The following is a 72,089-nucleotide window of genomic DNA, read 5'->3' as shown; positions in this document are numbered from 1 at the left end:
TATTCTGGGGAAACTTACTTGAGCTCGGCTGATTGCATGCACCACACCCTTTCTTGTTTTAGAAAACTTTTTCCTTGAAAACATTTTTCTTTTTGAAAACTTTACAAATCCTCAGTTTGAGTTCAGACACACCCGAAAGAATGTCCAAATCCCTCAAACCAAGGCTCTGATACCAACTTGTAACGACCCAAAAATCAATGGTAAAAATTTCATTTTTATTATAGTCAAACATAGATATCATTTAATCCAGACATTCCAAAAACATAGTTAATTAAAACATTTATCAGAGTTCATCCCAAAATCATTCATTGCGGAAAACATGGGTGTGTGCACTGCGATCAAGTCGGGCCCTTCCTTTCCAAACCGATGATACCTGAAACAATAAACAAAACTGTAGGCACGAAGCTTAGTGAGTTCCCCCAGAGCATACCCCACACAGTCCACATAATCACATAATCCATATTAGCTATAAAAGCTACATAAACCATATAAGTCATGCATACAACATATAGGGATGCCGTGGGCTCGTCCCCAGGGTCTTACTCTAGGATGTCATTGGCTCCCCACATGGTCTTACACCTAAATGCCATGAGCTCCCCCATGGTCTTTAATAGGAAAGCCATGGGCTCTCCACATGGTCTTACATCTAGGCGCCATGAGCTCTCCCATGGTTTTAATAGGAAAGCCATGGGCTCTCCACATGGTCTTACATCCAGGTGCCATGGGCTCTCCCATGGTCTTCCATACAAGCATAACACTTATACCACTAGCATACTTCCTAGTACGTACCAACTAACATGCCACATAATACAACTTCAACTAGGGTACCACATATCATAAAATGGGCCGGCCTTAGTGCCTTAGACCCATTGGTATGGTGATGAGACTCACCTCACACTGCCGAAGTCCTGCGGATAAAACTCTAGCTGCCGGTTGACAGATTCCCGAACTGTCAACATCAAAACAACACCCACTTAATAATTGGGTTCCAATACATAACCATAAGTCAATGCTTGGGGTAAAAAGACTATTTTACCCTTAACCTAACTTGGTCCAAAACCAAAGTCCAAACACACACTCTGAAAGCCCAAAAGCCCAATAATCGACCAAGGCCTAACATATGGCCTAATTCTCTAAATTGGGCCCAAACCTCTACATGGACTTATCTTGAGGCCCAATCATTTATTATAGTCCAACATTTGGCATTCCGATGGTCCAATATCTCATAATCATCAAGGCCCAATTTTGGCCCATTTATGGCCCAATTTTCCAAATTGGGCCCAAGCCTTCCCAATGGGCCTTATCCTAAAGCCCAATAATTTCCTTAGTCCATAAACATGTTCCCATTTGGCCCACGAAGGCCCACAACAAGTTAGTCCAAGAAATGGCCCAATAAGAACCCAAACCCAATTAGGGTTTTTCACATAAAATGACGATTAGGATTAAGTGTTCCTACTTAACCCATTAAGGGCTTAATCCATTAAGTCCACCACTCCACTAGATAAATCATACGGTATAGTCGGACATAATTAAAAATTCCAATCTAACAGTCCAAATGCGGGTCCCGGCAAGTCCAAATTAAAATCTCCAAGATTAGGGTTTTCTAAACCCTAATTAGGGTTTCCAACCCAAAACACACCAATTAGGCCCCAAAGCTAAGTCTTTAGATCAATTAGGGTTTCATTTAGAGGTGGGCAAAAGAACCAATCCAAACCGATCCAAAAAAGATGCATATGGACTGAACCAGTCCTGGACCGGTCAGTCCTTTTAACAGTCCACACCGCAGTCCTTAATCAGTCCTTAAAACTGATATACGTGGCAGTCCAGACCAGTCCTAAGCCAGTCCATAATTGAACCGGTCCAAAAATAAACCAGTCCATTTTTTGGACAGCTCCCAATCCAAACCGGTCCAACCGGTCCAGAAAATGAAAAACATTTGGTAGCCCAATTAAATATGAGGCCTCCAAAATTAAGGTTTTGTTTCAATTTTTTCATGCGAATAGAGTTTCCCTTACATCCTTTTTATATTGCTCCCAGCTTCCTTATCTTTTGTAATACAAGCGATGTGGGACAAAGTGACTAACACAAACTCCATTCGTCCCTACTCCCTGACTCCATTCCTTTGCTTTTTTCTTTTTTACTCTAATAACTAATAATAATATAATAATAATAATAATAATAATAACTAATTAATAGAATACTCAACGGCTAGTATAAATGCGATTGTATACAGGCTGATTTGCTTTTTCAAGAAGTTTACAATGGTTAGATTTAAAGCCAACGGCTATAAATGTTTTTAATTTGCTGATTTTTTTTACACTATAAATACTTATTTATATCCAACTATTTTTCTCACCTCAAATTCTATCCCTTACTCAAAATGTCTCTAAATTTACACTACAAAGCTTGAAGTTTCCACATCCGGATAATGTCGGGTGGCGAAGAAAGTAGTTCCCGTCCCGTTGGTCGCACCGGTTTTGATCCGAACCAACCATTTGATGAAATTAGCAAAGAAAATCGTACCGCACCTGTTTGGAATAATTTTGCGCAACTACGTCAACAGAAAAAATTATACGGTAGATGCTATCGGTGTGGAAAAGTTTATGCCGGTGCAAATGCGACACTAGAACGACATGATGTAAGTTTTCTTATTTTTTTATTATCGCTTTAATAGTTTCTTATGTTTAATTAGTTTACTTTAATTTGTTTCGTTTATTTAGAAGTAATTTAATTTATGATTAAGTTAGTTTAGTTTATGATTAATACTAGTCGATATAACCAAGACAATGCAAGTTATTAATTATAAATTATACTAAATTATGTATAATAACTTAGGTTTTGTTTCGTTAATTGTACTAATGTAGTTTATTTTGAAATTATTAGATCTCATGTAGAAAGAAACATGAGAATGCAATTGCGCAAACACAAGTTGATAATGATGGAGTATCTTGGCATTACGATAATGATCTAGCACGCCAATTATCTATGCAACTAGTTATACAAGAAAGTCTTCCATTTGATTTTTTCTCTCGGCCGAGAGTTATTAGATTCATCAAGAAAGCTCTACAACCAGATTATTGTCATGTAAGTCGTACAACCCTAAAACGTGATGCAATGAACAAATTTAAAAAAATCCATGAGGTACCGCTCTATCGGGAAGAGTCTCTTTAACCACCGACGTTTGGACCGCTCCACATGGTACCGCTCTATCATTTATTTGCATCACGGTACATTGGATCGATCCAAAAACATGGATTATGCATAAACGAATTCTTGCTTTTGAACAATTTCCTCACCCACACGGGGGTGAACAAATATATGAGATTTTAATTAGAATCATGAACGCTTTTGGTATAAAAGATAAAATACTTTCTATAACACTCGACAATGCTAGTAACAATACTAATGCAATGAATCGAGTGAAACGAGCTTTAAATCCAATATGTGATGGCAAATTTTATCATGTGCGATGTTGTTGTCATATTTTCAATTTGGCGGTTCAACATGGTGTTTCAGTAATGGAAACTCGTCTTTCAAAATTTAGAGATCTAAATGCATCAATTTTTAGAAGTGGGCCTATTGAACAACAAAAATACAAACAATTTTGCAAAAGGAAAGGAAAAAGAGCTTTAAAAATGGCCGCGGATTTGCCAACTAGGTGGAACTCTCTTTACTTAATGATTGAACGTTTATTAAAACAAAAAGATTTATTAAGCGAATATCATAGAGAACATATTCCCCATGAATCCGATGCGGATATTACCGAGATGGATTAGACTCTTCTCCTTGAGTTACATACGGCTTTAGGAGTACTATATCAAGCAACGTTTATGTTGTCACAAACATATAGTCCAACATCTAACGTTTCTTTGATTAGTATTACTCAAATAATAAAAACATTAGCCGATTTTGAGGGGTTGGATCCGCAATGGGAGAAAATTGTTTCTCTAATGATGGAAAAGCTTGAAAAATATTTTGAAGAATTTCCACCGATTTTTATGATCGCTTCAGCACTAAATCCATATGTGAATTTTAAAGGTGTAACAGATAGTATACTTAGTATCGGCAATCTTTTGGGATCAGATGATATTGACATAACTAAAAATATATCAGTTTTTGAAGACACGATTAAACAATTATATATGATATATGATAATGAATATGCAATTCGAAATTCGTCAACTTTTATCCCGAGGCCACCAACTCAACAAACTAGTTCTTCAACCTCTATCATGAGGCCACCTAGTTCCTTGAGTATCGGATCCTTATGGTTTAGGGATAGTCAATCAAAACGTCCAAGATACAATCAAACGTCTTTAGATGAACTTTCAATGTATAAAGATTCTGATTATGCTTCTAATATAACCGATGAACAATTTTCACAATTGGATGTTTTAAAGTGGTGGGAAGATAGAGAACGATTAGGTCAATATAAAGTCCTAGCCTCAATGGCTAGGGATGTACTAACGGTCCAAGCTAGTAGCGTAGCTTCGGAATGTTGTTTTTCTCTTAGTGGCAGGATATTAAGTGCTCGAAGGTGTATGCTAACCGATGAATCGGTGCAAATGTCGGTGATCCTAAAGGACTACTATGATTCAATGGAGAGAACACAAAATAGCGCGGATCTTGAAGAAGGGTTAACCCATATGGAAACCGAGATTTTGGTAGATGAAATGGAAAAAAGAGGCGCGGAAGTGTCATCATACACTAACACCGATGTTGATGAAGATATTGTCGACACTCAAGAAGCACGCAATGCAAATTTTACAAGTACATCATCTAACATCACTCCCGGCCAAGATTACTCCAACCCTGACCAAGAAGTTCTTTATTCCGACGACAACTACAACTTTTGGAATTTCCCTACAGATATGACATTCTGATGATATATTTATGTTTTAGAAATTATCACTAATGTTATGAACTTATTTATATTTACTAAGTCTTTTATGCAATGTTATGAACCCAATTTCTCTTTGTTTTCTATGTAATATTATGAACTTAATTTTTAAGTTTATATGTTAATGATATGTCGAAGTTATGAAATCTTGGAATTATTACATATGTATTTGATGGATGATGATTTATAATGTTATGAAATGTATCATAAGACAATTGAAGTGAAATAAAAAACTAGAAAAACCGAAACCTGAAAAAATCCGAAACCGAACCCGAAAAAAATCCGAAACCGAACCGAAAACAAAAAACCGAAACCGAACCGAAAAAAGACCGGTATCGGACTAGTTTATAGCAAAACCGATCCGAAAAAAGACCGATCCATAAAAAGACTGATCCAAAAAAGGACGGGACCGAAAAAGGACCGACCGAGGACCGATCGGGACCGGTCTAAAAAAGACCGCTCCAAAAAAAGACCGATCCAAAAAAAAAAAGATCGACTTAGGACCGATCCAGGACCGGTTCAGGATCGATATTTGTGCACCTCTAGTTTCATTAGGTCAACTAGGGTTTCATTAGGTCGGGCACCACCCACTACCACCTCGGGTAGTGGCGGTCAACGGCGGCAGCCACCACCTCGCGGTGGTGGTTATGAATTTCTTGATTATTCCGTGACCAATTACATTTTTACAACACTCAGTTTTCAAAATCCCTTTCAAATCAAGTCCGCAATTTACCCAACAACCCTCAGTTTTCAAAATCCTTTCACAATAAGTCCAATACTTACCAAACACCCCCTATCATTTTAAAATCTTTACAAAATAAATCTCAAAGTTACATTTTAACCCCCGAATAATCCAAATTATAACATTTGGCTCCCCAAAACCAACACCCCACTAAATATTATGGATTTTAGGGCTACTATTCATTCATCAATTTTATCTATTTATTTATTTAATAAACGGGATGTTTCACTGACACTGTTAGACATAAAACCTCGGTGCAATGTTCAAAACTCTCAAAGACCACATATGTCAAAAATTTATCAAAATAATTTACAACGGTATTTTTTTGACAACTACAAGGACCATTTATGCAACTTTGTCTTTTTATTTATTTATTTATTTTTAACAACTTATACATACTTTTCCAATCGAAAATCTATGTCTCGTCTTTAACACCGAAGCGAGCCTAGAAACCCTAGCATCAGATCGCCATGGATATCCTGAAGCAAGAGTTGCTAAAGAAAAGGCAAAGTCTGTCGGAAGAGACCGGCGGACGGAAGGTATTCAAGCGTTCAGAGATCGAACAGAGACGAATCCAAAAGCTTCGCGAGGAAGAGAAACGTGACGCCGAGGCCAAACGCCTCCGTCAAGATCAGAATCAAAACAATTCTAACTCATCTGATCCTAATTCTTCCTCCAACCCCAACTTTAAACTCGACTCTTCGAAGTCCAAACCTGAATCAGGCGTCGGCTCGTCTTCGAAAACCCCAATAAGTGACGAACATAAGATTGACGCTCTAAATCTACCGAAACAAGAGGTTATTCGTCGGCTCCGGTTCTTGAAACAACCAGTTACACTGTTTGGGGAAAGTGACGATGATCGGTTGGATCGATTGAAGTATGTGTTGAAGGCAGGGCTGTTTGAGCTGGACGATAGTGATATGACGGAGGGGCAAACGAACGATTTTCTGCGTGATATAGTTGAACTGAAGAAGAGGCAAAAGTCTGGTCTATCGAGTGATCGGAAAAGGAAGACGACGGATGAGTCGACGGAGGATAAAGATGGAGGGGGAGGTGAAGATGATGTTAGCGGAGATGGTGGTTCTTCAGGTATGGACCAAGATAAGGATTTCAAACGAATGAAAGCAAATTTTGCAGATCTGTGTGATGAGGATAAGATTCTTGTGTTTTTCAAGAAGCTGTTAATCGAGTGGAACCAGGAGTTGGATGAGATGACTGAAACGGAGAAGAGAACTGCCAAAGGGAAATCAACCTTTGCTACTTTCAAACAGTGTGCGAGATACCTGAATCCTCTGTTCAAGTTTTGCAGGAAGAAGGTAAGCAAACATCATCTATCATCTAAGTTTAACAATTTCCAATTTCATTCAAAACATTTTCATTTAATCAATCATCATCTATGTTGATTGATAGGTTTTGCCAGATGACATTAGGCAAGCACTGATGTTGGTGGTGAAATGCTGCATGGAACGAGAGTATTTAGCAGCAATGGATCATTACATCAGAATGGCAATTGGGAACGCACCATGGCCAATTGGAGTGACTATGGTTGGTATTCATGAACGTTCAGCTCGTGAAAAGATCTACACCAACAGTGTAGCCCATGTCATGAATGATGAAACTACAAGAAAGTACTTGCAGTCTGTTAAAAGATTGATGACTTTTTGTCAAAGACGATATCCCACAATGCCTTCGAAGGCAGTTGAGTTTAACAGTTTAGCAAATGGGAGCGACTTGCATGCACTCTTGGCTCAAGAACAAAGACGCACTGCAGCTGCAGCAGCCCAAATCCAGGAGGAGGAGGATCAAGATCGCCTCCTATTGATGCCGCCACCCCCTAGGGAATCAGATTGATATTTGTGTAATGTATCTGCACCAAAAGTTAAAGGATGATTTCATTATGGTTATGCTTTTTATTTCTGTATACAAATCTTATAAACCATCTATCATCCTAATCTGTTGTTCACAAGTAAGTCTCCCTGCCTGATTGTTTGATGATTTCTAGCGACGGATGATGAGATTGACATGAAATGGCAATGATTAAAAACAAAACAATTTTCACTGCTATAGTTATGTCAAAACTATAATGTGCTGATAAGAAAAAAGAAATTAATTGGGTAGGTTTTTCAAAATCCGATGTCTTAATTTTGAAAAAAGTTAAATAAATGTAAGCGATGTATGCTGTAATTTCTTTAGCCCTATATAATATTCTATCTTTGAAGATATGTGGATATATTCTTGTTGAACCCAGGACCAGGATTGAGGATTATATCAGTTGAGTGAGAAAAATAATGTGCTAATACAAAAGGAAAATTTGACAAACATGTTTCAACTTTTTGCTATTATAAGTCAAGTTTGATCAACTCATAAAGATTCAAAAGCTCAAGTTTAGTAATTGTTATTACAGGTTCAATCAACCATCAAAGATTTGTTTGTGTAATGATTGATGATATGAAGATGGTGCTTTTTAGCAATTACGACCATAGTCGTTTGTTACGTATGGGTTTATTTAATATTCAATATCCTTGAATATTACTTATTAAACTAGAACTTCTTTATTTTATTTGAGCATTATCATATAAGAGTATACTACAAACTTGTTTGTAAGATTTTTTTTATTAACATGATACGATGGTTATTAGAAAGTGTAATTGTATGATTTAACACACAACTGAATCGAATCGAGCATTTGCACTCAAAGATCTAATCTTGTAGCCTAGCCTTGCATTTATTTACCAGATAAATTACTTTCTCATATGCAAAATCAATGAATATTTTTGGCATGCTTATTTTGAAGGTGTTAATGTTGGTTAAACAAAGTTCCCTGGAAATCATGCGATGGATGGAAATATTTATATATAGTGAATTTATTAGTGCACTTATGATAAAACTTTTATACCCAAAGTTTTTTTTTTCGAAAGTGAAGGGACCTTTTATACCCAAAGTTAGTGACACTTTTGGATATAATATATATAACTTTGTCTCTTGAACTGAATGTTTTTTATTTACGTTCAGTTCCAAGTGTAATGTTGTAATTTAAATCTTAGTATATACTAAAAACAGTGTGGTTTTGTAATAAAACTTATGTCTGTCTCACTCTGCACGGATACAAGATTTTTTGATATGAAAGCTGCACTTGTAATAAGTGAAAATGGGTCCAAGGAGAAGGAGCTATACACGTTCAAAATGCATCTAAACGAATTTGTTTTATTACAAAACTTTGATTAGTATCTGACTATATCAGCCTTTGCAACAAATTTTATGTATTAGTTAATAGTTATGGGACAATGTAGCAAGAGCTATCTAGCGACGTATGCCAAAAAATTAGTAAATAGTTTGTGATGCATTTTATTGTTTGAAGAAAAAACATTATCTGCGAAGATCCGAAGACCAATTATTTTATATTTTTTGGAGAGTTTGGGATAGAAATATGTAGAATATATAGAAGGTTGTGTTATATAGCAGAACCCTTAATTTTTCCATAGGAGGCTAGCGGTCAAGTTATTGAAATTCATAATAAATATGTAGTATTAAGAACATTTCGATTAATACAAACACGACTATAAAAATGCGAAGAACAATACGAACATATAATTCTAATGTGATTCACTTGATTAGAGTAATCAAGCTACATACACAAACAAACTATAAATTTTGAAACTTAAGAATATCAATATAAACTTGGATAGTTCTTGAATTGTGATTGTAATCACTTTCAAAAATTTATGATTTCGACCCTATAATCTGGTCTATCACGAAATCTGATTTGGGATAATCCAAGACAGAAAATTTAGAAGTCATACCACTTCCAAATTTGAAACATAAAAAATACCTTGTTGTTTTGCGTTTTTGATGAGACAGATGAGAGCAAATGATCAATTTCAGGTATCAAAACAGTTAACCATTTTCTGGAACATTCAACTTCCTTTTATACAAGGAAGATGACGGTTGGAAGTTGGTTATATACAAAATGGTGCCCAAACAAGTGGTTAGAAAGATTGTTATAAGACATAACCGATTCTTACATCACAATGATGTCACTGATGAGCTTTCTAGGTTACAACAAAAGGTTTGCACAATGGATTTTTATCATAAACACTTATGCTATGAAAATTGGAATGATACAAAAACACATACCTTTTGCAACAACTGAATAATGCAAACAATTCTCTAGTAGTGCTCGTTGAAAAGCTAGCTCCAATAGTGTGGTAGCCTCTAATGTGTCACACCCAAACCCCTAGAAAACCCTAGAATCAAAATATGGAGAGGGGAGAGGAGAAATTCTGATTTCTCTATTAGTCAAACTAGGGATCGGTTTTTCAAAGGGTTATGAACCTTATATAGATGTCATATAACCTTGAAACCCTAGATTTGAATAGTAAAATAAAAGTATTTTAATCAGATTCAAATTTTGTTTCGTTATCTGATTCAGGAGGCTTCCAGAACCATTCCTAGCTCTCCTTGAAACCGTCCATAGCAAGGGAAGGATCTAGAATCACATTCATTGCTCAACTATTAAACAATTACAATTCATACCTTGCACCATTTATTAATTCTAATTAACCCAAAATTAATTCCAATTAATTCTGACTAATTCTTAATTAATTATTAACTATTTCTAATTAATATATTAATCATATAATATATTAATAAATCATTTTATCTCTCTATAAATTTCAATCCCATCTATTTTCCTAGTTATGAGGGCAACATAAAAAGGACTTTACTTTTATTCACTAAGATTATACAAATTTAGTTAAGACCTTATACACATAATCCAACCGCCACAACCTATTTTTGGTGGGAAATGTGTGTTTGGGCTCTTTCTTGTTATAGAAATTCGTTGGACCACCGCCAGGGGCTTTGTCCTTTGGACCCTGCAAGGGGCCTTGTCCTTTGGACCCCGTAAGGGCGCTACCCCTAGAGCTCGCCAGGGGCATTGCCCCTTCGAACCTTGCACCTAGGGGCGTTACCCCGGACCCCCGTATTCTCGAGTTCATATTATCACTTCAAGTGTGCACCCCACACCTCCAGTATCGGTGAGTAAATATAAGGCAACCTATCTCCATATTAATAATAATTACACCAAAATATGTTGATAACACTAAAATCACTAACACAAACTAGAGATATTTTATTGATTGGGTCCTATAGGCCTAAGGCATCACCAACATAAGATGGCGCATGATCAGACATGTTAGACTTAGTCCCCAAGTTATTAGGTCAATCCTAAACTCATAATCTGGGACCGCTTCTAATCACTGAATGTCGAAGTGCAGTGTACACCAAGATTAAACACAAGTGATGAGCTTTATAGCTTGCATATGTGTTTCACGCCTAGTTCTCGATTATTAACAAATAAACGGAAAGAATGGGAAAGAAGTTTAGGAGATAAAAGAAGAGAATGGAAATGAAAATAAATTTGTATTTTGTGTTCCGGAGTTGGAGAAAAGTCAAAGGACAATTAAACATTTTGTTTATTTCTCTCTAAATCCTTCCAGATTGAAATGAAAGTTAGGAGAGAAAGTTTTCCTTCTATTTCTTTCCAATTCATATTTTTTAATGGAACCCATGAACACCAATTTCTTTTACTTTTTCTCACTTCCATCAACTTGTAACATCCCAAGTTTGTCATTCTTAGTCCGTGGGGATGGAAGGGTAAAGCCATGAAGAGCCTAAGGGCTAAATTGTAATTTTGGGACCAAGAGGAGTACGCTGCGCGTACATAAGGGTACATTGAGCGTACTAGGGCGCGCCCTAGTACGCTGGGTGTACACTTGTGTACACTGGGTGTACTCATAACAGAAGGAAACCCTAATATCTCGGGTTGGGGACTATATAAACATCCTTATGGCTCATTTTCTCTCCTCCTTCTCAGCCTCCATCTTCCCGAACATCCCCAAACCCTAGTTCTTGTGTGTGAAAGTGAGTTGGTGGGTATTTTGAGCTCTTAAAGGTGAAGCCATTGCAACAAATAGTTGAATAAGGAGATTGGCTTGTAGATCTGAAGTTGTGTTGTGCCCTAGAAGCTCCAGAAGGTAAAAAGCTTCAAACTTTATGCTTGTAGGTCATAGATCTAGCCTTTCTAGCATTATGGAACCATTTCTTGTGTAACACCGTAAATTTTCAAACAATTTTTTTTTTCATTTTTAAATTATAAATTCTCGTAATACATTTCACAAAAATCCCAATTATCAAATTAACAAAACACAACTCCATAATTGTTTGATTAATAATCCAGGATCCTCCAAAACATAACTCTTTATCTCGTGTGTACAATCAAGCTGGCGCCTTCCCGCGACTCTGAGAAGTACCTGAAACACATATCACATAACACGGTAAGCATGAAGCTTAGTGAGTTCCCCAAAATACCAAATACAACTCATTATTTACTCGAGGCTATAACTCTGTAAGACCCTCCGGTCAATGTGTCTCAGTAGGACCCTCCGGTCCCACAACTCTAATGGACCCTTCGGTCCTAACTCTGTGGACCCTCCGGTCCTAACTCTGTAAGCTCATAATAAATACACAACATAAATCACATAGACATAATGCAGGATATCACAGTACTCAAATAAACACATGAGATCAATATATAAACAGATTGCCATAACAGCATAAGTCATAAAGACAATATGCACGATAACACATAACACATTATAAACAAATAAGACCCTGCGGTCGATAATGTACTAAGACCCTCTGGTCTATATGTACTGAGACCCTCTGGTCAATAATGTACTAAGACCCTCCGGTCAATAGTGCAAATAAGACCCTCTGTTCAATAACACGAACAAGACCCTCCGGTCACACACAAATCACCACACAAGTAAGTATAGTGAGAAGACTCACCTCGGATGGCGAACAGATCCGATACATGCTGCTGCTGCTGTACTCCGACTTCTAACACTGAGCCAAACCCATAATTAACCCCATTAGGACTTAAGACCAAACCTTCACATATTAGGTCTAAATATGGTCCACCGACTCGGTCCATAAATAACTCAAGCCCATTGGGCCCACCAAGGCCCAATACCAAATGGGCTCACAAAGGTCCTTAAAGGTCCAACTATGGCCCAATTTTCCAAATTGGGCCCAAACCCTCATTTGGGCCTTACCCTAAATCCCATCTACATATTCTATTCCACACGATTGTTCTTGGATGGCCCATCAGTAGCCCAGTCATCAAAGCCCAAAATAAAGGCCCATCTCAGGCCCAAGCAAAATTAGGGTTTTCACATGAAATGACGTTTAGGGTTAAGTGCTCTCACTTAACCCATTAATTCCATCACTCCACTAGGCCACTCACACAATGAAGTCGGGTATAATTCACAATATCACTCTAACAGTCCAACCGCGGGTCCCGACACAATCCAAACCAGCAAACCTAAAATTAGGGTTTTCCAAACCCTAATTAGGGTTTCTTGCCCAATAGTAAACCATCCCAGCCCAAGGTTAAGTGTTTAAGCCCCACCAGGGTTCCACTAGATCGGGAAGCACCCACCACCACCTCGGGTGGTGGTGATCGACAGCGGCTCATGGCGGCGGGCGGCGGCAACCACCATTTTCAATGGTGGTGGTGATGGTTCTCGCCCAAAATAACACATACCACTTCATACATAATAATCACACACACACAGCCACCTCCCACGGTGGCTGGTGGCGGCAAAGGGTGGCAGAACGGTGGCAGCCACCACCATGAGGTGGTGGCAGTGGGTTTTCGGCCCCAAATGTACACAATCTACACCACAATTACCGAAAACAACCCTTAAAATCAAACATGAGCACAATCAACCACCACTCAGCGTCAGGCGTCGCCGGAAAAACAAAGACAACAGCCCTCATGGCCACCGGCGGCGACAGGCGATTCCGACGCCACACCCACACAGTAACGAGAGAGAAAAGGGGAAGGATAGCTTGCAGTGACTTACCCAGCATCCTCGACGGCTCATGACTCGCACAACAACGGCACAGGAGTTTTTATTCTCGGTCCTCGGCGGTTCCCCGGCATATGCCTTCTATGGACTTTTGGTGATTTGGGCTTTGGGTTTGGGCTACTTTTTGGGCTAGTAGGGTTTGGGCCTTGCTGGACTTTCTGAGTAGATATGTTTTGGACCAGTTTTGGTGATAGTGGATCATGGGGTTAAGCCCAATAAAGAAGTTGGGCCCAATTTAGTATATTGGGCCAATAATAGGCCTTGCATAAAGACTTTCAAGGTTATGGGCTTTGGATTGGTACTTGGCCCAATAAAAGAGAATGGACATGATGGATTGGGTGGACCCTTAGCCAAGATTGTTATGATGTGTAATGACTTGGTATTTATCATGTGATAGTTCGGGATTTCCGGTGAGATAGCGATTCGGGAGTTGATACTTCAGTTCAGGTCGGCATTGCGAGGTGAGTTATCCTCACTGTACTCAAGGGTCTAAGGCACCAAGGCTGGCCCTTTGTTTTGTTATTGGGATCATTACTATTATGATATGTTAGCTCGGTATCCTGGTAGATAGGATGGTTATATGCTAGTATGATCTGTTAGAGCGGTATCCTGGTAGATCGGATGTGGTTATGCTTAGTGACCTATAGTTGGTCTGACTGTCTGCATGCTAGTTGTTATGTCAGTTAGGTAGATATGTAGGACTACCTGTAGTATGATGTGATTATCTGTATGAGCATTAGTTGTGTTATATATCGACATATTATGTGGGATGGGTTGAGGTGAAACTGCTCCGTGCGGTAACCAACAAACCCGGGAGCATTCCAGATACGAGCTAAGGGAGACTCGTACTGTGGGCTCGATGGTAATACAAATGCGAGCTATGGGTCCGGAAGGCAATCCAGACTCACACTGTGGGCCCAGGGGTAATCCAGTCTGTAAAGCTGTGGACCCAGTACATGTTGATTATTTGTATAAGTGTTACGGTATGTTGGCATTCCAACCCGATGGTTGAGGGCCTGGGGTATTCCATACCGATGGATGATTGGACCCATAGTATGATGTTTGTTATTGTATGTGTATTGTTGTGTGTATGAGTATTTTGGGGGTAACTCACTAAGCTTTCGGGCTTACAGTTTCAGTTTATTGTTTCAGGTTCAACGGATGATCGCGGGAAGGCGAAGGCGTGACCGTACACTTCCTCGATTGATGAATATGATTTCTAGGAACTCTGATGTTTAAACTATTTTGAAAACAAATTGTAATAACTGAGTGGTTTTAAATGATTTAAAAAGTTTTAATTTGGCTCGAATTTTATGGGTGTTATAAGTTGGTATCAGAGCCTTGGTTTGAGTGAATTGGAGGAACACTCGTGTGAATCCAGTCTCAAACTAAGGATAAATGTTTTCAAAATGATTTTAAATGGTTTTCAAAATAAGAAGGGAGGATGCAAAGTGTACGATCAGCCGGAGCCAGTAAGTAGACCCCAAAATACCATGCAGTTATTTGATTATGTGATATGTTAGAACATCATGTTAGTACTAGGCTAGGGATCTTCAGGAATTGCATGATATAATTGCCTGATTACATGATGCCTGCTAGCCTAGGGTTTTCCTTATATGAGATTGACATCATTACTGTAGTTGCTTGTGTATGTATCACGACTGTACATAATTAAGATCTTATAGCCTGAAAATGTTTGATTTGGCCTTATGTTCTGTTCTTGTTGATTAGGGGCTTATGGTAGGATCAGATATTCGAAAGTCTATAGGGTCCAACGTTATGTATGGCTAGCATACACTAGTGCTGCATGGTTGGTGGAAGTTTCATGGATGGGTGGGTTGTGTGAGGCCGGGAGGCTAGTTAGAAGATATTTAGCATTCCTCTAGGATTGAAGATTGAGCGCTCATTATGATTATGTATATTGTTAGGGCGTTGTGATGATACTTGAGACAAATATGGGTAGGTGTGGAAGGTAGTATGGGCCCGTACTACTGAAAGCACAGGACCCATACGCGTAGCAAGGAAGTCACAACCCCTAGAGTTGGGTTGGGAATTGGTCCCCCGTCATTATATGGATTATCAGAGATCTTTCTGGTGTATTACCAGAATGGTGGTTACGAGACGTCTTAAGACCGGATCCAGGTTAGGATCGGAAGCTGGCAGCCAGGATAGGCCAGCATTTTCAGAGGACCGTGTCAGTGAGATTATCCGGGAGGAGGTGATCGGGGGTTGTCCGAGGACAGTTTCCAGAGATGTTTGGGTCTATTAAGACCGCCATGGTTGAGTATTTCGACGAGTGCTATGCATCCATTGCCGAGACGGTTGCCGCGGCAGCTATAGCAGTTGTAAAGACGGCAAGGGGAGGAGCTGGTCGAGCTTTCCAGTACTGGGACATATTCTGATGAGCGGAGGGTTGCGGTTACTTGAGATCAGGGAGATATTCTGTACTCATTATATTTCGCGGGCTGAGCGGGAGTAGCTTTCACAGGAGTGTATGGATTTGAGGCTTCGGGAGTTTTGCTCGAGGCCAGAATGCGAGTCGCGGGGACTCCGAAAAGGAGTGATTATTATGTTCAGCTGGACTTTTGCAACTGGAAGTAGAATGGTTAATTGAAGGACCGGACTGTCGTTTTATCGGGCAAGGATTGTGCCTTTTTAGTTTTCGAGCTCGAATGAGTGAGAAGGCTTGTGACCCCAGGATCAGGTTGTATTTTAGCTCGAGGTCAGTTGGTTGCATGGATTGGCGACATTATTTCAGCGCCGGTGAGCGCAGGTGGGTCGAGGTTGCATAAGTATTTTGTGAGGTCCGGTTTGCCTTGGATCTCTAGTATCAGGCGGTAAGGATTGATTATGTGACCTATTGCAGTGTTGGGATTGTATACTATGTCTTGGGAATAGTTTGTAGCCCAGGCTATGGCAGAGGTTGCTTCAGCTACTGCAGTTCAGCTGTGGAAGTTTGAGCGGGTGAGTGAGTCAGGGTGCGAACCCTGAGTGAAATGATTTCTAGAACCCGAGAGCGGGAGACTTGTTTGGAGCACCTTTGGAAAAAGGGGTGTTATGTGGGAGGTCCGCGGATAGGGTCCCACAGAAGGGTTAGTCAGCATTTTCAGAAATAAGTGGTTTTAGCAACTGTTCGTGATTGACGGACGAAAGCACCAAGGGAAGTAGCTCGTCGCCGAGGTATTAGTTGGAGCATCTGTCTTTTGGTCTTCAGGATTTGAGTGTGGGATCATTCAAGCATTAGTGATTATCGGTTTCACTAGGATTCGGGAAATGTTCATCTGGTTCTTAGAAGTGTGTGGTCAATTGGGATTGGATAGTAATGGAGCGCTAGTTAGAAGAGTTGGTTGTTATCGGATGGATCGTTGGAAAGTGATAGAGATTGGGAATTCTCCAATTTTCATGTATTGTGAAGACTTAGTCGAATCTAAGTAGGGGAGAATCGTCCCGGGGTACAGAAGTAGGAGCGGTGTTGAAAATGAGTTAAGTTTCGCATCGTAGTCAGGAAGGAAGACAAACCAAGTGGTTGTTTGGTTTGAGGGTTGTGTGAGTTGGGGAGTGCGGTAAAACTCCCTAACATGTGTATCACGTTTTCTTGGTGCTTGATAGCAGAAGTTGGGAAACCATGTTGGAGTTTTAGTCATGAATTGAGTTCAGTTCGAGTATTCGGTCAGGGTGTGCTCGACTCTGAGGGTTTTGGATTGATAGATTGAGGGTTTTGTTAGCTTCCAGGGCTCGACAATAGTTTCAGCACGGGTGTGCGGGTTATTTATCATATGTGGTAGACACGCGGGTCAGGGAGCAGACCACGAATTCCAAGAGGGTGGACGATTGACATGAGGCCTAGGGTTAGGCCGGGGTTAGAGTCCAAGGAATGGATCAGGGGTTCGGAACCCCAAGCGGGTGAGAACAGTCTGCATGGGAAAGATCACCAGGAGGGGTGGTCCAGGGAGATGATCAACAGTTTAGAGCGGCCCAGATAGATTGAAGGCCGGTGGGGCGTACCAGTCAGGCCGAAGGCTCGGAGGACGGTCCAGATAGACTGAAGGCATGGTGAGGCGGTCCAGTCATGCTGAAGACTCTGTATTTGTTTGTAGATCTATGTTCGGGTATCAAGTATGCTGATATGCTATAGCAATAAGTAGGTCTGTCCCCAAAGTATTGAACATGCTGATGGAGTAGGTTGAAGACTCCGGTGTATTTTGGTTGATCGGAAGTTGTTATTAGAGATCGGATGTAGTACAGAGGATCTTCGTGATCTCATCAGTTCGGAGGGTCTCAAAAGAATTAATATTCTTGGATCGGGTAATACTCCAGCTGGGGACTGGGAGTAGATCCGAATGGGTATTCATCAGCTTTAGGAAGCCTTGGGATTGGAACGTCTTGTCATTCAGGTTCTGGGAACTGGGTTAGATCTTTCTCCTGATCGTCTGTGGCGACTCATTATATGTGTTATGGGGTAGCAACTTGTTCTGCAAGTGGATAGTGTGGGGTGAGGTTTCAGTACTATGACGTTTGTTGGTGTTGTGAAGGACATTGATTAGGCCTTCTTGGGCAATGGAGGAGGTGAGTACCTCCAGGATGGAGTGCTGGACATCTGAAGTGACGACAACGGTGTCTATAGGTTAGCGGGAGCATTCCAGTCATGAGCTGAGGGCCGGTGAGGGCATACCAGACTCATGCTGTGGGCTCAGAGGCAATCCAGACCTATGATGAGGACCATGTAAGGGTATTCCAGTCATAGGCTGTGGGCATAAAGATTGTGTTGGTTATGTCTCTGGTAGGAGCGCGTTCGGATTGGATGTTTTGTTGAGATTCGGAGGAGTTGTACTCGGTTGCGACGGATCAGAGGATTGTGGATGAGATGTAAAGATAGATCCTTGGGTCTCAAGTTATGAGTAGACCCGAGTTATGTCCATAGAGGTATTCCAATTTAGGGTATTCCATCCTAAGGATGACCGGACCCTATGACTGATTGGATCTGATATGTTTGGTATTCCAACCCGAGGGTTGATTGGGCCAAACATGTGTGGGGATATGAGGGTATTCCATCCTAGGGATGACTGGACCCGTCGTAGGCATGCCTGGTATTCCACCCCAAGGCTGATTGGGCCAGACATGAGTGTTCGTGTTTTTTTAGTGGGTTGATTTTTTTGTATGATATTTTGGGAGCTAAAGGACGCATTATCCTGTCAGCACAAAGGGTTCGCTTCAGGAAGAGGGAAAGTTGGGTTTCCGATATTTTGGATCATCAGGATTTTGTCTGGTTGGCCGGTAGTGGTAGGTATGTTGTTGGTGGTAATCGCTTGTGGGACTGTATTCTATGGATGTGGTGGACGACAAGGAGCGGCATGGTAGATTATCGTCGGTATTATGTGGACATTTTATCTGGATGGTCTATTAGGTGGCATGTTGTGCTTGATCGGGCTGAGGTGGTCCTGCTTTATGCAGTTGGCCAAGATACCCGGTGCGGGCCAACATTGAGTCGTAGGGGCAGGGATTCAACAGAATATGACCCATGGTTCTATTTCGGGTAGGAACTTCAGGTTCCCAGGGCTGAATAGTGATGGGTTTTAGTATACTACAACATCCTATGGTGCACATACAACCCTGAATACCTTGGATCTATGTTTTCATGGAGCTTAAGAGCCTAGTGCCCCAAGTGTGACATAAACAAATAAGATACTAGTTAGAATAACATAACTCTTTATTGTAGCTTGATTCCATGGAGCTTAAGAGCCTAGTGCCCCAAGTGTGACACCTCAAATGGTTCACACAACACCAACAACAACTTGGAATAACTTGAGAGAAAAGTCCTTATGCTCAAAATCGGCTAGCCCTCACATATCAATCCTTAGGCACAATTTTCTTGAGCTATGGGGTCTTTATATATTGTGGCTATTAGGGTTACACCATGTAACTCATGTCTTTCCATATTCTTCATGCTCCATGGGTTAAAACCTCCATGGAGTATCCATGGGTTACTTCATGGGTTTTTGCCCAACATGAAGAACTATGGATCATAAGCCCACATATATAAGAATGAATGATTTACACAACCAATCCCCATATATTTAATTAGTGTCTTTTGATCACATAATTAATTCCAAATTAATTATTGATCAATACTAATTAAATAATATGATTTCATATTAATATATTAGAACTTATAATATATTAATAAATCATATATATATATCCTTTTCTCACAAAAGTATATCCAAATCGTTCCGATGCCATGCAATCCAAATGGACCATGCCAAATCGGGCCAAGTACATACCAATTATAGTTATGGACTTAGACACTAATCCAACAGTCTCCCACTTGGATAAGTCTAAAACTATTATTGTGTATGACTCTACAACCCGACTAGAAATCGTAGCTCTTAAAAGCCGTTGTCGTACTCTGAACAAATCAATGACGCGTCCATTAGATAAGGGATCATATATTCCTCCATTCTAGATATCATATGTACTGAGACATGGATTATAATCATTCTCTCTGTCCATATGTTGTTTCCCGATTTCCGATTTATGACGACTGACTAATTGAACAAATAAAATCAGTCCAGGCCCGGCCGAGCACTTACGTTTTTCATCACCAAATCATCGAGGGGCCTACATATATCGCTTTTATCCCTCCAAGGGTAAAAGGAATGGATAAACTTCGACTCATATGCTTGTTGTCCTACTTGTTGAATCATACACAAAGGCACGTTTTATAACATCGTGTTACCAATGCGTTTTCGTACAATCAATGTATAACCAACTCATAGTCAACAACTAATATCTCTAGGTTTGAAGACTTATATGATATTATCGTCTCATGATTCACTCGTGATAAAATCCATGAAGTGATTCAAATGAGCGTGGGTTGAATCCAATACTCGAATCTCATTCCAGGAGCACTCATGAATGTTGTAGCAACTCTTGCTATGTCCAACACCTTAGACATCTACAAACCCAATTCATGACAGTCTCGACTTAATACCTACTTCCAACGTATTATCGACTGTGGATGGTTTGAATAACTTAGTCATTCGGGAAGAAAGACCTGGTTATTCTGGAAGTCAAAACATGCAAAGCGAAACACAAGAATAATCGAATCCAATATGGTCTCAGAACTTATGAATATACATAGAACACCTTTTTATTTATCACCATATTGATTACACATTATTCATTGCATAATGTTTCAAATAATCAACTTAATACTTGAATTAAAACAATAGTCATGCCATGCTCCAAGCATGCACACTATGTTTGTCCAAACAATAGTTATGTCATACACCGAGTATGCACACTATGTTTGTCTATGATCCTTACTTTGTGTGGAATAGATCAATTGAACATAATTTCAATGATTCTCATTTCACAATCCCAAATCCTTATCGTAAATGTACGAATTCCAAATTCCTACCATTTACCGATATCTGTTAGATTCTAAACTCAAATGCATTGATCCTCTTGTAATGACTATGCACAAAGTCACAAAGACTTGGCAACAGACATTACAAAGTACTCCAATGGAGATCAATTCCATGGAACCGAAGTCTCAGATTCAAAGTACATTCCTTTGAACATCGTTCTTGCATTAAGTTCTCTAATCTTACACAGATTTAATGAATAACTTCCACCTATGGAAACATTTCCACATTCCCATTTTGACTATCACTTCTGAACAAGAGTTGCCTCCTTTCAGAATATGTCAATATGGTCGTCTCCAAAAATTTACACCATACTTCCAATTGTCCACGGACAACCAATCTTTGGTAAACCTCAGATTGTTCTCGACAATTGCTTAATCATTTTAGTCATATCCAATTCTAGACCTTTTCCCCTCTTAATGCCCTAGGCATTAGGAAAATTTAGAAGGATAAATATTATAGCACATGTAATCGATCCTATATCCGAAGCATATGGGACACGATTCATGATGTCTCACATAAAGACATGATCCTAGACCAATCTTTTGCTACAATATTTTTTATTTGCCATGTTTTCATAATTCGACTATGAAGAGGGATGCCGTAATCATAATCGAATTTTGAGAACACAATATATATAGAATTTCCTTATGTTGAACCATTCCAACATAAAATTCATATATATATATATATATATATATATATATATATATATATATATATATATATATATATATATCCTTGACTAAAGATGATTAAAATCTCAATCTAAGCTTTTAGAATTGAAATGAAGTATAATTTCCTCTCCCTTAATTATAGCAAAACAACTTTTCAAACCCTGCAAAGCACATTTTGCAAATTGAAACTTTTTTTTTCTATAATTAACATTGCTAACTCGCAACAGCTATCATAATTGATTATGCCCCCCACTAGCATAATAATTACTAGCATAACCATTATGCTCCCACTAGCTTTGACATGTACTCATAAATCAGCTGGACTTCTAGAAATCAATACTTTATTGACTTTCTTACCAAAGTTTAGATTTCTGATACGAGATGCTTTGATAAAACTTTATCAAAAATCATACACCTTTTCTTAGATAGCTCACATGTGTGTCTAAACAATTTGTAGAACTATAAAAAGGGATGTCGTAATTATAGTCTCAATTTGTTTAGATCTTTGCCATTTCTCACAAGTCCATGTTAGTGTGCCGGTTAACCACACACGCTCCACTAACGACTTTGAGAATGAAAATATCACAATTGCTATCTACCTAAAATCTAATTAGTGAAAGAGTTTTCTCACCATCATTTTCATGAATCGAAGAGAAACCTTATGCCACTTAGATTTTATGGTGTATGTGTTCTTATCCATGTAAATTTGTCAGAACCATAATCACAAGACAAGGTTAGTGACAAATCCAAACTCATATGGATTGAACTTGTGCAATCTTAACTTCTTGCCACTTGGCAGCTCAATGGCCTACCATTGCTTCCAAGTAGTTATGCAAACAACCGAGAACTCATAGAACTTACATGCATAGTCAACTTTTAACTGGAATGTGCACAGAAACAAGAATATGTCAAGACGATAGGTTACAAGCCTCAAGTCGTGTGCTAGTGATAAACAACAGGTTTTTATTCTTGATTAGTTCTTGAAACTTTTCAAGATCTTTAAGACTCCCACTGACCTCTTGACATATAAGATTCACTTGTCAAGAACCATTCCTTGACAAAACAAATATTCAAGAGTTAGTGCGGATACTTATCAAGATAAAACACTTTACTCAATTGGTCTTAGTTGGTCTTTGTTTTATCCAAAACATCACAACTTACCAATTTCAAATGTACAAAGAATAAGAAACATCTTATTCTACATTTGACAAGTGTTATAAACCTTCTGAAGATTATGTCACTCAAGTTACAATCTTGGAGTATGACTCTAAGACTTGTTTTGGAACGAAGTATGATTCATCTTTTGATTTTAACCATTTCAACAATCCACGATTCCTCTTCTTAGCCAAACAAATGCACTAAGATGTCCTTAGAGGATCAATTGTGATATGGTTTATTAATCACTAACATAATCATAAAACACGATACTAAAGTACTCTCCCATCTTTTCAGATTTGAGAAACTTTTATCTTTCTGCCTAATTTGATTCTTCTTATTCGTTCTGCCTTACATTGAAACTTTTCCAATGTTTCAGAAGTACACTTAAACTTGTAAGCACAACCATATTTACTAAACTTTAGTAAATCATAACGAATAGTCTTATCGTTCTCTGTGGTGGACCTGACCAGCGCACCCTCAAGTGTACCTGATCCCCTAATCCTTCACTTGACTCACATATACCTGTGATCAAGGAATTAGTCTTAATTTCCCAAAGATGAAAATTCTCATTCATCATACAATAGAAGTTGCATGATTCCAAGTTTCTATCCAACTGAAACTTGGGTGATGAGAATCTTTCCTTATTTGGTAAATTATGACACTACCACAAACGAAAGAATCAAATCAATTTTCCAATATGGCCATCAATGGAATCATATAAACAACAATTTTTCACAAATTTCATTGTAAAATATTTAAAATAAATAAAAACAAAACTTTATCTTTTATTTTAAAACTTGCGGAAAAACTTATCCTTACAATGCAAATGCATATGAAACTATGTTGTTATCTATTTTTAAGCAATCCATCATAACTCTTAAGCAGCAGCTCAAAATTCTGATCACCGAACCATGCGATCGAAATCCATCCTCGCGATCAGAATCAGCATATTCTTCCTTTAAGCTTCCTCTTTTCTTTGATTCTTAAACATCAACATGTGACCTATTCACATCATGTATAAGAATCTCCAAGTAGGAACTTAATAGAGTCAGATAGTGGACTTTACCCGAAGTAGAGTCAAACTTTTGACTTTACCATCCTCATGATATTTCAGGTAAATAGGGCAGCTTCGCAACCAATGCCCCTTCCATTGGCAATAGAAACATATGGACCCTTTAGGAATGGTACACGGGACTATCTCAGACTTAGCCTCTCTCTTTACCATTTGGTCAACCGAGTTGACTATGGCTGATCCCTTTCCATTGGGAAGAGAAAGCTTTTTCTGGATTTTCAATGTTACCATTGTCAATGTCCATGGAAGTTTGGGAAGTAGATCTTCCAATCAAATTTGCTTTACCAGTGCCCTAAATCATTGCTGATTCAGCAGCAACAAGCAAATAGGTAAGATCAATAAGGGTCATGTCATAGTCTGTTACATAGTATTCCTTAAAGAACTCACTATGTGACTTAGAAAGTGATTGAAGAACCTAGTCAAAAACCAACTTCCTCAAGACTTTGACACCCAACTCTCCCGGTTTGTCAATATGTGACTTCATCTCCAAGATGTGAGTGCACATAAACTTGCCAATAGGGCTTGAGTGACCTTAAACTATTCAAGTCTTTAAACTTGTGGGTTTGGGAGAATTATTGGAGGAGGTGGAGGAAGAGAAATATGATTTCCATGATCCAACCACGGGACATCATCTTCATTAGGAGAACTTGTTTCAAGAGATTTGGGAAGATCATAGTTGTCTGAACTAGACATCTAAAAAAAAGGAGAAATTCAAGTTAGTTGATTTAAGTCCTTAATATAACACCCAATATGAAATACTAAGGCTAGGACCCAACACAATATTTTATAACTTGGAAGAGGGATGCCGTAATCCAAGCTATAAAATATTTGAAGGTAGGCGAATGACGATTCACCAATTTCCACCATGAAAAACGAAATAGGAATTAGGTTTTTAATTGGTTTAAAACTCCTAGATCTTTTTTGAGATTCATTGAACTTTTCAATGGCATGTTTAAATCTCTATTGTGCCCTCTCAAGTTTGTGACTGGGATGCCGAGGATCACAAACAAGGTGTGAATAACCATGCAAATATACTTGGTACCCTTAATATTTATCACCTAATCGATGTGCCGGTTAACCACACGCGCTCTACCGATCTATGATAAACCTTAAGCCACCCTTTGCCAACCTTGTTAAATCCAAGTTAGTGTGCCGGTTAACCACACACGCTCCACTAACGACTTAAGCAAGGTACAAAGTGTAATTTCATGGGTTAGCACCAAATTCACATTTTCCTAAGTAACTAAGATTGGGAATTTATAAGTGTAGTTACTTAGTATTTATCATTATACTTTTAATGAAGGGAGAATTAATGTCCTGTTAAACCCGTTCGGCTAACGACCCTCCACCAGTCAAGGAAGCGGTGGGTGAGAGTGGACACCCATTAAACTGCCATTTTATAGGCAGTAACCTTATACCCCCCCTTATAGACCGGCTTCGTGAATGAGGCCTACTAACGGTAAGACTGACTTTGTTCTTATACATATATATAACTATTAACTATTAATATTATAATAGTATAAGGGTTGAATTTTAACTTTTAAAATTCTAAGGGTTTAACTTGGAATTAAAGTATTCATGCGGGGAAACTTTACAAATTCCAAAACTCGAGGGCAAGTTTTGAACAATTCAAAAAACTTTTCAATTCCATAACTTATGAGTTTAAAGTAGTTTTAATGGAAAAACTCTTCAAGTTCCATAACGTGAGGACAAGTTATGGAAGACTTTAAAACATTTAAAAATGAGACTCTTCATTTTTTATAACTTACGAAAATTTTATGAGTTTTAAAAATCATAAATGTGACTTTTCATATAACTTGAGGACAAGTTACAAAAACACATATTATGAAGAACATTTAGATCAATTTGGATTGAAAAAAAATTATCACATAAATTTTCTATTAACCTAAAGAACTCATAAGAACAAGATAATTCAAATCAAACAATTTTCATGTAATTAGCCTAACCACTAAACTAATACAAAACATGAATCTATTGACAATTATCTATTGAATTGGATTAGAATGAACATTACCACATCAAAAACAGGTTTATAGGTTCAAAAACAGCGTAGGGTAATGATTCTAGTCCAATTCCAGCCTTAAAAGTCGAAAATATGCTGTCAGGGGCTTCTACTCGTCGAGTGTATGAACCTACTCGACGAGTAGGATGAATTTCTTCATGGACTCGGCGAGTCCATCAGTGGACTCGGCGAGTCCAGTGCCCAGAAAGCCATAATTTTCGATTTTCAGCCATTTCAACAAGTATAACATGAAAACAAGCCTTGACTCTGATACCACTGATGTGTTTTAGTATACTACAACATCCTATGGTGCACATACAACCCTGAATACCTTGGATATATGTTTTCACTAATTATACATGCAAATGGATTCCAAGGCATTAAACCTATAACTAGCATGCAATTTGACATAAACAAATAAGATGCTAGTTAGAATAACATACCTCTTTGTTGTAGCTTGATTCCATGGAGCTTAAGAGCCTAGTGCCCCAAGTGTGACACCTCAAATGGTTCACACAACACCAACAACATCTTGGAATAACTTGAGAGAAAAGTCCTTATGCTCAAAATCAGCTAGCCCTCACATATCAATCCTTAGGCACAATTTTCTTGAGCTATGGGGTCTTTATATATTGTGGCTATTAGGGTTACACCATATAACTCATGTCTTTCCATATTCTTCATGCTCCATGGGTTAAAACCTTCATGGAGTATCCATGGGTTTAGCCCAACATGAAGAACTATGGATCATAAGCCCACATATATAAGAATGAATGATTTACACAACCAATCCCCATATATTTAATTAGTGTCTTTTGATCACATAATTAATTCCAAATTAATTATTGATCAATACTAATTAAATAATATGATTTCATATTAATATATTAGAACTTATAATATATTAATAAATCATATATATATCCTTTTCTCACAAAAGTATATCCAAATCGTTCCGATGCCATGCAATCCAAATAGACCATGCCAAATCGGGTCAAGTACATACCAATTATAGTTATGGACTTAGACACTAATCCAACAAATAGTCCGTTAGTAGTAATGGGAAGAGAGCTAGCGATGGATACTATGAGTGGTTGGACAGGGAGTCAGACCGAATCCAGGTTTCCAGATTGCGGGTTTTAGGTGGTGAAGAATTGTGTGTCGCATGAGATTGTGGAATCGTCTTCTCAGGAATGAAAAGATTCCCATTGGGTTTAGTCTCCTTCGAAAGTCGTCGGATGTCATGGATGTGGAGGTGCCCCTCATGTTGTCGGATTACCTGGGGATGGTAAGGAATGATTTCGAGGACGAAATCGAATTTAAGTGGGGGAGAGTTGTAACATCCCAAGTTTGTCGTTCGTAGTCCCTGGGGATGGAAGGGTAAAGCCATGAAGAGCCTAAGGGCTAAATTGTAATTTTGGGACCAGGAGGAGTACGTTGCGCGTACATAAGGGTACGCTGGGCGTACTCATAACAGAAGGAAACCCTAATATCTCGGGTTGGGGGCTATATAAACATCCTTATGGCTCATTTTCTCTCCTCCTTCTCAGCCTCCATCTTCTAAAACGTCCCCAAACCCTAGTTCTTGTGTGTGAAAGTGAGTTGGTGGGTATTTTGAGTTCTTGAAGGTGAAGCCATTGCAACAAATAGTTGAAGAAGGAGATTGGCTTGTAGATCTAAAGTTGTGTTGTGCCCTAGAAGCTCCAGAAGGTAAAAAGCTTCAAACTTTATGCTTGTAGGTCATAGATCTAGCCTTTCTAGCATTATGGAACCATTTATTGTCCCAAAACCCCAATATGGTGCATGATGCATTTTAGACGAGATAAGCTGTCCTTTCTGGACCTTGAAGAGGTCTTAAGTGATAAAAATGAGGTCCCAATGGCTTATGATGTCCCATGCATGTAGTAGAAGGGTCTTAATGGATTAAGACCTTGGATTAAGAGCTTTCTGGACTTCCAAAGTGATAAATTTCGAGACTTTATGATTCCTAGGCACATTTGGTCACTGGATCTGGAGTTTGGGCTTAAGTGCTTTAGCCATTAAGCACTTATTAAGGTTTTGGTGAAACCCTGCGTATGCCCATCGTAAGGTTCTGTACGCCCAACGTACTGAGTTAATGACCTCGTTTTCCAGTCAATGCGAGACTCGTGTACGCCCCGCATATCCTTGGGGTACGCCCAACGTACGCCTTCTGTGGACTTTTGGTGATTTGGGCTTTGGGTTTGGGCTACTTTTTGGGCTAGTAGGGTTTGGGCCTTGTTGGACTTTCTGAGTAGATATGTTTTGGACCAATTTTGGTGATAGTGGATCATGGGGTTAAGCCCAATAAGGAAGTTGGGCCCAATTTAGTAAATTGGGCCAATAATGGGCCTTGCCTAAAGACCTTCAAGGTTATGGACTTGGAATTGGGCCTTGGCCCAATAAAAGAGAATAGACATGATGGATTGGGTGGACCCTTAGCCAAGATTGTTATGATGTGTAATGACTTGGTATTTATCATGTGATAGTTCGAGATTTCCGGTGAGATAGCAATTCAGGAGTTGATACATCAGTTCAGGTCGGCATTGCGAGGTGAGTTATCCTCACTGTACTCAAGGGTCTAAGGCACCAAGGCCAACCCTTTGTTTTGTTATTGGGATCATTACTGTTGTGATATGTTAGCTCGGTATCCTGGTAGATAGGATGGTTATATGCTAGTATGATCTGTTAGAGCGGTATCCTGGTAGAGCGGATGTGGTTATGCTTAGTGACATATAGTTGGTCTGACTGTCTGCATGCTAGTTGTTATGCCAGTTAGGTAGATCTGTAGAACTACCTGTAGTATGATGTGATTATCTGTATGTGCATTAGTTGTGTTATATATCGACATATTATGTGGGATGGGTTGAGGTGAAACTGCTCCGTGCGGTAACCAATAAACCCGAGAGCATTCCAGATACGAGCTAAGGGAGACTCGTATTGTGGGCTCGATGGTAATTCAGATGTGAGCTGTGGGCCCGGAAGGCAATCCAGACTCACACTGTGGGCCCATGGGTAATCCAGTCTATAAAGTTGTGGACCCAGTTAATGTTGATTATTTGTATAAGTGTTACGGTATGTTGGCATTCCAACCCGATGGTTGAGGGCCTGGGGTATTCCATCCCGATGGATGATTGGACCCATAGTATGCTGTTTATTATTATATATGTATTGTTGTGTGTATGGGTATTTTGGGGGTAACTCACTAAGCTTTCGGGCTTACAGTTTCAGTTTATTGTTTCAGGTTTAGCGGATGACCGCGGGAAGGTGAATGCGTGACCGTACACTTCCTCGATTGATGAATATGATTTCTGGGAACTCTGATGTTTAAACTATTTTGAAAACAAATTGTAATAACTGAGTGGTTTTAAATGATTTAAAAAGTTTTAATTTGGCTCGATATTTATGGGTGTTATAACACTTCCCTTTTCCCCTTTGTTAAGTTTAAGTCGAGAACAGGGTGTGACAGTGTTTGGCTTTGCTGCCAAGTTTTTAAACTACGCTTCTTATCATCGTCCAAAGCGTCATGGATGCGCTTCTGATCGTTCATCTTCATCCTTGCAGTTGCACTTCAAACTCCTCGTTCGTAACTATGGTTCAATCTATTTAGTTATGGGTTTGGATGAAGATTTTGACATACGAGCCGTCCTTTGAAAATTTTCTTCATGAGGTGTTGCCCCCCTGCGCCTGCAAGAGGCGTCTCCCCCTTGACCGTCCTGTTTTTAAGAGCAACCCTATGCTTAGGGTGTGTTTGATAACTTGCTGACTGGGTCTGGTCAACAATTTTTTCCGATTTGGTCCGGTCAGTTTGTTTGATAGATACCTATTTTGTCTGACCTGGTCCTCAAGTACTGACTTACACTACTGATTCGGTCCTTGAAAAATATAGTCTGACCGAGACCAAAGATTTCTTTTCCCTCCTTTACCCTTCTCCCTATTGCCAACGTTTTCTTCCTTCAGAATCTCACCTCGATCATTCAACATCTCCTCCCACCTGGATCCTCCGTTTTCTTTGCTGCCGTTGTCCAAACTCGCGTCGCCGTCCACCGCTTTCCAACGAAACTCAACTCCGATGGAACCCCTTCCTCAGCCATACGTCGTGTACACTTCTCTTCTCCATCTCCCTCCATTCCAGCGACTTCCTCCGCCACTCTGTCTTTGAGCACTACCACACCAACGATTATCTCCGGCCACCAAACATGAGCGCCGCCACCCAACGCCTAGCTTCTTTCTCCAGCCGGTAAGCTCCTATTCTCTATATGTGAAATCAATTTTCTTTCTTCTCTGAAATCATCCAATCTTTTATTAAAATTAAATCTTGCATCCAGATGATTTTCGTTTATTAGTTTTGTGTTTTTGCTCAAATCAATTTGGCTTGAGATGGTTATATATGGCTAGGGTTTGTGTTTTGTGTAGTGCGAATTTCCATATCTCCAGTTGAATGCTTTGTGCTCTTATTGGATTTTGTGCTAATTAACATATGTATTCTATAATTCTCTTTATAATTAACTGTTATGTTGAATATTTTCTGATTAATGAAGTTCTTTGGATGTGTAGACGCAATGATGAAACTCCTTTTTAGTTGTTGATGATTTGCGTTTTTGTAATTAGCTTAATTCTACTTATAACTAATTGGTATATTAAAGGTAGGAGCATATTAAAGGTTAGCAAACACCTGAGAATATTGGCAAAACAGGATATTGAGAATATAGGCAAAACAACATATTGAGACGAGATTCAAGATTTAAGCATTTTTGGTGTTTTTGTATTGTGATTTTTGGCTATTTTTTATTTATTATAAATGATGTATGGATGATAGATGGGGTTTGATGTGCTTGGTGGGAGTGATGATTTTATTTATTATAAATGATGTATTAATATGAGATTAACAAATTGGTTACTTGATTTCTATTTTCTTATTAGAACATTCTGTTTTCTATTTTCTTATTAAGGCATTGTTCATTGAACAATCTACCCAATTACAACATTGTTTTATTAAAGCATCAAAGTTCATTGTCTTTTTCGGAACCAAGAATAAAATTCATTGTTATTTTTAGCGCTATATGAAGTTTTCCATAAAGGGGTAATATGGTCATTTTTCATCATTAATTACAGTCAGTCAGAGATATAATCAAACAACATGGTTTCAGTTAGATGTGCACTCGGTCAGAATTTCTAACTCAGTCAGAACTAACTCAGTCAACAACTATCAAACAACCCCTTAGTCTTTATAGCAACAATAAGATTAAATTGGAGGTCAACAATAAGGTTAAATTGGATGTGAGAATTCACTGCTCAACAAGATGTTCAAGGTTTAATCATTATACTCCCAAAATATTGACACTTTTGTACAATTTAACCGAACATAATACGTTTGGGACGGATGCGAACCAAATAGTACCGGTTTACATTTTTTTTCATTATATATGAATTAACTAACCTTTTTTTCACGAGTAAAGTATATTTATGGTAAAATCAATAACGATAGTTGTTTTATTAGATTACATATATATTATGATATTCACTTTTGAATTATAGAATTTAAAATAGAAATTGTTTTCTTCATTAAAGAGATTTATATTGTACCCGTTTAAAAGACACTTTAATCGGTAAATTTATTTATTGTAATAAAGAGAAATAAAAAAATGAAGTCATCCAATAAACACCTTTCTATCTGTGTATTGAAGCGACCAATCTAGACCTACACGTACGCAATCTACACCGCACGTGTCACTCGTCCGTACCCTTTTCCTCTTCTTTACTCTCACTCACTCCCTGTTAAAGTAAACCACCCCCACCCCCCACCCCACCCCCTTGTCCTCCAATGGATTCCCTTCTCTCCTCTTCCATGGCCAAACGCCCTTGCTCCTCCCCCAAACCTACGTCATCTGATTCTTCTTCCGATCACTTCAACATGGACGGTATCTTAACATCCTTCTTAGCTCTCTCCGATTCCCCCTCAATCAGCGCCTCATTCGACCGCCTCATCGAATGTACATCCTCCGATTCCGATCAAAATCAGTTGATTCAACGAGCTTTGCATCTCGGATCTCTTTTACTTGAAGCTGGTAATCGATCTGCTCGGAAATGCTCCTCCTCTCATAACGCCGTCATTTGGCCACTCTCACCCGACCTCACCATCAAGGTATATCGATTTTTTTTATTTGATTGATTATGTTTCGATCTGTTTATGCGAATAATTTTTTTTTATGCTATCGAGAATTAGTACAAGGAAGAAGTGTATCATGTTTTGCATCTAGTTCAAATGGTATCGGAGTTTCAGTCTTCTCCCTCTTATGCTATGGCTTGCTTCCTTATCTTATTAAATTATTGTTTTTTTTTTATCTTAATTTATTTGTTTCCTTTGATTTATCGAGTTTTTTCTTATGTGGATTATATTTCGATCTGTTTAAGCAAATGTTTTTGTCTCAAATTTTGTTTTCTGTTGATAGTCTGGTTTATTAGGATGAGGAAGAAGGAAGTCATGTTTATGTGCAATTTTCTATCGTTCTATGGCGTTTGCTTCCTTATCTGATTAATGTATTGATATTTTTTTTATTCAATTGCTTGTCTTATATAATGTATCAACTTTTTGGTTTGGATCCTTTTTCGATCTGTCTATGCTAATGGTTTTAGTTCTATTTTCTGTACATATCCTCGTGAATTAGGATAGGAAAGAAGCATTATTTAGTTCGGATGTTTCTCTGCAATTTAATTTTCTTGTTTGTGAACTTCACTCATTTGTCTTGTATGCTATATTGGGTATTTGATTTCGATCTGTTTATTCAAATAATTTTCTTTCTGTTTTGTTCATATCTCTAGACCTGGGATAAGGAACATCATGCTTATTTAGTTCAGAGATATTTGCAACTCTCTTCCTTGTTTGTTACTGTTTCTTAACTTCACCTGTTTGTATTGTATAATGATCCATAGGTTTTTTCAATGCTGGATACACAAAGTGTGTGTTATGCTGCGGCTACATGTTCATTTTTTCAGAAGTGTGCTATGGATCCTCTGTGCTTTGCTAACATTGACCTGGCTACAATAGTCCCCAAAGTGAATAACGCTGTGGTGTCTACCATGATTCATCGAGCTGGAGGTGCACTTAGGTAACATGTTTTTCTCCTTTATGTGGCATATATATGGTATACAAATATAAACATCATTTTCTTTTTTTGTATTTGTACTTTGTGACATATCAGGTCTATCAAGCTTGGTGTATTGCCACCTATTCCTGCACCTCCTTTCTTTTCATCTCAACCATTAGTTTATAGCATTAGGAACTCTAATGATGCATCAGGATTCTCATGGAATGACAAGCGATCAAGGCAAGGAAAAGAATCTTCCATTCTTACAAGATCCTGCTTGAGTTCTTTGAGTGTTAATGGTGGTGCACCTGGGTATGTTTTCTTTATTTAGAGCAAGTGAATCAATCCTGTTTACTCTACTGTATATGTTCTGAGGTTTTATCTGTATCATGTATTAGGGCTCATTTAAGGAGATTGCACCTATTCAACATTGAAAGAATGGACAATACTGCCCTCTGGGCATCATTATCAGCTTGTCCATCTCTCCTTGATCTTGAAATTGTCGGCCTGTAAGTCCTTTATTTTATTTTCTTGACAAAGTTTTCTTCTTTTTCCCATTTACTAAATAAATCCTGATATGATATTGATAGGCATGTTGAGTTGAGGCATACTCTGGAGTCCATAAGCAAGAATTGTCCCTTGTTAGAACGTTTGGTCTTTGAATCTTCAAAAACAGGTATGTTAATTGTTATGTACCTCTTCTTTCATGCTAGACCTTTTTTTTATTATCAAGAAATAGCAACATACTTTCATTAGAAAAATGTTGTACTAGGATAATTTATTTTCTCCACATATACAATACAGGTAGAGACGATGGTTTAAAATTCCCAACCTGCAATGAATTTGTGCTCAACTGTCCTAACATAACAACTTTAGCACTAAAAGGATTCAAACTCCATGACTACAAGGCCCGTATGCTGGTGAAGGTACACGTAGTGCTTTTCCTATTTCCTAGTAACATCTAACAAAATGTATTGAAGTATATGTTGTTAATATTTCAGGGGCTACAGAAATTGAAACATATTGACCTTTCAACATCTTACTCATTCACGGGTTCCTTCTTAAAGTAAGCAAAATTGTGTTGATGACTATTATTGGAGATGTAAGGAGTTGAAAATTGAAAATTGAAATGATAGGAACCTTAGTGCGAATGGTGGTGGAGATAATTTGGAGGTGATGATTTTAAGGGACTGCATGCATCTCAAGGAAATTGAAGTGGAACGCTTTATGGCAGCTGTTCTTGCAGGCGAATTCAGACACCTCAAACACCTTGTACGTAGTAAAAAAAAAAAAATCATTCATATTTTTTGTTTTTGTTATTGTTTTTGTATGAGAGATGTAATAATATTGATAAACGAAAATAAAATATTTGGGAGAACAGGACATATCTAACAGGGAAGGTCTAGCATGCGAGGGTGACTGGTACAATAGATGTTACAGTGCCAGGTAGGCAGAGTCGTTTATGATTATTAGTTGAAAATATTTTGTAAAGAAGAAATTTAGAAATTGGTTGGGAATTATGCAGTTTTATTCCTATAAAGGAAGTATTGGAACAGAGGCCTGATTTCTGTCTGGTAGCAGAATTTCCAGTAGGAAGGTATGATTTTTTGTCAAGGAAATGTAATAGTATATAATAAATACAATATTGGTTTTGTTGAAAATATATGTATTATATGCAGTTATATTGAGGTTGAAGAAATGACAACGGGAAGTGATGTGAGTTTACCATCGCCATCACCATCAGAGTCGGATACATCTGGATCTGATGGATCGGTTTTTATGAGCACATTGGATCATGGTAATGGTAGTGGTAGTGGTAATGAAGACAGTGTTGAAACCAGTTTTGTAAGTTACGAGGAGGAAAATTCAGATTAGTTTTCCGACACATAGAATAACCTAGATTCCATAGATTCAAATTAATTAATGTCGTGTAATGGAATTCTTATTTTGGAAAATAAACTTGTAATTTAGTGGCTATTGTTTTCTATTTAACCGGGATGAAGATGCAAAGTGAAAATAAAGAAAATGAAAATACTTGTTATACTTGTTTATTCTATCATATATTCTCAAAACATATTGGCCCATCTTTCTAGTAGTTTTCTTTTCTTTCTATAAGAAAAAAAAAAAAGGGCGGCTTAAAGCCTTGAACTAACACACACTGTACGTACAAATTCGTAAACTGTACTCATTCAATTCAGTCTAAATCTTGTACAGATTCCTTAAATAATCATCAGACTTGCAGGTATACCCATGTGTATTGGATATTCCAATTTAAAGTTTTTCCCTATCCAAACACCCCTTAAGTTATCACTATGGTAAAATTTACCATAGAAATCTTCTAATCACATTCTCATCAAAAAATTACTAAGGTTCCAATTTTTAAAAATATCAAAAACTTTAATACACAAATATTGTATACATATAATTACATATAATAATCATACAAAGTTTACAGTATCTAAATTTCATGATAAATTGATTCAAATCATAACATAAATAACAGAGAGGAAAAATACAATATTCACATTTACCAAAAAAAAAATCGCAGGTCAAATATGATAATATTAAGAATTTCGCAGTTTATATCTGCAAAATCATGTGAGTTATTTTTTATTTTTTTAGGTCAAAACTACAATATAATAAAGCTATTTTTGTTGTGCAAATGATCTTTTTGAAGATTTTAACATAAAAAGATATCGCAGGTTTATTGGACATGTATATAAAGCTCTTTAAGTTGGTTAAAACTATAATATAAAGCTCTTTTTGTTATGGAAATTGTCTTTGAAGATTTACCGTAAAAAATGGTTTTTTTTTAGATAAAACCTGTATTTCGCAGTCAAACCTCCGGATTTTTGTTTATTTTTTAAAACGACGTCTTTAAGATTTCTCTTCCCACTTGATGATTTTGCATAAAACTTCTATAAAACTAAAGGCTATTTGACTAGTTTTTTTATTTTTCTTTTAATAAATAATAAATATGATTAGTGATTTTTTTTTTCTCAATAATGAAAAAAATACCATTCCTAACTTTCATAACTCAACACCAACATCATCATCAAATCTTCATTCAATCTTCATTCTACTAAGTTGAGTACGTCATATTACAAACTTCATGTGTTTAATATTCCACCATTTTATTTAAAAAAATGTGGTTATGACCCCCTTCAACTTTAACCATCGCCAATTTACACTAATCTACTCTTGTAAAATGACATTCACTCATTTATTTTTTAAAATATCATTTTTGAACTTCTATGTTTATCATTCATAGAATCGTAGTATACATAATATGATTTTAGTTAATAACTTTCATTCATTAACTTAAAAAAACAATTTTTTTGCACGCTTATTTTTATCTATGTGTCAGTGTAAATTAAAGATAGTAAAAAATCCTAATTAATAATGACTGTAAGTAACCCTATTATAAAACTATAAATTGTTCGGGTCAAATAAATGGAAAGATATTACTCTAAATATCATAGCAACTAGGAGATATGCCCATGGAACAGTTGATATTAATGCGAAAGGCATGTTGATTGAAAATGACAGTTATCATGATAGAGCCAAATGAAAGAAAAGAAAACAATGGGTTGATTCACTTCAAGATCCCAATCTTCTGCCACATTAAATATACTAGTAATTTTCATTACATTTTCTTTAAATACCTACTTGTTTCTACAAGAAACAAACGTTTACCCGGAGTAAAAGATTTTATTCAGATTCTAATGACTGTAAATGTGGGTTTAGTTTGTTCCTTATTCTTCAACAGCTGTGAGGTGAGATAGAGATTCAGAGAGCATAATTGAGGTAGAGATTCACAGAAAAGAATCATAGCCAATAGATTATTAAATGGTTACAATAAAGGAGAGATGATGTAGTTTCAGTGATTGCTTGTTATATATATAGCATCCAACTTTCCTTTCATCTTATTACAACATTCTACTCTCAAAACCTACCCAGTTTTAGGTTAACTTTTAGAGTATAATGTCCCATCATATACTTTGTTGTTATATATATAATCATGCATGTCATCCAACAATTTCAAGTGGTTGAATGAAGATACAGTAAATAAGTAAAATAGAAGCATCAGTTCTAATATGATGTGATTAAGTACAATAATATAACAATTGATTATAAATATCAACATTTATAGAGTTGTACGTTAGGATAAAGAAGTTAAAGAACCTAAACTCCAAAAGTCATTCAAGTTTTACTTTATGATATAATTAGGTATCTTTTCAAAATCCAAGTTTTATGGTTCATGATAAGTCAGCTAGCTTGGGTTGAAAACTTGAAATAGATATATGACACACTATAAATAAATACAACTTAGAACCCACCCTAGTTAAAATAGGAAACATTGATTTTATCTGAAAACTTACTTGTAGTGAACTATGATGATCACTTGAAACTTTCTTTAATGAAATCATGTTTTCTTCCAAACCAACATTCCATGCATATGCATGTTCATCCTCAACTTGTAACCAACTACATATAATTAATTCTTCTCATACATCTGGTATTGCTATTAGAAAATGAAAACAAATAGTTATTTTAAAAATATAGGAAATAGTAATACCAACATTATGTACACTTTAAAAAATGCAACACAAACCAGATACTAATGCCAGATATTTTCTTTTCATACATTTGGGTTGTGCCTGCAAATTAATTGGAAAGTAAGCCTAACTCAATTAAACAGAAATGCACAACTTTATTTCTAAATGAGTTTAAAATACAAACAGTAAATTATCTTTCCCTAATTGAATCTCTAATAGCTCACAATAAGTAATTCACTTCTCTCTACATAATTTAATCCAATAACATTTTCACATTCAAAACAAAGCAAAACAACTCTTTAACTTAATTAAGACATTTCATCATACACCTAGAGTGCACAGAAGAACAATCTACAACTAAACAATACTTTTTTGGGTTTCAAAACATCGCCAATCATCTTCTTTTGATTGATGCTTTTGACTATGGGACTAATTCGAAAAACTTACCCTTGATGATCAACATTATATTAGTATAGTGGCCATAAATGCTTTAATCAATACTTGAGGAACCCGATATATGTTTTTCCAAAAAACAAAATCATGGATATGTACAGTAACAAAAGCCTTATTTATTTCCAAGAAAGAAAGCATGATCAGAGCCTAAACCCGAAAGGGTATGTCCCCTTTCGGAAACTATATAAGACTGAATACGATCAAAAATTTGGAAATTAGTAGAATGAAAAAAGAACCAAAGAACATAAATTTTGAGTGTATTTTGTTAGGATGTTGTTATGTGTGCAGCCAATGAGCATCTATCTGCATTATTAACAATAAACCATAAAATCAAAATATTTGAGAATTAAGTGCATCAGTGTACTTCAAATCTTGAAAAATAATATATGTAGTGACCAAGGGGATTTACACATGAAAATGAAATTCTCAATTATTTTGCTTTGACAAAATAACTACTAATTTTGAAATCAACAAAGTCAAAATTTTGGGGTTATTTATGGATTGCAATCATGCAGATTTGTCATCATTGGGTAGCCTTTTCTTGATGTCTTTACCAAGATTAGCAATTATATGAGTTGAAATAAATCCAGGGGAAATAGCATTCAACTGTAACTACTATACAAATTGATTGCTAAATTACTTTACTTTCGCAAGGTAGAATTATAACAACAGTAGGAAAAGATAGTATGCAAACCAAGTAGTCTTAAATATAAGCTTCATCAATAAAAGTTTGAGCATAAAAAATCTATCATAACATTGAACTTTTTAACTTTTTTTCTTGTTAGGACATTCATTATACTTTGTAAAATCTACCCATAATAGCAGTGAAAATTGCTTAACCATATGGATCAATATCAACCTAGGCAACATTATCATGCTATTTTTGTCATAACAATAAAAGTAACATGTTAGTTTTGTTTTAAAAATAAAAGTAGCATGCTATTTTTGTCATAAAATCGAAAGAAGCCTGAGGGTAAATTAGTCAATTTAGAACTAAAAGAAAAACTTATGAAAGTAAAAAAGTTTATGAAAGAAAATCGAATGTGGCAAAACAAAATTGATATTTTTGGATAAATTTACCCTTGATGATCAACATTATATTACTATAGTGACCATAAAAATCATGGATTTAACTTATAGTAACAAAAGCCATAAGTTTCTTCACCTTTGATCAGTAGCCATTCGAAGAAAGAAAGCATGAACAGAGCATAGAACTTGTATATTTTATTCATCTACCATCAGTCCATCGCAAAGATTTATTATGTTCTTCAAAACCCAAACACAAGAAAGAAAGCATTACTTAATTATTGAGAACTTCTAACATAAAATCGATTGAATTCTTCACTAAATGAAAGCATTGTTTTATCAAGTCAAACAAAGATATAGAAAACTTAAGACATCTTTATCCAGGTAGCACTTTATCAATGTAGCAATTATTGAGAAACAGTATAATACTACACAAATAACTGAAAGTATAATACTACAGTTGATCAGATTTTCAATATATAATTTCTGAATAGGAAAAAAAAAAACTTTTAGATTTTAAAGGTACAATGTATTAACTACAATGTCTTAATAGGTTATATTTTGAGAATATAATGTTACAATTTGGAGTACAGTGATTTTGAGAGTACAATGTCTTGATAGTAGAAATTTTTGAACATGTTTAGTTTTTCATAGTACAGTGACTTGATAATTACATGTTAATAAACATGTTTAAACATGGTAAGGTTTTACACCTTAGCATCTAAATAGCATACACAAATGCACATGAAAATTTCAGAGATGTTAATAACAAATAAAACATGATCAAATTATATCCCAAAAGAATGCAATTAGACTACCTGTGCATTATTAATAGGTTATATTTTAAAATACTAGTTAATAGTTGTTTAGATTTTTCAAGTATTTGTCCCCTCACACAAATTTAACCACGAGGGTATGGTATGGTTTATATATAGCATCCTACTTTACTTTCATCTAAATACAACATAATTCTATTTTAAAAAATCTACCCAGTTTTAGGTAAACTTTTTAGAGTATAATGTCCTAATCAGCAAAAAAAAAGGGTAGATTATTTAAAGTTTAATGTCACAATAAGAAAAAAAACTGAAAGTATGATGCTATAATTAAGTAGAATGCACTAATAAGAAAAAAGATCCTATAAAGAAAATAGGTAAAATATAATTGGGTAAAGAATTTCAAAGCACAATGTGTTAATATGAAAAAGTTGAAAGTTTAATACTATAATGGAAAGAAATGAAACTAGGATGCTATAATGAAACACAAGACATAAAAGAATGAAATGAAAGTTAGTTGTCCTAAAAATAATTTATACTTTAAAAAAATCCATGACATCAGGAGACATGACATGGGAGAAGCAACAGATATAATAATATCAGACATGACAGATTATATATTCTTTAAAGCATGGAAAACTAAAAGTGTTGAAGAAAGTTTAGTAAATTGATACCTTTAAACAGACCACCAGATGCATTCGCATTCATAACAACATTGCAATAAGCAAACACCTAGCTGAGCATCAATAAACCTTACTTACTGATTGAAAGAGAAGAAAATAAACTACATCTCTGATTTGGTCTTAAGAAACATTTACCAACAATACCCACAAAAACACATTCTGAAAAAAGCCTACCAGACACGCTTAATCATATTTTACAGAAAAAAAAAACCAATAGCTTTTAAGGAAAGAGATAAATTCTGTTATGCTCCTTGAAAATGGAAATGAAAGAGATGAAGATGATAGGGACAAAAAGATCATTTTCATAAATTTATAAAACAAAACGTCTAAAAAGAGCATTATGAAACCATGAAAATAGGACCAAAATCGCAAAAAAGATCAGGTCACCTGAAAAATAAAGGCTTTAAATGCAAGAAATACAACATTCTACTTTCAAATACAAGGCGATTCCACTCCTTAGAGGAATGCAAGGACAATGCTAGAATTTTCAAAGCATAAGAAAAAAGATGAAAGTACAATGCTAAGGTTTACAAAGTACATTTCCTTAATAAGAAAAAGTTAAAGTACACTTATGCAGAGCAAGTTTAAGTCGGTTATCAAAAAAACGAAAGTCAAATACTAAACTGTGATTCAACAAAAGGATTTGAAGTTACACTAAATTGTAAAAAGTTTTGAAAATGACACAACCCAGTTGCTGATGGCATTATCCATCAGTAAAGAATCTTGTTAGTGCAATTCATAAGAAAGGATTAACCATCACATCATGCAGAAGGATTCTCCAACAAAAAGCTCAGCAACTAATCACAAATTCAAGCATTTATTTAAAAGTTTTAAAGGGTGAAACTTACACTAAGCAATGTCTGTGGCTCGTGCAGAAGAGTGATTCACAATAGCATCCGAAATTGACTGCAGTTTTATAATATAAATGCAGAGCATTAAAAAGAGGATTTAAAACTTTAACAATATAATATAGTACAAGGGACAGACATATATATATGTACATTAAATATGCATGTTCAACAATTCCAATACAGGATTCCTGATCCAGTGTTATACAATTGAACTTATAAAAACCAACAAGGAGAAATTAGTATACAACAGTCACATGCCTTGGCTATTATTCCATGTGCCACTAACACAAAAAACCAATAGTTGGCTAAGCTGTAGCTGCAAGCTGCTTCTCAATATTTATTTGTATCTTTAAAAACAAATGCAGATAAACTACTTGTATCCAATCCTCCTTATATAATATCCATACACACTCTCCAATGCCTTAAGCATAAGCAAATGGTTGATGTATTTTTTTCTAAATATATACATACAATTTCAGTGAAGAAAGTATAGATACAGTGAATGTAATGAAATCCATACTTTCTTAACATATTTGGTTTGGCTAAAATAAAAGGTAATAATATGATGCTTGTTCAATCATCACAGCTGAATGAAGAGATTATTACCTCATTATATTGACCAATTGTTTTTGACATTTCAACCCACACCATGTGGCATTTCCTTTCCCTGATGTCCCAACTTATAAAATAAAAAGTAGACTTTTTAAATAAAGATAAGAATTGACTAAATAACAAATATCTTTTGTAAAGAATTACCAGGCATACTAAACAGAGGGTATTTATGGATTCTTCATTGTAAGTTTTGTAAAGAATTACCATATCTTTATCTCTAACATATTCAGACACATTTTAAGGCATTACGAGGTTAATTCAGCTTTCGTAATAACAATCTTTATAATAAGCAACATTGTGCTATAAGTTGTTAAAACAGCAAAGCCCTATAAATTTATATTTTCTTTGTTTCACGAAAATGTTATAATCCTAAAATATTGCATAAATTGGTCATAGGTTGCATATTTTCTCCAAAAATCTAGTTTGTTGTGTATATAATAACTATTAAACTCTTCAACTTATATGTAAATCTTGCAACTTCACATAAAAAATACAATATAAACTAGTATTTAGACTACCTGTGCATTATCAGCATTAAATCAATTTCATCACCTAGCTCCATCTTAAGCTGCATCCACAAAAAAGTATACATCTCATCTCATGAAGGTAATATAAATACAAAAGTCTGTACATACCATAAGCTTTTTTATTTTATTTTTCAAGAGATAATTAGACAATGAAAAAAGAGTAGTTACACATTGTTAAGAAATTTACCTTGCTCCTTTTATCACTGTATGCATTCATAAACTTTTTCAGCCGAGTGTTGTGCATAATCCTGAAGAACACCACATTGAGATCTACATAGTTTGTATAAAAACAGGACACATTATTAGAAATAGCCACTTACATTATATGCAGTCGCAATTTATTACAAGAGAAACAAACTTGTTCTGTTTCTTTAGACAAATTAACCAAAACTTTAAATGTTTTTCTTTTTATTTTAAAAATGAAAGTAGCATGCTATTTTTATCATAACAACAAAAGTAGCATGTTATTTTTGTTTTAGCCCTAAAAACAATCTAATACTTGTAATCTTGGAAGGTTTCAGATGCATACCTGTAGATAGTGGAAGCAAATTGTTTGTGTTGGAATCAACCCTCTGTACACATCTCACTGAAACAAAAAAGCACCAACCAACGAAAAACAGAAGTTTTGTGAGGCAATTTTTTTGTATTATTCCACACTGCAAATCAACAACTAAATAGCATAAAAACATTCTAAAAAACCCGGACTTCTACCCACTAGTTCAACTACTGCCAACATGGCTTTTACTGGATCAAACAAAGCAAAAGACTAAAACACCCCTAAGACAATCAAATCACGTGATTTTGACTCGGTTTGGATTGACACCCACTGTTTGATATAAATTTTCCAATATTTTCAATGTAGACTATAAGTTGCTTCATATTTGATGAAATGTAGAGCAGAACATTCCCATTTCTCTGGAAGAACAACACTACCACAACAACAGTATCAGTAAATTTGGTGATGAAATGTAGAGCAAAACAAGAGGGTTTATATTAAGAATGTGTAGATGGATATGAAACCTAGAGTTGGTAATAATAAGGTACATTGATTTAGGCAATTATATGTCTCTCGATTTGATGATTCAAATCCTAACCTTCGTGAAAGTCCCTTCAGAACAAAATTTGATATGCAACTTTTATGTGTGAAACGTATCAACTACTCAAGTCATATTTGATAATCTCCTCCTATTAAACTAATTCCGTTCAGAGTTTTTAACTATATATAGATATGCCATTGCCATATAAAACTTTTAGGTGTTTAGCTAGATCTAAAGTAGTTTCCCTTTTTATTTTACAAAACTTTTAGGCGTTTAACAATGAAAAAAGACTTGTTACATTTGTTATATATATAATGAATTTTTTTTGCATTCCTCAACAAAATTCTTTGGCTTTTATTGATGACTACAAGCCTGCCATCTGTATCCAAAGAGAGTAATATTAAAATTTCAACCATTTCAGCATAATATTATTATATAAAACTTTATTCAGAACTAACTTACTGTCCTATATGAAAATAGACATGATCCTGAATATTACTCCATGTTCTTCCTTTATAAGCAGAGGTTTTATCTGATACAAAAAGGCAGAACTTGTCAGAACTCAGAAGAATATGATAAAGCACACTAACTTAGAAAGAAGAGTAAGTATTGTCATTTTACTAGGCACAAGGATGAAAAACGTTGCATACCTCAACTAAGGACCAAATGTTAAAAAAAACAAATCAGCTAAACTCGGGGACCAAAAACATAATATTAATCTAAAAAGATAGATAAATCATTCATATATTATTACTTCAATTATTGTTACAGAATCATTGATATTTGATAAATGAAAGTTATCTACTAAGTACTAATAGTAAAACAAAGTGTATCTATTAAATTTTTAACAAAAACTGCAATACATGATCACATTTCTTTTACAATAGACCACTAAAAAAACGAGGTGATTCTATAACAATAAGATGCTTGTTCAAGCATCACAGCTGAATGAAAAGATTATTGCAAAAAAAATGAAGTTTTTTAACAAAATTCTCATATATGTAAATAATATTTTTATTTACAAAAGAGAATTGATTATTACCTCATTATATTGACCACTTGTTTTTAACATTTCCACCCACCATGTGGCATTTCCTTTCCCTGATGTTTTTAACATTTCAGGTTTTAAGACAACAATGTTATAATCCTAAAATGTTGCATATATTGGTATTTATTTAGACCTTGTAACTTCACATAAAAAATACACTATAAATTAGTATTTAGACTCTTGTTCTGATGAAACCAGATAACATGATGTCTTGGAGCACCACCTACAAACTTTTCCCTTTCAGTAGGTGCAACATTAATTCAATTTCATCACTTTGCTCCATACAAAAAAAAAAGTACACATCTCATGAAGGAAATATAAATACAAAAGTCTGTACATACCATACACCTAAATAAGCCTTACTGATTGAAAAATACATCAATTTATCATTTACTCTGTTATGTAATCGTTGAACACTGCAGGCAAAACACAGTAGGTTTCAATTCTGCCATGTCATCCAACAATTTCAAGTTGTCCTACACGAATGAAAATACAATGTTTAGTTTTGTCCCCCAATAAGTCAAAATGAAACAGCAGTTTTATCATAATGTGATTGAGTACACTAAAGAAATCATTATCATGAACTTAATTTGGAAACAACATAACCTTGAATTTCTTACTCCTTAATAAAATCCAACTGAAATATGATCAGGTTATCTGTTTGCCAAAGGAAGATAAGATGATATATAACTGAAATAAGCATGGATTGGGGAGTATTAGAACAAAATAATATATGATGAAACAAATGGCATTTACTTACACATCTGAAGGATACAACTTAATTTCAAAAACATTTGCAATCAGGTTTCCCCGGTTTTATCATATTTGTAGGAAAAGGAACATATTGTAGCAACATTATCTGGTTTTGGTCGACGAAAAGGGTAAGGGCTGTTACTTAACTAAAAAGCACCAACTCATATGGCAAATATATCAGTAATTAAATGCCAGAAAGCATGATATATTAACTCAAATAACAAAAAAAGTCATTTTATAGGAGATGTTTAAGTTTGTAATTAAGATAACAAGAGCTTTTTCTTGATGTTTATATGAGTTGAAATAAATCAGGGGAAATAGCATTCACCTGTAATTACTATAAAAAAAATGACCGACAAAATAGAGTGGTAAGAGATAAAGAAACTGACGGTTATGCCCCTATTGATCCACAGTTTTGATAAACTCGATTACTCCAGATTTTGCCCAACATTGTCAAACAGACCAACACTCCCTAAAAATATTTTAAACATGCTAAGGCATAATCTTGATGGGATTTCTTCTTCATCATAATATTGGTGGCAGCAGCCTGAAACAAACATATGAAGATTTAGAAAAAAAAACATAATCATAAATACTTGGCAAATATTTGAGAATAATCAAGAATCATGAAATCAAACATGGGTTTCTCAAATTTTTTGCTTTGACAAAGTAATAACTGATTTTGAAATCAACAAAGTCAAAATTTTATGGATTGCAATCATGCAGATTTGTCATCATTCCATCATAATAATTTGCCTCACAGTGCATAACATTGTATACTAAGAGACCCTTTTGTAGTACTTGCTGAAAGGACAAAACAACAATCCAAACATGGTAAAATGCACAAAGCCCTGAAAGAAAATGATTAAAAAGAATAAATAAGAAATGTGATCATATTTATGAAGACAGACAACTTTAAAGAGAAGAAAAAGAACTATTGCTCTGATTTGGCCTTAGGAACAGTAACCAACAAAATCTGAAATACATTCTCAAAAACCCCCACCCAAAAGATCAACAGAACTACAAAAAAGAATATGCAGTTTCCTTCTATTTTTAAGTTGCAATACTACTGGTCCAGTTCGAAAATCAGATTTTATAGAACAATAAAAACGCCAACAAAAAGATGAAGAAGAAGAAGACAGGGTTTCTACTAGAACAATGAGAAGAAATAGAATTAAAAAAAAGAAACAACAGCTAACCTTCTATATTTTTTTCTTATCCATACATACAGAGGAAATCATAACATCTGAATTACAGAAGAAGAAAAAAAAACCCTAGAAAAAACAAAAGGTAGAAGAGAAAAATGAAAAGAATGAAAACTTACAGCGATCTTTGTCAGTTTCTTTGGATTGTAAGTAAACATGGTTGTGAGTGTGTGGCGAAGGATGAGGTGCTTGGGTCTCCGAGAAGCGGAGTTACAGAGAACACGGTGAGTCTCTCCGACGGTGTTTGGAGAGCGCGATGAGTGAAGAGTGAAGAACGGTTCGTTTTATGCGCCAAATACACCGACCCAAACTTTTTGACTTCCTAACGGCTCTTTTTATAAAACCTTTCCAAAATTAACAGCTTATTATGCAAGCAAATAAATAAAATTACTAATGTATCCTAATTAAATAATTACTTAACTACTTTTAGCCAAAAATTAGCAATTGTCCAAAAATAGCCCACGAAACCATAGATAATTAGACTGGGCTACCGTTTCGTCAAATGGTCTACTGTTTCGTCAAATGGTCTACTGTTTCTGGTTAACTATAATTTTTTTTTTCATTTTGAACATCTAAAACCGTAGGTTATTTAAAACCTACAGTTTTCTCTCGACAAACTACGGTTTCCCAAAACGTAGCCTACGGTTCTGGGTTAAAGTCTACGGGTTTTTTTTTCTTCTTATTTTTAATAGATTGAGAATAGTTTTTTGAGAATTATTTTGATAAAAAATATTGTTTGTAAAATGTAGAGTAGTTTTTTGACAATTATTTTGTTAAAAAATATTTTTTGTAAAATATAAAATAGTTTCTTAACAATTATGTTGATAAAATTATTTTTTGCTAAAATGTAGATTACTTTTTTGAATTTGTTGACTACCTTTTTGGTAAATTTGACTACTTTTCGGGTAAATTTAACTATTTTTTTTGTTAAATTTGACTACTTTCTTGGTAAACTTTACTACTTTTTTGTCAGAGTTGACTACTGTTTTAAACCTATTATATATGATAAGTATTCCATATTTGTGGAATTATTTCATATTTGGGAAGTTTTTTTCTCCAACTTATTTTTTCTAAAAATTAACATAATGAGTTGTAACGGGTATTTTGTATTGCTTATTACGGATGGAAGATGAGAGTTTGTTAATTCCTAATTATCATATGTTTGACCACCGGGATACAATCCGAGAATGTTTTATTTAGGTGTTGAATTTTACGAAACCACCACGTTCACTGAATTTGTTTATTTGGTGAAGTGCAACATTGGTCTTCCCGAAGAATCAAAAGTCAGTCTGGCTTATCAACATCCCGAACAACTCTATTATTGTGGTATTGTTGATGATCGTAATATTAGAAAGCTGATCAAGGTAATAAATGTCGTTGGAGATAAATCTGTCTGTTTATGTGGTGGTTGAAGAAGGCGTTTGGGGTAACAAAGTGGCTGATAGAGGAAATGCATCTGCAGCTAATTTATCAAGCGGAAAAGGGAGCAACACCCCAATAGGTAATATTAAAAGTCCAAGTAAAAGTCAATATCATAGTGTCGCTAAAAATGTAAAAGTAGTGTCAGAACCGATTATGTATGTGACACCCGAGAATTATAAGTATATCGATGATAATGATGTCGGTACATATGTTAATGATGTGGGTGCAAATCATTACTTTGACCAAAAACCACTAGTCGTGGTCAATGATAGTGAGCTAAAGGTTGGTAATGAATCTAAAAAACAAGAAGTTCCATTTTTGCATGATGGTGAACTAAAGATACAACGAGTTTGCGGATTGTGACAAGTTGGATATATCCGTCCTAGAGAGTGATTCTAACGGAGAAGAATTTGATGATGAACCTAAACTTATTTATTCAGATACCATGTTTCATGGTATGTCCCCATTGCCTTTGTGTCCTGTAAACGATGATGTGAACATTCCATGTTAGAGGGTGGATATAAATGAAGAGATTAAGGTTCTAGACATTTTTGATAACAAAGAGTTGCTCAAGCTTGCAATTGGAAAATAATGCATGGAACAAGGTAAGCTAGTATAAGACTACCATATCGAGCAAATAAAGGTTCAAGGTGGCTTGTTTGGTAGAAAATTGTTCTTGGATGGTTAGGGAAAAGGGGAATCAAATCGACTACTGCTTTCCAAGTCACAAAGTTGTTGACCAACACACATGTTGTGCAACAAACTTGGAGTCTAATTATCGACAATCAAAGAAAAAGGTTCTTGGTCACTTTATCGCTGAAGTATTGGCTAGAGATTATAATAGAATTTATCAGGGTAATGAAATTGTGAGGGACATCAATTCGAAATTTCCAATCAATATCACATACCAACAGGCATGGTGGGCAAAACAATATGTGTTGTTGATGTTAAGAGGTACCAAAGAGGATTCATTCACCAAACTACCAGCGTATGTGCACAACTTGGTCAAGCATAATCCAAGAACTATTACTCAAATAAGAACAAACGATGATGATCGGTTTGAGTTCGTGTATATCGCGCTGGGTTGCTAGGTAAGCAATGATATTATTTTATAACAAATATAACATATCAATCCTAATTGGTATTTGTTAATGCAATTACAAATAATTGTAGGTACAAGCGTTCATCAAATATTGTAGGCCGACCCTAATAATTGATGTTGTTCACCTAAAAGGTGAATTCAAGGGTACGGTGTTGCTTGCAGTGACAATGGACGGTCAAAACGAAATCATTTCTGTTGCTTATGCCATATGCAAAAGTGAATGTACGGAGACATGATCATGGTTCCTTTGAAAACTACGTGAATGTATAGGCAACGTGGAGGACCTTACATTCATATCTGATAGGGCTCCATCCATAGCGACGTCAATTGCAAATATATTTTCTCGCGCCTATCATAAAATATGTGGTATCCATTTGTATTTTAACATTTAAGCAAAATTTGGAAGAAGGGATACAATACACACATTATTTTGGGAGACATGCAAAGCCTATACTATTAGAAAATTCGATAATTGGATAAAAAAATTAAAAAGGTAAATGTTGGTGTGTGGGAATACCTACAAAACATCAGTCCATAAAGATGGGTCATGACACATTTTCATGGGAATCGGTATTTTCTTATGACATCAAATAGTGCGGAGTCGATAAATTCAATGTCAAAATTTGCAAGAAAGATGTCAATATTGATGTTGATTGAGTTTTTTCGTGCAACAATGCAACAATGGAGTTTTCAGAAGCGTGATTTTGCAAGTACTAATATTTTATATATAATAGTACTTGAAATGTTATTTTACTACTCGTATGATATTATGAAATTATGTCTATTTTTTTAGTTGAAGCAAAAACAACACTCACCCCATGGGCTGATACGATTATACAAGCAAATAAGAATTGAAGAGTTGAAAAACTCTTAGATCGATTAGATCTTCAACAGGTTAAACAATAAAATCAAATAAACACAAAGAACACAATGTAGAATCAACTGATGCTTAATGATTCAAATATAGTCACGCCTCAGCAGAGCTCGACAAAGAACTTCCACTGTAGAGGCGAGCTAGGGTTTGTAGTACAAGAACAAAAATAATAATTATCAAAGCGCTGATCATAAAAGGCTGCATGCATGCACCTTAAATACTAAACCCTAAACAAAAACAATCACGGTTGGACATGCCCAACCTGATAGCAAAACTGGGCTAAGGACCGAGCCCATGACGCAACACTTATTTAACCCAACAATCTCCCCCTTTGCGTCAAATGAGGCGAGAGATTATTTATGTTGTGTAGCCTTCACTTTCTTCACAACCTTGAACAGCCGAGGAATGATAGCAAGAAGCATCTGCCGAAATTGGATGTACCATCGTAGCATATCAGTAAACAACTTCTTGTCAGCTGCAGAATTCTGATCACAACGGTGAATGATCTCCAAAATATGCTCCAAGCAAGCTGTTGAGAACAGGTGCTTATCAATGAGAGCAAAGAGACATTTTTGACTTTCGCCCCTAACGAACATCACCGTGTGAAATTTTGGGTCGATTTTACCCTTAACCATCGCGTTCACATTGCCAGTTCTTCCAATAGGTTTGATCGTTGGGCGCTTGTGAATGGCAGATGTGATTTCTTGATCCATCTTTGCTACTTCATGAATGTAGCAAACAAGCATTCGCTTGATGTGGTCAATGATCGGCTGATACTCCTGAGGATTGGACAGCAAAATATTGTTGAGGAGTATCCAGTCGTGAGGGTTAAGGTTCGGTAGATCAGCCAGGGAAAAATTATGAACCGAGCTATCAGAGCCTCGGGTCACTTTAAACTTGACGTTGACAAATTTTCCAGCTGAATAAGGCTTCAGTACCTTAACCGTAGTAATCTCCTGTGAGTTCCAGGTTAAGTACTGCGGCTGAGCAAACTCTAGATAAAATTTCAACAGATCCCGATCTACCTTCGGGTCTGGAGAGGGAATGACAGCAGTTGAGTTGAAGCAATGAAAGATAAATGCCTTTCGTGTGATAGGCATATCAAATTGAGCGTCCTTCGAGTTCTCAAGGCCGAACGACATAACAGGTTCGAGCCAATGAGTACTCGGTTCATCTATAGCTTCTCTCTGGAGCGATTCAATGGTCCATTCTGGAAATATGGACTTCTTTTTCTCCAAGAGCTCCTTTTCTTTTAGCTTCTCTCTAACTCAACCATTTCCTTCTCAATCTTTTTCTCAAGCTCCTTATCAGTGGGCTTAGTTTTCTGAAAAGGGTTAGAGGGATTTTCACCCAAGATATCTTCAAAATCATCATCATCATCCACATCATCTTCTCCAATCTTCTTCTTCTTCTTATCCCTTTTGCTGACCGAAGCTACATTATCCTTCGGTGCAGTTGTTGATTTGGGTTCGGGAGGAGGTTGAGTATCATCCTTGCCAGCTTGAGTAACCTTTTCTCCCCCTTGTTTCGGCTTGACAGAAGTCACCGGAACACCCTCTATGCGACTCAAGATATCCAACGCAGGTCTGAGTTTTTCGGCTAAATGGCGTCTAATGGATATAGTCAGAATAGAGTCGTGGGCGTCGAGAAGGTGTAACAAAATAGAGTGAACGTCACCCACGGAGCTTCGAATAACTTCTCTTTCAGACTTTAAATCATCAAGCTCTTTTGTAGCAGAGCGAAGCTTGATGTTTTGAATTTTTAGCTGAGAAGTACGTTTGTCTAGCTCATCCATAATCTGATTTTCAACTACAAGTTCGGCTTCCAGCTGGGTCAACCGGTCATTGACACTAGTATGAAGGTTTTCGTTGGCAGCTTCAATGGCCCGGCGAGCGACTTCAAGATTAGTCCTTTCAGCTTCGAGAGAATGCGTGAGAGTTTCAACTGAAGCATTCACAGTCTGGGAGTTCTTCTGAGCAGCAGCTTGAAAAGAATCTAGGAATAGTTGAGCCTCAGAAATTAGTTTTTTGACTTTTGCGGTCGCATCTTTGCATTCTTTTGTGGAGGCCTCAACAGCAAGCGAGGCCTTCTGACATTGAGATGTTGAAGCGTCAATAGCCTTTGCTGCGGCAGTGAGAAAGGCATCATGTTCTTGAACAACCGAAGAAAACAAGGCCTTGAGAGCAGCTTCGGAGTAAGCACCATTGGAAGAGGAAGAGAGTAGCTGATCGAGCTTATCAGTGACCGTCTTGAGATGACGCTTGGTGATAGGAGCATCGTCATCATCGTCATTTTGGACACGGTAGGGACTGAAGTAAGTGGAGTCGAACTCCAAGTCCTCACCGCCAAGAATGGTGTTGGTTTCAGTGGATGGAGTAGGTGATGGTGGTTTGGTAGTAACTGGGGTTTCTGGAGCTGAAGAACGAGCCCCCGTATCAGATACGTTGGTTCGAACTCCAGAAGTGGTGGTAGTAGTAGCCTCAGTGAAGATGGGTGCAGAAATGGGAATGGTAGAGGATGGTTGAGATGTGATGATAGGAAAAATAGGAGGGATGGAGACAGGAACAGAAACAGGTGGAGGAGAAGGTGCTTTGGAACGAACAGGTACCTCTGGTGTAGGCGAGCGAGGTGGTGTATCACCACGAACCGAACCTTCATCCTCTGAGCTTTCGCTTTCAGACTCACTGGGAGGAGGTGTGGGATGATTAGGAGGCACGTATTCTGAGTCAGAATCAGTTGAGGATTGAAGAATTAGCCGGCGAGCAGGTTTCTTGCCTTTCTTCGGCTTAGGTTGAGATGGTGCTGCCTTCTCAGACTTTCACTTCCTAGGGGTTGGAACTTTTGAAACTTGACCTCCCTTATCCCCCTTTTTCACTTCTGGCTTCTTGCCTCTCTTTGCAGGTTTGTCTGCATCATCAATTGATTTCACCATGTCAGCAGTGAGTTCCCTTGGACCTAAAGAGGGAAGCTTCTTGTATTCCTGAATAAGCTTGCTTGAAGGAGACACAGAAGCATACATCGACTCAGGAATGGACCCAACAAAAGGAAACTTTGAAGGATGAGTAACAATAATGTTGGTAGTATGAAAGGTAGCAATGGAAGAAAGCATTGAGTCCGCCATGATAGGGACATGGAAACGATCCATTATCCATTGAGTGATGATAGTCCAGAAGCGAGCACAAGAGATTTCGGTGTGGCGAGATGAAGATGATAAACTCTGAATAAGCTGAAGCCATAAAACCATTCCATAATCTAGATTAAGACCGTGGTACACACCATAAAGCAGAGTCATAAAGGACTTGCTCGCACCGTCAGATCCGGCACTCCGTTCAGAAAGCCCTTTGAAGAGTAGAGTGAAGATGTCATTCCATTGAGGAGGAAGGCAGGACTTTTTGAACTTCGTCACAGTGGTTAGGGTTTCAGTATACCCCATGTTGTAGAGCATTGAGAAGAGCTGACCTGTGGTAATGGAATCAGGATTAACCATGGATTCTTCATACGCAAGCCCTAGAAGAGAGCAGAAACGATTCCTGGAGATCGAGGCTTTCTGGTTAAGAATGTCGAAGAAAATTTTGTCTGCCCCTTTGTCATACGTTGCAGAGGAATAGATTTGAGAGAGACAAGACATCGGAACAACTTCGACTATGGTTAGGGCTTTGACGAGTGGGGAATATTTCAGGCATTCCACCACTTGATACATGTAGGTATCGTAAAGAAAAGGTGAGAGATCGATCAACAAGTTCTGATTGGGCTTGATTGCAAGAAGAGTGTGTTGGATAAGGTGTCTAAGTCCATAACTATTTCTGGTATGTACTTGACCCGACCCGGCATGGTCCATTTGGGTTGCATGGCACCATGCAATTGGATAAACTAAAATGAGAGAAATAACACTTATGGTTTATTAATATATTATAAGTTCTAATATATTAATAATATTATTTAATTAGTTTGATCAAGAATTAATTTAGAATTAATTAAGTGATCAAAAGATAACTAATTAAATATATGGGTAGATTATGTAAATCTTCCATATCTTATATAGTGGGCTAAGAGGCTCCATGGATTATCAAGTTGGGTTCCACCCATAGGATGCTCCATGGGAGTTACAAACCCATGGGTCATGGAAATGAAGAGTCATGACACATTAGGGTTTACATGGTGTAACCCTAGATGTGTCAACACTATATAAAAAACCCATTCTCCACCAAAATAGGCTACACTAAGAAACAAGAGGGCTAGAGCCGATTTTGCAAGTGTAAGATTCTCTCAAAGTTTACTCCTTTGCATTTGGTGATGTGTGAAGCATTTGAGGCATCACACTTGGGGTGCTAGGCTCACAAGATTTCAAGGATCATAATCAACAACAAGGTAAGTTATTCTATCTTTCATTCAAGTTAAAAATGTTCCCCATGTATGCTAGATAGGAATATAACCTTGGAATTCAACTTTGCATGATTATTAGACAAACATAGATCCAAGGTTATTAGGGTTGCATGTACACTTAGGAAGTGTTAGAATGCTCAAAACCCATCAGAGTGGAGCGTGCAGTAGTTTCTTGAACTGAGGATGATTTTGCCATTGATGAAGCTTGTTGAAGGAGAAGATGAACAGTGAAAAATAGATCGCCTGCTTTTGCTCTAGAGAATTGAATTGTGGTAAGGAATAGTCGCATTGAAATCAGCCCTTATATACGATCTTGGAGAGAGAAAAATCGTAAGTGATGATTGCTTAAATCTTGGAAACGACTCCTGAAAAGGCATGATGTGACATGTTGCAACCCCGGTAAAGTATAGATGACGCATGATGATAACTGATTCAAATTTTGGTGCCTTCCAACCTTATCCATAAATCAAATCACACGTTTAAACTTCCTGCTGAGTCAGCGGGTGAATCTCCAATAAAATTGCTATTACCATAATAACCCAAAGACGTTACACCAACCCATCTCTTTTAATTTTGAAACCATCTGCATTAATTCGCTAAGAACGGAACAAGACCTTTTTGTGAATATAGAATGTGTGTGCGTAAGAGTGTAAAAGATAAAGAAATAAAGCAAACTTTTTGTGGGAATTTGTGATGTCTATTAAGACATGAAGCAGTTGATCCCGGGCACGAATCTCTTCCTTCAAAGTCAAGAGAGACTTCAAAGTGCTTGTTTGGATTCCCGTTGAATTACGATCAAGTACTTGTTAAGAAGCATTGAAAGGCATCTTTTTAATTAAGGCTTTTAAGGGTGGCTTTCGCTTCAATTCTTGATTTCGATACTTGATGTAAGACCGAAACAGAACGAAGTACTTGTGAGACCAATGTGGCCTGTTAAACAAGTAGGTAGGAAACATATTCAGTGACTTGTTGATAAAAGGGAACAGGAAATCTCAAAAAAAATAAAAAACTGGATCCTTTTGGAAGAAAAAGTCTTGGTGAAAAACAATTTCATAAGGATCTCGCAAAAAGAAAATAGGAGATTTCATAAGGTGACAAATAATAGCTAGAACTTTGAAGAGTTCACCGTCAATTCATTGTGGGAGTTGGATTTTGGGTTTCACTTAATTCGTGGTGGACGAAAGTAAGATCATTAACACAGAAATTGTGTAACCATAAACCTCAGTGGTTATTGCTGAGAGTCTCAAGGGTTACAAAATGTGAATCGAACCGTGATGGAGAAAAATAAGGTGGGTAAGAGAACCAAATGTGCCTCTGCCAGTAAAAGATTGACAAAGCAGAAAAACTCTTAACTCAGTTTGAGAAGAGTGAGGCAGCTCATGATTAGAGTAAATTTGACAGCCTGATTGGTGAGACAAGATTTGTATATATCAAGTCATTAAGGATTTACTCAAAATCGTTCGAGGCTTTAGTCAACATACAACAGCATGCTTCTAGGGACACTTAGCTAGTACATAGATTGAGATTGATACCTGCCCCAGCTCCAACAGTGAGATAAAGTCTTGAACAGAAAGTAAGCAAGAAATGAAAATGAAAAGAAAAATATTTTTGGATTTTATGAAATATTCTGAAAAAGAATTAAAAACAGAAAGAAAAATATTTTTGGATTTTAAGAAATATTAAAGAAATGCGTAAAGAGTGTTGCAAAAAAAGAGTATACATACGATACAACCGAAACCATAAGATAGAAATTAGAGGCGAAGCGAGCCCAATGAAACCGAACCCGAAATGGACCGAGCGTTCGGTGCATTTCGGTTCCCAGAACAACCGAACCCGAAATGGACCGAGCGTTCGCTCTATTTCGCTGCTAACTTTTATTGAAACATAGGAGATTTCGGTACAGATTCAACTTCCATCATTCCTAAGCCATGCAGGATTTTATTAAAACTTGCTTCAGGCAAGGCCTTAGTGAAGATGTCAGCCAATTGATCAGTGGTTCTTACAAAATGAATTTCAACGTTACCATCTTCCACATGATCTTTGATAAAATGATACCTCAGTGCTATGTGTTTCATCTTTGAGTGTTGCACTGGGTTGTGACAAATCCTAATTGCGCTCTCGGAATCACAATATAGTGGGATTTTCTTCATATTCAGGCCAAAGTCACGAAGTTGACTTTGTATCTAGATGACCTGAGATGTGCATGATGCTGCGACAATGTATTCTGCTTCGGCAGTGGAAAGAGATACACATGTTTGTTTCTTAGATTGCCAGCTTACGAGTTTGCCGTCCAGAAATTGGCATCCTCCAGTGGTACTTTTCCGGTGTAGTCCACATCCCCCAAGATCAGCATCTGAGAATGCTTGGACAAAGAACCCTGATTTGGCTGGGTACCACAACCCGAGAGAAGAAGTTCTCTTTAAATACCGAAAGATGTTCTTTACTGCCAACAGATGAGGTTCGCGTGGATTCGCTTGAAACCTAGCACAATAACAAACAGAAAACATTATATCTGGCCGACTAGCAGTGAGATACATTAGAGACCCTATCATCTGACGATAAAGAGTCACGTCAACAGCCGGTTTGTCCAGAGAAGGTGTTAGCTTTGTGCCAAACGCCATAGGAACCTTTACTTTTGAATCTCCCAACATTCCAAGCTTGGCAAGCAATGTCTTCGTATAGGCCTCTTGATTAATGAAAATGCCTTTGGGTCCCTGTCTTATATTTAGACCAAGGAAAAAGTTAATAGGACCCATTGAGCTCATTTCAAATTTAGTTTCCATTAGCTTCCTAAATTCAGCAGTTAAGCCGAGATTTGTGGAGCCGAAGATAATGTCATAAACGTAAATTTGAACGATCATAAGGTGGTCACCCTCTTTCTTGCGAAAGAAGGTTGGGTCAACCGAACCTTGTTTAAATTTAGACATTTTAAAAAATCTAGTTGGAGTTTTATACCAGTCCCGTGGAGCTTGTTTGAGACCATACACCGCCTTGTCTAGGATGTAGCAGTGATCTGGATATTTTTCGTTCACAAAGCCCGGTGGTTGCTCTACATACACAGTTTCTTCCAGTTCTCCGTTTAAGAAGGCGCATTTTACATCCATTTGGAAGACTTCAAAGTTTTTGTGTGCAGCATAGGCGAGAAAAATACGAACCGATTCAAGCCTTGCTACTGGAGCGAAGGTCTCTTCATAGTCTATGCCCTCTTCTTGACAGTAGCCTTTCACAACCAACCTCGCCTTATTGCGAACCACATTCCCTTCCTTATCCATCTTATTCCTGAACACCCATTTTAATCCAACCACAGAAGCATCCTTTGGTGTCGGAATCTGTCTCCACACTTTATTTCGTTCAAACTCATTGAGTTCATCCTGCATTGCCTGTACCCAATCAGAATGATCAAGTGCAGTCTTGATTGTCTTCGGTTCGACTTTTGAGACGAAAGAATTAAACATGCAAAATTATACTTTAGTGAAAAGTGCTGTTCGTTTCGCTTTTAGTTGAGATCTTGTGAGAACTTTTTCCGTGGAATCACCAATAACTTGTGATTGGGGATGATCTTTGGTCCATTTGATGAGTGGAGGAAAATTAGGATCGAATGAAGGATCCGGTTCAGCGTTCGCTTCTACTTCAAACTCCGACTGAGTATCATCATCGTTTATGTTCGCGTTCTCCCCCTCGAGCGATGATACTTCCTCTGTTGCAGGATTAGAATCTTTCACTTCGAACGATGATACTTCCTCAGTTTCAGGCTTAGAATTTTCCCCTTGGACTTGGCTTTCGGTTGCAGAGCTCTCCCCCTGGAATGTTGGATCTTGGTTGGGAAGATCAGACGAACCCTCCCCCTGAGCATGAGAGCACTCTTTTTGAGGTTCACTCGTGTCTGGCTTGTTGGTTTCAACTGGTTGTTCTTCTTCTATATTCTCTGCAGCTTCATCGATTATCTTCTTCAAGTTATCTACCTTGTTGTCTGCAGCTTCTGATTCAGAGTAAGTAGCCTTTTCGGGCTCATCAAACAGCAGCATGTATTGTTCAAAAAGGTTTGAAATTGGTATAGTAACTTGACCAGAAATTGGAAATATATCCCCCACAGAAGCTTCGGTGGTTTTGAGTCTCTTGACGTAGTTATCGTCGAAGGTAACATAATAGGTCTCCTCGATTTTCTTTGAACGTTTGTTGAGAACCCTATATGCCTTTGATGTTAAGGAATAACCCAGAAAGATTCCTTCATCTGCTTTCACATCAAATTTATTTCGGTGCTCCTTTGAATTAAAGATGAAGCACCTTGAACCGAACACATGAAAAAACTTGACATTTGGCTTTCGGTTGTTTAAGATCTCATATGGATTGATCGAAAAGCGTTTGTTGAGATAAGATCTGTTCTGCGTAAAGCATGCAACAGCAATGGCATCAGCCCAGAAATACAGAGGTAATGAAGCGAAGCTCAGCATAGTTCGGGCTGCTTCACACAGAGATCGGTTTCGCCTTTCGACAATACCATTCTGTTGTGGAGTGTACGGAGCCGAGAAGTTGTGAGTAGTTCCTTTCTCTGCAAGAAACTCTTCAAAGTCTTTGTTCTTAAACTCCAATCCGTTGTCACTTCTTATGTTACGAACAACCTTTCTCAGCTGGACTTCAATCTGCTTGATAAAGAGTTTAAGTTGAAGAGTGGCCTCCGATTTCTGCTTCAAAAAGAATACCCAGGTAAATCGAGAGAAGTCATCCACTATGACAAGTATATACTTGTTGCCACCAACACTTTCGATTGAAGAAGGACCACATAGATCAACATGAAGTAATTCAAGTGGTTCAATAATTTTTGTGTTGATGCGAGAAGGATGACTCTGTCGACTTTGCTTTCCCATTTCACATGCAGCACACAAGTGTTCTTTATCGAATTTCAGAACAGGAAGACCTCGAACATGATCCCCAAGCACCAGTTTGTTGATGTCTTTAAAATTCAGATGGGAGAGTCTTCGGTGCCAAAGCCAGCTTTCGTTTGATTGAGCCTTTGATAGCAAGCAGATTGCTGGTTTTCCCCGTATGGGATTGAGATTCAGAGGGTACATCTCTCCTTTTCGCTTTGATTTCAGCAGAATATTGTTTGGCTTCTTTTCAATAATCTCTTATCCCTCGTCGTCGAATGACACCTTTAGCCCAGTACCAACCACCAGTTGAGAAACACTGATAAGGTTGTGTTGCAAACACTCAACATACGCCACTTTTCTTATCGAGAACTCGCCATTGGTAATCATACCATAACCTTTGATCGTGCCATAAGAGTTGTTACCATACTTGACACTTCCACCATTTGTAAGGGATCGAAACTCCCTCAGTTCTTCCCTTCTTCCTGTCATGTGACGCGAGCAGCCACTGTCTATGTACCATTCATCGTCAAACTGCTCGTCACATATAACCTGCAAAAATTAAGCAGATTTAGGAACCCAAAGTTTCTTGGGTCCTCGTGAGCCTTTTACAGAACAGGGAATTGTAAGTGAAATATCAACTAAAAAGGTTCTTTTTGTTAACGTTGTTTCATCTTTTCTTTTTAAGGTGAAAACTTTGATTTTATCTGATTTAAGCACTTTAGGTGGAGTTGCCGAATATGTGTATTTTACGTTAGCATACTTTCGATCAACATCAGGCTTAATTGACGAATTCTTTGCATTTTCTGGACAAAGTTTTTCTTTTTCCTTTTGATTATTCTGTGAGTGAAGGTTAGAACTAGGGAAATGTGATTTGGAAGCGGAGTTAGCTTTTCGGATATAGCTCTTTTGTAGTTGAGATCCAAAATTACTTTCCCTTCGGTTCTTCTCACTGATTAGTCTAGAACCGAAACCACCATTTTGGTTTTTCTCATCTCGAGAACCGAAACCTGGTGTTCGGTTGATTTTCTTTGGTGGACCGAAACTCTGTTTTCGGTTGGATTGATGATGAGGATGGATATACTTCTTTCGGTCGGGATGGTTCTGAGGACTGAAACTCTTCTTTCGGTTAGGTTGATCTTGAGGACCGAAACTCTGTTTTCGGTTATTTTCGCCATGCTGAGTGTGAATGCTGGAGTTTTCTTTTCCTTCCTCCTTTTGCTTAGAAGGTGTTTCATGGCGAACGTAGTTGGGATTTTGAGATCGCCAGAACTGCTTCCTTTCAGTGAGGTTTTTCTTGTACCTCACATTCCTTTGATGCTTTCGTTCTTTCACCTGTTTTGGATTTCTGTGGATGTTAGCCTTTTTCTCAGATTTTTGAACATAAGCTTCGCTCTTAAGTGAAGAGGTTTCGCTAGACACTACGACGTCTGAAGGCATTTTGATACCACTTGTGCTAGGCTCATCAAAACGAGAAGGATCATTAAGTGGTTCTGCCACATACCTTCCTTTTACTCTCCATGATGTTTTCTGCGACATACCTACTGTTTCATCAGCATTATCAATAGGTGCTGACCAGAAATATTCATCACAGCCTTCAGCATTATCTTCTGCTACTATTGCCGTTAGTTCGGCTGTTTGTTGCTGAGTAACTCCATTAACTTTGTACACCTGATTTGGAGTCGTTTGGACCTTTTGATACACAACAACCTTTTCTTTAAGGACTTTGGTCTTGTCTTTGGACAAACGAGCGAACTCAACCGAATTTTCAGAAATAAGATTTTTGTTAGTTTCGGGTTCGCTTTTGACAAATTCTGAACAATCAACCTCATCTTCCACAGAAATGACACTCATATCATCATCCTCATCGAATTCAGAAGTATTTTCAACATCAATTTTATTTTCTGAACTCAACTTAGCATTCAACGAGTCAAATTTTTGTACAGTTTCGGTTTGGATTTTCAATTTGTCATTTTCATCCAACAAATTTTTGAGCATGTCCTTATGGTCTTTGGACTTTATGAAGGACTCTATTTTGTCAAGACCAATTCTGTAAGCAGGAGAAATATCCTCAGAAGAAACAACGTTTTCACAGTTATATGCATCAGTGTCGATTTCATCCTCCTTTAACTCAAGAAAGGGTAAAATCATACGATGTATCTTCTTCCCTATTTCACAATCAAGATGCAATTGAGTAATATTGGTATATAACCGCTTAGCAATTAAACAAAAAACATTTCGTTGTTTTAAAAGCTTCAAATTATCTCTTTACAAATAAATTGTTTCGTCCCTAGACCTAATCAACTCCTTCTCCTTCTGCTTAATCCACATTCGCTTCTCCTCACTCTTCGATGACACCCTGCTGATTTGATCAGTTAGGTTAGAGTTTGTAACGCGATAAACTAGAAAATTTAGATTTTAATCCATTGAGTTCCTTTTCATAGTTGGTGATGGGAATTTTCAGAGAGATAAGAATAGATTGTACCTTCTGGATCAACTTGTCGCATTCGTTGATCTGCTGACTGACAGGTTTCGCTGCAAAACAGCGGTCTTCTTTCTCCTTATCTTCATCATGTCCCCCGTCAGTGGTATAGCCTCGCATGTGTGACACCCCAGAAGTCACCATCAAACACCTTCCTGCAGTATCCTCTTCTTTCACCAACAGAGCCCTGCCATGAGTCGGCTTCCTTACTTCTTCGTCCTCTGAATCAGTTGACCAAACTTCAACACCTCCAAATTCATCATCAACAACATTTCCCTGCACAATGAGAGCATTCATAGTGTTGTTAGATCCTGCTTTCTTCTTCCTGATTTCCTCCAAACGCCTTGTGAGGTTCGCTTCCTCGTCCTCATCTTCGTTCTTCTCAGTCATCTTTCTTAGCATGCAGTCTTTGGCAAAGTGATTTTTACCTCCACAGTAGTGACAGGTAAAGCCTGAGTCACCTCCAAGTTTCGGTTCCTTCTTTAGTTCTTCCGTCTGAGAAACACTTTTCGGTTCATCCTTTGCTTTTTCTGCGCTGTAACTGCCTTGCCAGTTTCGGTTCTTGTTCGTTGAGAACCTTCTCTTGATGAACTTCTTGGGATTTGACACCATCAGAGCATAGTCTTCGCTTGTTAGATCATATTCAGAGAGATCTAAATCTTCTTCTTCCTCAGCAGTATTCTTACCTTTTGAAATTAGGGCCAAGGATCCCATGCTAGAAACCACATTCGATTCTTTAGTCAAGGCATTTTCATGCGACTTTAGTATCCCCACCAGTTTTGCAAGAGAATAACTTTTGAACTGTTCATGTGCCTTCACTGTTGACACCACAACCATCCATTCCAATCTAAGGCCATTCATGAATGTTACCTTCTGTTCGATGACCTTCCTTTCTATCCCATGCTTAACCATCTTGCTTAAGAGATGATTGAAGCGATCGAAGGATTGAACAAGCTTTTCTTCAGGCTTCTGCTTGAAATCACCAAATTCTGAGAGCAACAATGTTTGGATTGAATGCTCAAGATCTTCATCTGTAGAGTACAATTCCTTCAACCTGACCCATATTTCCTTTGCTGTCGTGCATGAGCTTACCAACCGAAACGTGTCTGACTGTAACGCAAACCTAATCATCCTTAAAGCTTTGATATTGCACTGAAACTTTTCCTTCTCATCTTGAGGTATATCTTTCACGTCACTAATGAGTTGATTATATTCCTTTTGAGTTTTAACAACTCTTGATGTACTTGCATGAACGAATGGACCGACAGTGATCGCCTCCCAGATTAAGTATCCATTATCTTCTGAGCCAATCACGTAGTCTTCAAAGTGATGCGCCCAGACCTCATAATCTTGAGTGTATAAAATAGGAATCCTTGTCGTCGATCCTATGCTATTTGAGATGTTGATTGGATTTGACAGAGAATCGTCCATGGATGTGTCGATGTTTGTTTTAAAAACCTGCTTAAGACCATACTTGTAAATAACGTTAGGGTAAGATCGAATATTTAAAGAACCAGGTCAATAGCAGATGACGGCTCTAGTAATATCAATCTAAGCGGAAAACCCTAAGATCTGCTTCAACAGAAGAGATGTGTATGAATTACACAGTCTCCTGCTCTGATACCAATTGAAGAGTTGAAAAACTCTTAGATCGATTAGATCTTCAACAGGTTAAACAATAAAATCAAATAAACACAAAGAACACAATGTAGAATCAACTGATGCTTAATGATTCAAATATAGTCACGCCTCAGCAGAGCTCGACAAAGAACTTCCACTGCAGAGGCGAGCTAGGGTTTGTAGTACAAGAACAAAAATAATAATTATCAAAGTGCTGATCATAAAGGCTGCATGCATGCACCTTAAATACTAAACCCTAAACAAAAACAATCACGGTTGGACAGGCCCAAACTGATAGCAAAACTGGGCTAAGGACCGAGCCCATGACACAACACTTATTCAACCCAACAAGAATGTTTGTAATAATTAGATGGTGTACCCAATCTCAAATAGTAGATTTGAAGTGAAAAGCTCTACTCACAAAACTGTCATTGTTGATTTCCAACAAAGAACCTGTACATGTAGGCGGTGGCAAATAGATGACTTACGTTATGGACATGTCATAAAAGTGCTCACAATGAACCATTACGAAGACTGTTCAGAATTTGCTTTAAAAGCTTACTTTACAGGACACTGAAAAAAACTTACGAGGAGTGTGTGAACCCTTTGCCAAGTCCATCTGAGTGGGAGATCCCCGGTGATTTGATGATTGTAAAGCCACCCATAATGGAGAGACGTCATCCGGGTAGGACAAGAAACATTGTTCGTATTCTGTCGCAAGGTGAGCATCTCATACGACAAGAATGTTCTACATGCAGCCAATTTGGACACACGAGGAACGATTGTACGGTTAAGGGTTTGGGGAGTGGATCTAGGGGGAGGAAAAAATCAACACAAAAAGGGGATAATGACTAATGAAGTGGCATCCAGAAGCGGGTCACAAAACGAAAGCGTGTACCGTACTTTTGATTTCGACAACACGTATGATTTAAAATGTCCTTAGATTAATGTAGGAAAGTAATGAATTCCCGTATTTGTAATTTGTATTGTGTGTATTAAACTGCACTTTTGGGATTATTAATTAAATCTAGTACCCTACTTATTATCTACTTTATTCCATGAAAAATAAAACACAAACATGCAACATTATAGAAAACGAGATACACCAGTAGCAAACATTACATAAGATATTTCACATAAAAGAGCCTTCTACATGAAATATTGGTTATTTTTAACTAGAATCCAAGCATCCTCATACTTGAAGTCACTTCCCTCGTGCTCGAAAATGTAATGATCTTTAACAATTTCTAAAAGATCTTCCTCGTGTTTGTAATAATAATTACTATTTTTAAGATGATGATACCATTGATCGAACCATGTGATTTTTTCCTTTAAATCTATACACTTACCAACAATATCTGCTTGAACCCAGTGTTTTCCTTCGCCCAACGAGAGGTTAAACATAGTTGTTATACGGGTCCATTCATCGCTTTCAAAGCAATCAAGAGTAACCATGATTGTTACACCCTCGTAAACATTCATCCAACATCGTATTATGACCATCACCTCTCTTATTGTCCATGGACGTGGAGTATTGGACGGAGCAGCTGCATTAGAAGAAGTTGTTTGATTGGAGGGCATTTTTGAATTTTGTTGTTAGTTTGTTTAATATTAAATGAGTACTTAAATAAGAAAAAGGACTGACAAACAATTATGTGGATTCCTAGAAATATTGTTTGAAATGACAAATCTACTATTCGAAATGACAATACATTATGCAGGCTACAAAGTAGTAGTCAAAGTCTATGAAACCGTAGTCAAATAATGTCAAATAGTAGTCCAATTGTCAAATACCTTACAGAGAAATACTGTTTGAAATGAAAAATCTACTGTTCGAAATGACAATACATTATGCAAGCTACAAAGTAGTAGTCAAATTCTATGAAACTGTAGTCAAATAATGTCAAAGAGTAGTCCAATTGTCAAATACCTTACACAAAAATATTATTTGAAATGACAAATCTACTGTTCGAAATGACAATACGTTATGCAGGATACAAAGTAGTAGTCAAAGTCTATGAAACCGTAGTCAAATAATGTCAAATAGTAGTCAAATTGGCATATACCTTACACACAAATACTGTTTGAAACGACAATGCTACAGTTTGAAATGACAATACATTATGGACCTTGCATTTCAAATTTTAATCTGATTTTCCGGCTCCTACGTACATGTGTCCGCATGTGGTAAGACCCTTACCTTCAGAACCTTAGGCACACCAAGTAATTGGTAATTGTCTCTTATAACTGATTCGAAATGAGTTTCTCTGACACTGAGCATGAAGAAAGCTTTAGCAACTTGCCTGTTTACCTTCATAACCTAAGGCGAACCAACCCACATACTCACACTCACATAAAAACGGATTTGATGGATCGTTTCCAAGCTTGTTTTTTGGCTATTGGATGGGTGGTATATTTGCTTTCGAAATTTCTATTGTTTCTTTACATTTGATAATGTTTCTACATTTAAAGTAATTGGTTTGCACTCCCAAAAAAATACAGGTCCATGCATTCATAAACTGTTTCTTGCCTGTTATCTTCATAGGTAGTCTCCGTCTTAGAGGGGACTACCTAAAAAAATGTTTGTAGCGGTTGCTAAAGACATGAACAATCAGACTTTCCCTATCGCATTTGGTATGGCGGTTGAAAATAATCTCGACTGTTATACCTGGTTCCTTATGCGGTTAAAAGAAAGTCTCGGACAGGGTAGGGAAGTAGCGTTCATATCCAATATAGACGATGTCGTTAGTTCTTGCATAGATCATGTTTTCACTGATTCTTATCATGGGTACACTTGTAAGAGCGTCCGCAAATATTTACGCACAAGAGTAGCCTCTGGGAGATCATTGGAACCTTTGTTGTGGATGACACTAAAAGCATACACTATGTTTATTTTTGAACAAAATTTCGCTCGGCTAAGTCGTGATGCTCATGAAGTGCTTACGATGCGATGGGGTCCTTCACCCCAAAGAAATCTGGTGCCCCACATCCCCTGAAACCCTTGAAGGAGAGTGTGTGAGCCCCTGACTGGCTAGCGGCCAGATCGGCCCTGAAGATCCGAAGACGATCCTCCATCAACTCCATAATACCTTACTTAATCGATCCGAACATCACAGGGATTGCATCAAGGATGCCTATCATAATCTCAGATGCAATGAACTCTCGTAAACCCTCATCAATTGGTCCGGAGCTCGTGCCCGAACCAGATCCAGATCCTGAACCTCTCGCTCCATGACATGTCGCCACCATACTGAAACATAACCACCTAAACAATTAGCATACACACAAGAAGGTTCACACTCTCGAGTTTCCCAGATTCATCGTGGTCTTCCTGGCATCGGGTATAAATCATGTGCTTTTAGTAGTATGGGCCCAATACTACCTTCCACACCTATCTATACCCTCCTCAAGGACTACCCCGACTCCTCCAAGACGCTCTTCCCAAATAATACACTCTCAAACTATAAGACGTCCCACACACCAAACATCTCATAGGGACTCCCCAAGACTCCCTTCCTTACCCCTCTCTGCTATCAGCTGCAGAAGGAACTTCTACAAGTACTACCTAACTACTGTCTGAATACAGTTACATACTACTAGTACCAGATAATTCTTCGAATGGCAGGTTCCACCCTACAACGGTTGGACTCAAATAAGAGTTGCACAATAGAGTTAAACCTATCCTTCTAAAATTATCCAATCACAATTATATGTAACCCGATGCATTCATCGATTAGTTAGTTAGTACCAACAGAACTTCCTAAAGCACAAAGCATGCAACATTCAAGCATCAGGCAAGTCAACTCAAAACATACACTATACAGGCCATCCTAACAAGTAACTAATCTGATACTAGCATGCAAGTCTAAAAGCTCATACATATAGGCACATAAAGGCATCCCTCCTAGCATTCTATCATGCAATCTTGAGCAGATCCTTAGCTCCTAATCTAGCATGCGATTCTCATATCATAACATAAAACATATAACTAGTATGGGTATTTTGGGAAAACTTACTTGAGCTTGACCGATTGCACGCATCACACCCCTTGTCTTTTATTGAAATCCTTAGATGTAAATGTTTCATTTTGTGAAAAACATACCAAACCCTCGATTTGAGTCCATGCACACCCGAGAGTATGCCTGAATCTCTCAAACCAAGGCTCTGATACCAACTTCTGACATCCCAAAAAAATACAGATAAAATTTTGTTTTTAAATTCATTCAACTCATAAGAAACTGATACCAAAATATTCAAAAGAGTCACATTGTATCATATTATTAGAGTACAAATCCCAAAATCGCTAAGTGCGGAAAAACATGGAGTGATGCGGTGCGATCAAGCCAGATCCTTCCCCTTCAAACAGGAAGTACCTGAAACAGAAGCTAAACTTTGTAAGCGCAAAGATTAGTGAATTCCCCCAACATACCACATACTAAACAAACATACTGCCAAGCATATCTGAGTGTTGTCCTACCCCTTCGGTCTATTTCAACCGGATACTGCCAAGCATATATGGGTGTTGGCCTACCCATGCGGTCTATCTCAACTGGATTGCCAAGCATATATGGGTGCTGGCCTACCCCTTCGGTCCATTTCAACCAGATACCGAGTCTATTTCACCCCTTACTACTACCACATAATATCATAACAGTAATCACCGAGTAATCAAACAAATACAGACATGACTGACAATTATCACAAAGACAATCATCATGCTATAACATAAACTAGTGGGCTAGCCTTGGTGCCTTCGACCCACGACTACTGCGACGGAAGACACACCTCAGACTGTGGGTATCAAATAACACTCAGCGGATGACTCGTGATGTGTGTTGAATACACTAGTTTTAATCCTACTAACTTAGACACAAAATAAACACACGAAAGGCAGTGTACCTATCGATTAGTAATATAGTTCAAGCAAGTAGGGTATCGAACACAGGGAACGGTAAACAATTAAAATAAATGCTAATATTATCTAAATATAACAAGTAATAGAAAGGGGATTTTCTCTAGTTTTGCAAGACTAGAAACTTAAGCAATCAAATAACACGCAAACTAAGCAACTAACAGCTAAAGCAAATAAACAATCAACTAAATTCAATAATGGAGAAGACTTCTGTTTAGGTTCAATTCATTTACTTCTATGGTTGATTTTATGGCAAGTGCAATGGATTAATTGTTATTGGTTACCAATTAAAGTGATTAGATTCACATCCACTATTACTAATCCTTAGAAAACAAATTAATTTAAGCAGTGATCAAGTGATTAAACTAATGAATTTCCTAGTTAATTATTCGGGTTAAATAAGACTTGTAATTAGCTAATCAAATTACTAATTCAATTAACCTCTTGTTGATAGTTTGTCACACAAGCTCACACATTAATTTACCCACTTTCTAGTTAATCCTAGTTTCACGTTCGTTAATCCTAGGCACATAACAATGTTTTCACATAAATCACATGAGTTAAACAATTAAGAGATGTTCATGCAGCTTAATTACTTGATAATTAACAGAAAATAGTTATGGTTAATGCATAAGGCTCTTTAACAAGCTTAATAAAACTAAATTCACCAATAAACAATTAATCCAACCACAAATCAATCCATAGTCATAAATTCATCTACCCTAAACAGAAGATATGAGTTTTAACTCATGATTACAGCAGAAAGTAACTCAAAAACAAAATCAATTGATGCAAACATAGTTTAAACAAAAGATTAAGTAAAGAGTAAACCTAAATTGCCTTTGATCTTCTCAAAATTGGAATCTAAGTTGAAATCTCGAAAACCACAACTTCTAAGAACCCTTCTGGCCTCTAAAAATCGTCCATAGCTTCCCCCATTAGTTAGGGTTCGAATGAGAAGCGTTTCAATATATATATTCTAAAAACAGGGGCTAATCGGCGAGTCCAGTGACATACTCGACGAGTCCATCACTTAAAATCCCGTGTACGGCAAGGCAAAGTCAAGAATCGCGTTACTTCTGACCAACTCATCGAGTTGATGGCCTACTCGTCGAGTCCATTAGGAATCAACATTTTCTCAAAACATGAAAGTAGTCCGAAATTGTGTCTAGTTTTCAGAACATTTTGAATCTCGTCAATCGGAGTTAAGGTTCATGAGATATGGCCGAAACACTGACGAGGGGTCAAGCTGTCCAACAACATCCTTCTTTTTTCAAAATCCAAGATCCAAGCTTCCAATTGCTAAATCCGCTTCCTTTTCCTTTCGAGCATGTCTTTGTTGCTGAAAATGAAATATTTAAGCTAATTAAGCACCTTTGGTTCATTATTTGATATAAAATTAACATAAAGTATTAAGATCATGCATGATTTTTATGACTAAATAAGCCCATATCAACTCGCGAACTCCTCTCCCCATTACACAAGTACAAAACCCTAATGAGAAGTTAGGTCACAATCTAACCCGAAGGTCCAAAATCCTAGTCTTTGACTTAAGGCAAATAGGCTCCTTTACCTTTGCCTTATTGGGCCTCTTTCTCTCCAAGGCCCAAAACCACAAAACCCAAAAAGGCATCCAAGCCCACCATAGGGCCTTTAAAGGACCACTATGGTCTAAGGACCCCAAACATGGCCTTAAGCCCAAAAATAGACTTGCTACACTCAGTTGGGCCCAAGGCCCAACTTTCTCAAGTCCAAAGACCAACACCAAACGAGTTCAAATCTTCCAAGCCTATAGATCGTGTACGCACGGCGTACTTGGCTTGTACGCCCAACATACGTTGGTGTTGACCAGGGGTCGAGGCGCTGACCCAGTACGTGCAACATACACTTGAGTATGTATGACGTACTGGTCTGCCAACCCAAACTTACCTCTATGTCTTAATCCCTTAAGACCTTACGTCCAAAACTTAGATCCAGACCCTTAGGAACATCCTTATCCATAAAGTTGCAAACTTTATGCTTTTGCATGCAAGGATGGGGCTCAAAACATGAATCAAGTCCATAAGCACACTTGGATGGTCCTTAACACTTGCATGGTTGAGGCTTAACCATCAAGATCCGATTTTTTTTACTCAAAACACCTCCAAGAGCTCAAAAGGACATCTCATATGGTCTGAAGTTCCTTAACTCCAAGAATCCAAACTATGGGACCAAAAGATGACATTTCCACCCTAAAACTAGATCAAAGCATGCAATGGTCAAGGTTTAAGCTTTAAACCTACAATGGGTAAGAAATGGTTCCAAACTTCTAGATCTACAAGCTCTTCCCACATCCTTTCTTCTTCTGAAGCTTCCTTCTTCTTCAAAGGCTCTAAAGAACACCAAAAATCACTCAAGAAGCTCATAGATGCACTAAGGTGGCTTAGGGTTCGAGATTTGCACTTCAAGGGCAATGGAGGTTGAAAAGGTAAGGGACTTAGGGGACTTAAGGTCCTTAAATAGAGTGCAAACCCTAAAAACTAGGTTTTGTTTCAGACATTAGTACACCATGCGTACTCCACGTACCCCCTGCGTATGTGATTAAGATCTGCGACCAATTTTGTGGCTAGTACGGTAAGCGTACTCGATGAGTACGCCCCATGTACTAACCAAAGGACTAAATTGAAAGAGATTATATATTATGGACTTAAAAGGAACTTAACAAAACTTGGATGTTACAATTTTCCCGATGAGCTTAGCCAAATCCACAACACCTTCCATGTTTCTTAGCTTCGGAAGTGTATGGTCGATGAGTCCGCGATTATTTCTTTGGACGATATTTAGGCTGATGATCGCCTGAATTATGTGGAAAGCCAGTGGTGATGTTGGATCGGAAGACAAATGCCTTGCGCAACAAGGTGGTGTCCTTGGTCAAAGTTTAGTGGCAGCATCGGAAGGGTTCCGAATGGATGTGGCAACTCGAGTCAGATATGCGGCAGCGTTACCCAAAGTTATTTGCAGCAGCGGCTTCGAGGATGAAGTCTGATTCAAGTGAGGGAGAGTTGTAATATCCGGATTCTTGGAGGCATTTAAATTAATGTATTTTGGATTTTGGGCAATTCCACATTGCGGTGAAGGCATCCCACGACGTGGTGATGGGCGTTGGGTCGCGAATTTTAAATGGCCACCACGGCGTGTCAGCCTATAGCAACGGTGTGGCAGCTGTTTAAAGAGAAACCCTAATTTATGGGGTTTGCGCCTTATTTAAAGGAATGTGATGGCTAGGGTTTACTCACCTTCATCCTCCATCACAATCTTTCAGCCTCCAAGCAAACCCTAACATCCATTGTTGCTATCTAAGCTTTTTGTGTTCATTTTTAGAGATTTGGAGTAGAAGGGGGTGAATTGTAGACTTGGATTCAACAAGCAAGTCTTCTCACCATCTTATTGTGCACCTTCTGGACTCTTGTAAGTCCCCAAGTTCCAAGCTTTTCGATTATAAGTGCTAGATCTTGTATTTTGTCCCATTTTCTTCTTGATCTTGTTAAATGGGATGGAGAGATTTCATAAAGGTTGCAACTTTATGAATCTCTGGATCATTTGGAGTAGTTCATGGTTTGGATCTGAAGTTTGATGGTTAATTGCGCCATGCAAAAGAGTTGGTCATAAAATCCCATTTTTGACCTAAGTTGAGTCCAAGACTTGCATTGGGCATGCAAGTATACAAAGCATCAATCTTTAGGATGGTTTTGGTATTATAAGCTCTTTTGGAGCAAATGAGCTTGTGAGTTGAGAGATTAAGTGCTTCCTGGTTAAGTCCTTGCCATTAGCCTTTTTGGATCTAGGACTTGAGATCTAGACCTCTTGGTGGATCTCAAGGGACA

The 72,089-nt window shown here is 37.3% G+C and overlaps 3 protein-coding genes across 4 annotated transcripts; 2 read left to right on the top strand and 1 right to left on the bottom strand.

The window, feature by feature from the left end:
* The first annotated feature begins 6,048 nt into the window (after positions 1–6,048).
* LOC145114517 (splicing factor Prp18 family protein) lies at positions 6,049–7,608 on the top strand. The gene is made up of 2 exons (XM_079050535.1): positions 6,049–6,958; positions 7,053–7,608. Exons 1-2 carry the CDS (start codon positions 6,113–6,115, stop codon positions 7,491–7,493), a joined length of 1,287 nt encoding a protein of 428 aa, XP_078906661.1. The 5' UTR covers positions 6,049–6,112; the 3' UTR covers positions 7,494–7,608.
* A 24,147-nt stretch (positions 7,609–31,755) lies between these two features.
* Positions 31,756–35,016, top strand: LOC145114516 (F-box protein At4g02760-like). Of its 2 annotated transcripts, none has more exons than XM_079050534.1 (11): positions 31,756–32,096; positions 32,885–33,060; positions 33,154–33,351; positions 33,438–33,548; positions 33,630–33,715; positions 33,844–33,965; positions 34,041–34,105; positions 34,185–34,311; positions 34,421–34,485; positions 34,565–34,636; positions 34,719–35,016. In XM_079050534.1, the coding sequence occupies exons 1-11, from the start codon at positions 31,776–31,778 to the stop codon at positions 34,912–34,914; spliced, it is 1,539 nt and encodes a 512-aa protein (XP_078906660.1). In that variant the 5' UTR covers positions 31,756–31,775; the 3' UTR covers positions 34,915–35,016. The 2 variants fall into 2 exon arrangements, with proteins under 2 accessions (XP_078906660.1, XP_078906659.1); XM_079050533.1 differs by having other exon boundaries at positions 34,176–34,311.
* A 2,275-nt stretch (positions 35,017–37,291) lies between these two features.
* Positions 37,292–46,861, bottom strand: LOC145116154 (uncharacterized). The gene is made up of 14 exons (XM_079052498.1): positions 46,686–46,861; positions 45,751–45,908; positions 45,229–45,298; positions 45,003–45,084; positions 44,023–44,092; positions 43,053–43,109; positions 42,711–42,793; positions 42,515–42,564; positions 41,991–42,051; positions 41,382–41,439; positions 40,525–40,586; positions 39,217–39,317; positions 37,655–37,700; positions 37,292–37,564 (listed from the first exon to the last, which is right to left on the bottom strand). Coding segments are annotated over exons 5-10 (309 nt in total). The 5' UTR covers positions 44,024–44,092; positions 45,003–45,084; positions 45,229–45,298; positions 45,751–45,908; positions 46,686–46,861; the 3' UTR covers positions 37,292–37,564; positions 37,655–37,700; positions 39,217–39,317; positions 40,525–40,586; position 41,382.
* Between the last annotated feature and the right edge of the window lie 25,228 nt (positions 46,862–72,089).

Source organism: Lactuca virosa, chromosome 5 (assembly GCF_052849685.1).
Source record: "Lactuca virosa cultivar CGN04683 chromosome 5, Lactuca_virosa_CGN04683_v6, whole genome shotgun sequence".
In the NCBI taxonomy this organism is placed as follows: domain Eukaryota; kingdom Viridiplantae; phylum Streptophyta; class Magnoliopsida; order Asterales; family Asteraceae; genus Lactuca; species Lactuca virosa.
Note: the sequence above shows the minus strand (reverse complement) of the source record. Positions and strands in the feature narration are given on the sequence as shown.

Coding starts and splice junctions, on each gene's coding strand:
- LOC145114517 (XM_079050535.1), top strand. CDS start 6,113: ATGGATATCCTGAAGCAAGAGTTGCTAAAGAAAAGGCAAAGTCTGTCG. Junction 6,959..7,052: donor TCAAGTTTTGCAGGAAGAAG/GTAAGCAAACAT, acceptor GTTGATTGATAG/GTTTTGCCAGATGACATTAG.
- LOC145114516 (XM_079050533.1), top strand. CDS start 31,776: ATGGATTCCCTTCTCTCCTCTTCCATGGCCAAACGCCCTTGCTCCTCC. Junction 33,549..33,629: donor GATCTTGAAATTGTCGGCCT/GTAAGTCCTTTA, acceptor TGATATTGATAG/GCATGTTGAGTTGAGGCATA. Junction 33,966..34,040: donor AGGCCCGTATGCTGGTGAAG/GTACACGTAGTG, acceptor TTAATATTTCAG/GGGCTACAGAAATTGAAACA.
- LOC145116154 (XM_079052498.1), bottom strand. Junction 42,794..43,052: donor TTTGCTTCCACTATCTACAG/GTATGCATCTGA, acceptor CAAACTATGTAG/ATCTCAATGTGGTGTTCTTC. Junction 42,565..42,710: donor ACAGTGATAAAAGGAGCAAG/GTAAATTTCTTA, acceptor TTGTGGATGCAG/CTTAAGATGGAGCTAGGTGA.